Source organism: Xyrauchen texanus, chromosome 6, assembly GCF_025860055.1.
Source record: "Xyrauchen texanus isolate HMW12.3.18 chromosome 6, RBS_HiC_50CHRs, whole genome shotgun sequence".
Classification (NCBI taxonomy): Eukaryota; Metazoa; Chordata; class Actinopteri; order Cypriniformes; family Catostomidae; genus Xyrauchen; species Xyrauchen texanus.
The window spans coordinates 36084127-36156215 of NC_068281.1; the positions used below are offsets into that span (position 1 = coordinate 36084127).

General features: G+C 38.6%; 1 protein-coding gene across 3 annotated transcripts; it reads right to left on the reverse strand.

Annotated features, from left to right (window-relative positions):
- Nucleotides 1–14985: 14985 nt before the first annotated feature.
- Nucleotides 14986–49545, reverse strand: LOC127645172 (divergent protein kinase domain 2A-like). Of its 3 annotated transcripts, none has more exons than XM_052128687.1 (4): nt 49349–49545; nt 35289–36174; nt 24954–25257; nt 14986–17381 (listed from the first exon to the last, which is right to left on the reverse strand). In XM_052128687.1, the coding sequence occupies exons 2-4, from the start codon at nt 35940–35942 to the stop codon at nt 17041–17043; spliced, it is 1299 nt and encodes a 432-aa protein (XP_051984647.1). In that variant the 5' UTR covers nt 35943–36174; nt 49349–49545; the 3' UTR covers nt 14986–17040. The 3 variants fall into 3 exon arrangements, with proteins under 3 accessions (XP_051984647.1, XP_051984645.1, XP_051984648.1); XM_052128685.1 differs by having other exon boundaries at nt 49252–49545; XM_052128688.1 differs by lacking the exon at nt 35289–36174.
- Between the last annotated feature and the right edge of the window lie 22544 nt (nt 49546–72089).

A 72089-nucleotide genomic window follows, 5' to 3' on the forward strand; every position in this document is an offset into this window, starting at 1 on the left:
GCATCGCAATTTTGCGCTCTGTTCTCAGAAGTCCTTGGAAGGCGTGTATGCGCAAACCTAGTTGTCATGGCAACTGAATAAACAAATCCTCGCCTGGTCAATATTTACTCATCATCAGAATAAGGTAAATGACCTGGCTATTGTAATCTATTGTGCTGTAGGTGTTTTGGGTTTAGTTTTAAAACTGAATGATATCAACATTGAAACATTATTATATATTTTTTTATTAATTAGAAGATGAATTCCATGTAGGGATACATGCAGTAGTCCCAACAAGCATTTTCTTATTTTAAATGAAACTTTTTTTTTTTTAGTTGGTAGATCTTATTGAGTTGGTCATTTAAAAGTAGATCATCACACAAAAAAAGTGTGGGCACACCTGGTCTAGAGCTTCGGGCCAACTGGGAAAAGAGCAAGCTCCTCCCGGTTCAGAGCATCTCTTTTCTCGGTCTGGAGTTGGATCTCGATGACGGCACACCTCACAAAAGAGCATGCCCAGTCGGTGCTGACCTGTTTGAAGGCATTCAGATAGAAGACTGCGGTTCCAACTATTTCAGAGGCTCCTGGGGCATATGGCATCCTCGGCGGTGTCCACTCCGCTCGGGTTGATGTATATGAGCCCGTTGATGATACTCGAGTCCCTAGATGGGCATTGTGCCGTGGAACACATCACATGGCCATCACGCTGATCTGTTGCCACCTTTTCAGCCCTTGGAACGACCTCACATTTCTACAGGCAGGTGTTCCCCTAGTACAGGTCTCATGCAATGGGCACGCAGCCGCCAGCTCCTGGACGGGCTCACGGCTGCGTTGGCACATCAACTGCCTCCAGTTGTTGGCAATACAGCTCACCCTGCGGAGGTTCCGGCTGTTGATCCAGGGAGAGCACTTGCTGGTTCGAACAGACAACATAGCCTCGTAGCATATATTAACCTCCAAGGCAGTTTACACACCCCTCACATGTCACAACCTGCCCACTGTCTCCTCCTCTGGAGTCAGCAGCACCTCAAGTCGCTTCGAGCCACTCACATGACCTTGCACAAGACATGACCTCAACACCACAGCGGACGTGCTGTCACGGCAGGTCACCAGCAAGGGAGAGTGGAGACTCCACCCTCAATTGATCCAGCTGATCTGGAATCTATACAGACAGGCACAAGTAGACCTGTTCGCCTCCCCAGAATCATCCCACTGTCCGCTCTGGTATGGCTTAACCGAGGCATCCCTCTGTATAGATGCGCTGGCACACAGCTGGCCGCCTGGACTACATAGATATGCGGTTCCCCCATTGAGCCTGCTTGCACAGACCTTGTGCAAGGTCAGGGAGTATGGGGAGCAGGTCGTCCTAGTAGCACCCTTCTGGCCCACCCAGACTTGGTTCTAGGACCTCATGCTCCTCACATCCGGGTCAGCTGGCCATGTAAATCGCTTGAGCTTAGCACCTTTCACCTCCCTTGAGCTGAAGATGTACGTTGTTGATTCCCAGTAGCGTTCCTGGTTGACTTCCTCCTAGCCCTGTGGCAGGCGAGTTTGCAGAGAAACTCGCTGGTGGCTCAGTACTTGTGCTAACTAAGTCCCGTACTGGGACAGGTGCTCTGCATGTGCTGGTTCCCTGTAGGTAACCCCTTGCAACGTATTTTCTGCCTAAAAACATTTCCTTGATGGCAAACTGCATCTTCCTTGGGCAGAGGCCCCTCTGCCCCAGTCACCCAGTCAGGACCTACCATGGGACTTCTCCACATGACATAATTCCGACTAGACTTGTCAAGACCATGTGACTTATCTCCACTTAAATTACCCCCCACCCTCTCTCTAATCGGGGGGTGGTCTCCGCGGTGACCACCCCCCACCCCCCCGATGTAGACACTGGCGTCCCGGTCTGTTAGCAATTTCTCTCTTTTTCTGATGAGAAAAAGAAAAAAAAGAGAGAAGAGACGTGGCTACCCTGTCCCTATCCTTTGGGTAGTCGACTCGTCCCCAAAGGGCTGTTCGACACTCATACTAGCATCAGGGAAGGTTACGTGCCGGCCCGGTGCGCTGGCTATACGACACACAGTAGTCTGCCCGTTTTGCAGCGCCGATACAGGTTACACAGTTCAGCTAGTTGTGCCGTTTTTGTAGGGGACCACTAGTGTCACTACATCCACACAACGTCGAGTGAGTGACAGATAGGGAACGTCCTGGTTACTTCCGTAACCTCCGCTCCCTGATGGAGGGAACGAGATGCTGTGTCCCTCTTGCCACAACACTAAACTACCTGCTGAAATTGCCATGGACCTTATTCTCGGCTCCTCAGCACAAAACCTGAATGAGTGGTATGCACGCCCCCTCCTTTATACCCATATGTCCGGGGGAGTGGCAGGCAAACACCACTCGCCAATTCCCATTGGCCTTTTATAAAAAATCAGAGGTGTCTTGGGCTCCCAAGAGTGACCCCTAGTTTCACTACATCGACACATCATCTCAGTCCCTCCATCAGGGAACAGAGGTTACAGAATTAACCAGGAAGTTATACTCACTTGTGGCAAAACTCATCGCCACACAGTCTTAAAGGAATAGTTCACCCAAAAATTCTCTCATTATTTACTCACCCTCATACCATCCCAGATGTGGATGACTTTCTTCTGCAGAATAAAAAATGAAGATTTATAGAAGAATGCCTCAGCTCTGTTGGTACATATAATGCAAGTGAATGGTGATCAGACCTTTTGAAGCTCCAAAAATCACATAAAGGAAACATAAAAGTAATCCATAATACTACAGTGGTTAAATTCATATCTTCAGAATTGTGGGTTGGAAACAGAACAATATCTAAGTCCCATTTTAATCTAAATCTCCACTTTAACTTTCACTTTCAGATTTGAAAATTTAAGTGGACATTGAGTAAAAGAAGGGCTCAAATATTGATCTGTTTCTCACCCACAACTATAGTATCACATCTGAAGACATTGATTTAACCACTGATGTCTTATGGATTACTTTTATGTTTGTTTTATGGGATCTCTTCAACATTCACCTGCATTGTGAGGACCTGAAATATTTTTCTAACAATTTAAGTTTGTGTTCTGTTGAAGAAAGTCATACACATCTGGGATGGCATGAGCGTGAGTAAATGATAAGAGAATTAAAATGTTTGGGTAAAGCTGGAATTGGAAAAATTATTTAAACATAAAAGGTTACACACTTCAGCTTTAATCATGTTAACTGACAGCATCACAGTCTCTGCTAAAACACTGTGAATCACGCAGATGTTTAGAGTTGATATAGCTGCGCTTTGAAAGGTGATATTTTGCAAATCTAGAGCCCCGCCAAGGTCCTTTGGTGCGTTTTGTGGTGTTGAAATATTTCAGGAAAGATATGACATGTTTGGCGGCTTTTTCTAGCTGCTCGTCATCTCATGGGCCAGCAGAACAATGTTCGTGGTAACCCGTTTCATGGACCTGAAGAAACTGATCTAAAGCCGCTTTCAGCATTTGAAGACAACAGTGATGAGGTACCATTATGTGACACATCTTCATTCTACCCGTGACCAGCGATGTAGTTAAGTTTGTCACAATAGCCTACTTATTAGATTATACACAGTTTTAGTAATACCATATCATATTTTAGTAATTTAATTATTTGCACAGAATGTCATTAAATATATTTATACATTTGTGCATGTGATGTGTGTTTGGTTAGTTAAAAAAATTGTGTTCTTTCTTTTTGGTACTTCTGTAGTTAAACCTGTTCTGATAAACTACAGTTGATAGTTTTGCATTTTTAAGCGTTACGCTTTTAAATAAATACACTTGTTTATTTGTACAATTTATAGGTGCACTTGAAGGTGGGGTGCCCCATTTTGAAAATCTGCTTTTTGGATGTTGGTCAGGTTTTGTTCTATTTATGATTAAAAAAATATATAAAATTAAATTTTATATATATATATATATATATATATATATATATATATATATATATATATATATATATATATACACTCACCTAAAGGATTATTAGGAACACCTGTTCAATTTCTCATTAATGCAATTATCTAATCAACCAATCACATGGCAGTTGCTTCAATGCATTTAGGAGCGTGGTCCTGGTCAAGACAATCTCCTGAACTCCAAACTGAATGTCAGAATGGGAAAGAAAGGTGATTTAAGCAATTTTGAGCGTGGTATGGTTGTTGGTGCCAGACGGGCCGGTCTGAGTATTTCACAATCTGCTCAGTTACTGGGATTTTCACGCAAAACCATTTCTAGGGTTTACAAAGAATGGTGTGAAAAGGGAAAAACATCCAGTATGCAGAAGTCCTGTGGGCGAAAATGCCTTGTTGATGCTAGAGGTCAGAGGAGAATGGGCCGACTGATTCAAGCTGATAGAAGAGCAACTTTGCCTGAAACAACCACTAGTTACAACCGAGGTATGCAGCAAAGCATTTGTGAAGCCACAACACGCACAACCTTGAGGAGGATGGGCTACAACAGCAGAAGACCCCACCGGGTACCACTCATCTCCACTACAAATAGGAAAAAGAGGCTACAATTTGCAAGAGCTCACCAAAATTGGACAGTTGAAGACTGGAAAAATGTTGCCTGGTCTGATGAGTCTCGATTTCTGTTGAGACATTCAGATGGTAAAGTCAGAATTTGGCGTAAACAGAATGAGAACATGGATCCATCATGCCTTGTTACCACTGTGCAGGCTGGTGGTGGTGGTGTAATGGTGTGGGGGATGTTTTCTTGGCACACTTTAGGCCCCTTAGTGCCAATTGGGCATCATTTAAATGTCACGGCCTACCTGAGCATTGTTTCTGACCATGTCCATCCCTTTATGGCGACCATGTACCCATCCTCTTATGGCTACTTCCAGCAGGATAATGCACCATGTCACAAAGCTCGAATCATTTCAAATTGGTTTCTTGAACATGACAATGAGTTCACTGTACTAAAATGGCCCCCACAGTCACCAGATCTCAACCCAATAGAGCATCTTTGGGATGTGGTGGAACGGTAGCTTCGTGCCCTGGATGTGCATCCCACAAATCTCCATCAACTGCAAGATGCTATCCTATCAATATGGGCCAACATTTCTAAAGAATGCTTTCAGCACCTTGTTGAATCAATGCCACGTAGAATTAAGGCAGTTCTGAAGGCGAAAGGGGGTCAAACACAGTATTAGTATGGTGTTCCTAATAATCCTTTAGGTGAGTGTATATATATATGTGTACAGTTATTTTAGTCTGAATCATCCCCTTAACAGTTCTAAAAACTTTAATACTTTAAATATTATAATTGACTCTGCTCAAGCTCATGCTTGTATCATAGGCCTATTGTTTGGTAATTGGTTGGGCAAGTTTCTGATTGACAACACTTTTTGGCCATTTAGTAAACTAATATGTTGACAAACTCAATAAAAATGTATTCTTGTTGATATTATGCAAATTGGGAAATTATGCAAATTTATCTTTAAATGTATCATATGTATATGTAAAGACATGTTGATTCTCTGTGTTTTTGAACACTGAAATGCATTTTTGAATTTAAAATGTGTGAATAAGGAAAATGATTTGTCAAAATTGCAATTAAACTCACAATATCACAATATCTAGAAAACTAATCTTGTGTCCATATTGTACAGACTGCACAACTGCACATTACTACTGGTAGTTCACAATAGGTAGTGTTATGTGTGTATATGTGTATGGGGGCGGAGGGAGCCCTCTGGAAACCTCCGAGCCTAGGGGCCTATAGACGTTAATCTGGCTCTGTGTCTGAGGCTGAGTTTTGTAGGTCTGCAATTGTAAAACATGTCAAATCCAAAACCCAGTGACCTTTTTCTAATCATCCTCAGAAACTCACCCAAGGACTCGTATGTTGTCAACAGCATGTTGCTCTGAACTGTATTGGCACTAATCAGAGTGAAATGTTGATCAAAAGGTGAAGTGGAATCAACCCATTTTGTTGGCTTGGCACAGCACTGTCTGAATCACTGAATCACATGCTTTGCTCTATTGATCCACACTACAATGCTAAAGAGTTGCCGGTGTCTCACAACTTCCAACGCCTGAGTCAGCATGTCAGTGCATTTGATCTGTGGATGCTCCTCAGGTCTTTCACTCTCCACTCATTTAATAGAGCTGGAAAACCTGGTCTGTTCTCAAAGGTGGAAAATGGTGATTCAGCACCAAAAGTCTGGATGGATGTTTTCAAGCCCAAAGCTTTTTGTGAAGCTTTATTGCTAAAAAAAAATAAAATTAAAAAGTGAAAGATGAAGGGGAACACTGTGGAAGGGAAGCTGGATATTCATCATGCCCATCACAAAGTTAAATATTTCAGTGGTTCTGATCAGGACTAGATAATGGACCGGGACAGACTGCCAGGGGCTTTCAAAGTCTCAGCGTTGCTATTGGCTCAATAGAAATCTGAGCACCACTATAGATGTTGAACACCTGGGACCCTTGGTACAAGCTTAAAATGAGGGCCCCTCAGAGAGTACACAGCAATCTGAACCTTCCAACTTTACCAGTGACAAACTATCAGGGTAATTGGGCATTTTTCCTTTTAGGTAAGATAAAAATTGAGCTGTGGACACCCATATAGGAAACACTGACCAGAAGGTCAATATAGAGTATAACAAGATGCAGGACCCTCACATTATACTAAAGTGCTACAGTGCCCACTGACTTTTTCAGCTGTCTTGGTATTTTTAACATACATTTTTTCTATAGAGATTTCATAAAATCCTTCATAAAAGAGTTTTAAGCCATGAACCAAACCAACCAGCTCTGAGGAGAATCACAACATTACAAACTTTGATTTCAAGAATGTTTTTTTTTTTTTTTAAACATGCAAAAAAGAAAAGATAAATGTAAAAAACTGCGCACTTAAAGTCTTTCACAAGGGAACGCACTTCAATCCCACAATTCTCTGCAAATGAATTAATAATCAAATTAAAAACGGTGGAAACATCCAAAAATAATGATTTACATTTATGCATTTGGCAGACGCTTTTATACAAAGAGACATATCCAAAGAGATTTAAAGTTGTTGATTCAAGGTAAAGGAACAATATATTTTAGTTTATTGCAAAATATCAAGATATATACAGATGTATACATAGTTTAGTGAGACAAATTCGATTGCATCATTAGCAGTCATGAAAAGTGTCTTAAATCGCTTTAGGGCTCTTTTGGCATGCTCTGTTTTTCACGGTTCTCTGATTGGTGGATTTTTATGGATAGTATAGTTTTTCACCACACATTTCACCATTAAAATATTATAACTTTTTATGATGTTGAAATGTGGATATGTGGACTGGCCTCAACAGCAACATACCATTGATTAACAACCTCGGAGCTCACAGTGGGTCTGTCTTTTATGGTTTTTAATTTATCATTAAAGATAAATTCCCCTATGAAAAAAAAGTGAATGGGATTTTCACAGCCAAAACCAGACAGTTGTGCTCTTTGTCATAACAACAACCTGGGGCAGATCAGACGGCTTTTTGCACTTTTTTCAACAAGCATTTACTGTTCAAATCAAAATACTGTCTTTAATTTTTTTTTTTAAATAAGGCCATGTTATCACTGTAATGTTTGCAAAGTATTTTTGTTGGCCTTCACATATTTTCAAAGTCAGTTGTCCTAAGGCTGAGAGTTCAAACCTTGTTCTTAAAATAACTTTTGATTTTCTTTCTTTCTTTTTTTCTTCAAAATATAACAGCAAAACTATTAATTTTAATCTTTATACAATTCTAAATAATAATAAGAATAAAATAAATAAAAGGATATGTAAATATTATAGATCTCAAGCACACAAATCACTTTAAGTCTGAAATAGTTCTTCACGCAAAGAAATGCAGAGGACAATGTTCCACAAAGGAAAGCAGCATGTTTTTCAAAATAAAATAGAAGTTGGCGGTTAGGGATAAAAGCAATGAGAGAGAACTGAACAACACTGTGTCCTGCAGTGCTGTTTTATTTGTGCCAGTAATAGAGACGGATGGCAGAGGGGTCAGTGTGAAGCTTTACACACACACACACACAGAGAGAGAGAGAGAGAGATGTAATCATGAGGCCAACATAGCTCTAAAAGTCCCCTGGGGGGTATGGATTGTGCTCTCTCCCTTTTTTTTCTGCTCAGGTCAATAGTAATCACATCCTACGTGTGTTCTGTGGGACAGTCATGTGGGCACAGAGGGTAATGGGGGCACAGCTGTTCAGAAACCCTGGTGTGTTGGTTTTCCTAACACTCTCTGTTTCTCTAACCTCCGTGCATGTGGCCATCTCACTGAACCAGCCTGACAGACTCTGTGTGCATGTGTGGGTGCACGCTCTAGGTTGGCTGTGGATATAGAGCAGCTTATGGTGTTGTTTGTTCTGTCTGATCAGATGCTTGTCATTTGGGTCTTAATTACTAGATCTTGATTTTTATTCTGTTCCTAATCCCAGCAACTGACAAAAAAACAGCACAGTGAAACTGCACAAGTTTTTTTTTTTTGCATCTTTCCTGCTGTTTGCAGTGAAATATACTGTATATGTAACATCTGTGCTTACAGCTCAAATTTCATAAAACCACAAGCATGTGGCTGCTCGGTGCACATGCTGACATCTATGATGTGCTGTTTTTCTCTGCATAATCAGCAACAAAGTGGTCATGATCAGGCCCGGATTACCCAATGGGCATTATGGCCACGGGCCCAGGGGCCCATGCGCACTTGGGGCCCAAGCGAGGGGAAGATTTATTTATTTTTTGTAATTTTTTTTTTCATTTCCGAAAACGGAGCGTATATTTGCACTGTGCCGGCCCGGTGCCTGTCTTTTTTAGCAAAAAGACGCTCGACACAAAATAACTACTCTAGCGTAAGGCGTGAGGTGCATGATGGTAGCTTTTGACGCGTTTGGCCAGAGTTCGAATCCGCCTTTTGCCGAACTCGCTCTTCTCCCTTTTCCCAACACATGCAGGTACTTAGGCCCTACTGCTGGTGGTGACATACGCGTGCATTTGAGCAACACTGGCAACAAAACTAGCACTAGTGTAATTGCTAAATAAGTTAATTGCCATTATGCAACGTTTTAGAAAAGTATGAATTAGCAGAATATCCAGTGTTATGAAAACAGTAGGTCAACATAACTACAATGCATTCTTTAATTCCCTGTCTTATTCTGCCCTCTGGCATATCGAAATTAATACAAACCTTAACATAAAGAGACGGACAGTGTTATTAACAGACAGTAAAAATCATACTAATAATACTATGTAAAAAAATCTGATGAGCCCAGAATATAAACTCAACGTGTTTAATTACACGTTATAAGCATTGCCGAATGCACTCAAATGAGATCGACTCAGAAAAGACGTCAATAAATGCACGCGTCACCTGCTACATCCTCTTTGTTGCATGCGCAAATTATGATCACTAATACAAAATACAACATTTTATTCACAAAAAATGTCTCTATTTGTAGAAATTGCTGCACATTCGTTGAATTATGAATTTTGCACACATAAGTTTAAAGCAATTTGTTTGTGGATAGTAGGCACAGGCTATCCTAGAAGAACATATCTGCAACATTAATCAAGTTCACGGATAATTGTGCGTGTGTCTGATCTATTAAATTAGTATTATTAATCATTATGATACTAAAATCATTATAAAGTATGTATACTACAAAAAATCAGATGAGTCCAGAATATGAACGTAACGCGTTTAATTTCACGTTAAGTATTTTCCTCCCATATATAAAACATTATAAGAAAGCTAAATGTGGCTTTATGCATATTAGAATGTCCCCTTAATAAGGGAGAGGAGGAGAAAGAAAGACAGACAGACAGACAGACAGACAGACCCTGAGGAGAGGAGGAGAGGATGAGACAGACAGCCCCTGAAGAGAGGAGGAGAAAGACAGACAGACAGACAGACAGACCCTGAGGAGAGGAGGAGAGGATGAGACAGACAGCCCCTGAAGAGAGGAGGAGAAAGACAGACAGACAGACAGACAGACAGCCCCTGAGGAGAGGAGGAGAGGATGAGACAGACAGCCCCTGAGGAGAGGAGGAGAAAGACAGACCCTGAGACTGAGGAGATGAGGAGAAAGACAGACAGATAGACAGACAGCCCCTGAGGAGAGGAGGAGAGCATGAGACAGACAGACAGACCCTGAGGAGAGGAGGAGGTATTGTGTGTGTGTGTGTGTGTGTGTGTGTGTGAGTGTGTGTGTGTGTGTGTGTGTGTATGTGTGAGCGTGTATTTATCACTTTGTGGGGACCAAATGTCCCCATAAGGATAGTAAAACCCCAAATGTTTGACCTTGGGGGGACATTTTGTCGGTCCCCATGAGGAAAACAGCTTATAAATCATATTAAATTATGTTTTTTGAAAATGTAAAAATGCAGAAAGTTTTCTGTGAGGGTTAGGTTTAGGGGTAGGGTTAGGTTTAGGGGATAGAATATAAAGTTTGTACAGTATAAAAACCATTATGTCTATGGAAAGTCCCCATAAAACATGGAAACACAACATGTGTGTGTGTGTGTGTGTGTGTGTGTGTGTGTGTGTGTAGTAGAGAGAGTGTGTGAGAGAGAGAGAGAGAACAACTTACATGAAATATAGTATTATCAAAAAAAAAAAAAAAACAAGCTGCTTTATTTTACATTTGATTTACATTTACATTTAGGGCATTTGGCAGATGCTTTTATCCAAAGCTGACTTACATGTAGTACATTTGTCAATAGTTGGACAGGTCATACACCAGCAATTGTAATTTGTATTGTAAGCAACCAATATTATACCATAATACTTACAGCATCTTGTAATGTGTCTACTACCATTTCACTATCATTCAATCATCAAACAAAGTGCCATTAGAGGCCATGAATAATAAAGTGCTAAATACATAAGTGCAGAATTTCTTTAGTATAAAGAAGAGAGAGTATAAAGAAGAGTAAAAAAGTTGAGTTAAGATGACCTATACTGTTTGCATCCTTTTCATCACAGGAAGAGGAGAGGGGGAGAGAGACAAAGAGCGGCAGCCCCTGTAGAGCCGAGGAGTAGAGGACAGGAGAGGAAGAGAGAGACAGACAGGAAAGCTACATTAATGGGTGTGTGTACGTGTTTGTGTGTTAATTATGGAAGAATTTGATTCATATAACTGGATTGGTAAAGGTGAGGCACTATGTGCTTGCATATGCCAGCTAGTTGCTCGCTATAGGTGTTACCAGCAAATAGTATCCAAAAATTCAAAAGCTTGATTGTGTGGGTGGGGTGGGTGTCCCTACAAGACATTGTGCCCAGGGGCCTCTGAATTCTTAATCTGGGCCTGGTCATGATGTGCCAAAGTATCCCACTGAGACAGAGACTGAGTAAAGTTATTCACAGCTCAATCATGAATCACGAAGTTTACTTTTTGTACCTGACTAAACATGCAAAAAAATAAAACAGTTGATTTAACCCTGGTCCTCAGCTGGACAGTCCACTAACTGTGCGATGCACATGTCAAACATGTGTTCAAAATCCCAGTAAAACATGCGGAGACAACTATAAGAAAGCAATTTGTATATTGATTTCCCCATTGAGGGTAAACACTGATGAGGATTAGAACAAATCCCTAACCCCTAGGTATTAAAGGGCATCCACATGACTCATGTCGGGGTGTCAATGCACCGCTCTGCTTCAATCCACACATGAAAAGTGCAGAGGAGAGCTTGCTTTGATTTTAGTGCTAACATCACCCATGTAATGATTCATCATCTCAATTGTCTGTTAGTTTTGGTTACTGCTTCGAAAGGTCAGTGGCAATGTGGTCAATGTGAAAATTGTTTGAACTTTGAGTGCGGCGTTATAACTCTGGGAACGATGAAGGTGACGCTTCACTCCATAGAGTTGAATGTATTCGGCAACACGGACGTGCGTAAGCCCCTTTTGGCACATTGTGCATGTAATTTATCCAACATAGTTTGTGCTACAGATAAGTTGTAATTTGTGTGCAAAAGAGATGGAAAAAAGCAGCGTTCCATCCCATGCATTTAAGAGAACAAAATTGTCATTTCTGGGGAAATTGATGCAAAATAGCCTTGAAAATTGAGGTTGAAGCCACTGTGGCTCTTTTATTAAATGTAATGAATTATTGAAGTTAAGAGTTCACAGACAAAACACTCATACACATGTTTGCTAGCGGCAGATGCCATATGTCTGGGAGCAGAAGCGTGTCAGACATTTCTGGGAGGTAATAGCTAATAATTCTGATGAATGGCTTGGTGTCTATCATTACATTACATGCGTGGCTGCAATTTCGGGGTGAAATGTCCACTGAGGGGCACTAAAAGCAAGTTTAATGTTCTCCCAAAAAGAAGAGGTTTTTAAGATTAAAGCTGATGTATTTTTTTTTACACTAGCGCCACCAAACAGAATTGCAAAAGTAAACAATGCTTTCAAAATGGCTTTCTGTATGCATACCCCTTGTATGCAGTTGTTCAAACTGTCAGATAGCCCCACCCCAACACACACTGTTGAGTAACGTTGTTGGGGCGGGTTGCTCAAAACAAACTTTTTTAAAGTGTTTTAAATGTGCCACAGAGACATTCTTTACAGTTTTCAAGAAAATTAACCTCTGAATGGCTTACTTATCGTTGCTTCTGCTTCTAAGCTAGGATAGAGAAAGTAATTTAACACTAAAAAGTTACATACGTCAGCTTTAATACTCTGTGGAGTTTTAAATTAACAAAATCTACCTCGCTAACTTAAACCTTTGACCAAAACTTAACCAACAGTGTAATAAAAAGCAAATGAGAGATGATAGTGTTCACCTTAAAACCTGATCTTTTTTTTCTAGTTTTAAATTAACAAAACAGATGTCCAGACCCTAAAATCCGGCATCTAAACCAAAACGAGAATTTCATAAAAGCAATTGTGAGATGAAAAACACAATAGCTGAAGAATCCACATCAATTTCACTGCACTTCCATGAGGCATTGCTGGACTCATACCCCGTCTTTTCAAAGTCCTACACTTTATCATGTGTGCCACTACAACTTAGTCATACTTAAATAAGCTAATATTTAAGTCCTTTTTACTATAAATCTCCACTTTCAATTTCACTTGCACACTCTTTTGTTTTTTGGTGATTCATATTCTTTGGTCGGGGCTGGTCAACGGTAGAGATTTATAGTAAAAAAAGAAAAAGACTAAACATTGATCTGTTTCTCACTCACACTTATCATATCACTTCCGAAGACATGGATTAAAACACCGGAGTCATATGGATTACTTTTATGCTGCCTTTATGTGCTTTTTGGAGCTTCAAAGTTCAGGTCACCATTCACTTGTAATGTAAGGACCTACAGAGCTGATATATTCTTCTAAAAATCTTAATTTGTGTTCTGCAAAAGAAAGTCAAACACATCTGGGGTGAGTAAATGATGAGAGAATTTTTAGGAGAACTATCCCTTTAAGCACTGCAGTTTTAATATACTCACAATTGGCAATCACCTAGCATTCCTTAGCCCCTAATTTAACAAAAGACCTTTAAAATCCATATATTTTGTGTAGTTTTGGACAATTAGAGCATAATAACATGTTGCATATTACACAATTCAACTTTTTCTGTTCTCACTAAATTTGCTGCCTCAACAACTTGTACTTCTTCATTTACTGTCACATGGCACTGGCATGTCCTTGTCCTGCATAAAAGGCTGCGCTCAATCACTATCAAATATATTGTATATCCTTTCAGATATACAATGTGCTGTAGTCATACTGTGCAATGCCTCTGAGGCCATGGCCAATGTCTTAACTTGTTGGTCTTTACGCCATCAGGCAACTAAAAAAAGAACATCTGGGGACTCAATGCTCCACTGTGATGCCCACACTTGACTGACTGAAACTTTTACAGTCAGAACAGGGATGAAGTGTACAGAATTAAAGTTGACCTTTTCACGTACCTAAAAAACAGCAGAACACCTCATCTGTCTGGATTAGATGCAGACGGTAAAATGAGTCTCACTTTAAGAGTTGTGGTAAGATGTACAATACTGGAGTGCTGATGTACGTTTTCCACTTTCTGCAGTCCTTTAAAAGCCTGAAACTTTTTGCTTGTTTAGCCTTGGCTCGATTTAGTCTGCAGTATATGAAACTAATGAATAATATTAACAGTTTGGACTGTCTGGGATATTGGATGTCTTTTTTTACTCTGTTATTCCCCTTCACTAGATTTCGTGGAAGAGCAGTGCTGACTCTGTATTCTCTAATCCTCGCTGTGGGTTTTGCAACCAGGGGAAGAAATCTATATTTGGGTGCCATAGGTGAATGTGTTTAACTTTAGCCTAGAGACGCTCCATTCATCACCAGAACACTCTCAATGGAGAGCAAAACCTGAATCTAGCTCGAGGCCCTGAGATTAATGACTTTTGTGGTCAACCGAATGGCAAACACTTTATTTTTACGAGCAGGTAATGGCCAAGAAAAGTAGTGTTGTCACTGGCTTTATTTCTTGAACTAATTTTTAAAGGTAAATCTCACCCAAAAATGCCATATTCATTGCATTTTTTTTTTTAGAAAGTAAAAACACCTTTTAGATTCCCATGGAAGAAAGTCGTCCGGGTTTGTAACAACATTTCATTTTCATTTTTGGGAGAACTATTATTTAAGCAGCTTGCATTCTGTTGAAAATGGCTATCTATGGTACAATCAATGCTGCAAAACAAGTTGAAGAAAGCAATTGCAGTAGGGATCATGTTCTGTTCATCTAGCTGTCTTCTCACACTCTTCTGCTGCAGGATATGTGTTGGCTTCTTTCCAGCTGAAACCATATGGAGTTTCTCTCTCTCCCCCTCTCTCTCTCTCTCTCTCACACACACACACACACACACACACACCTTCGCAAATCCAAATGACTTTATACTTTTGTAAAATCTTTAAAATGAATTTGATATTGCTGATTCAATAATGCAAAGAAATGAGAACAGGTTAAGTATAGATATACTTTAATATACTTTTTTTTTTATTATCCAGTCGAAAATACAACTTTTGAATGAAAGGCACAGTAAGACCAGACTCTTCTGCAGACAAAAAAAGTACAGAAAGCAGACATTTCTTCCTTTCAGAAAATGCATAATAAACTCTTTTGACATAAATTCAGGATTTCAAACTTGCACTGAAGGTGGAATATAAGAATATTTTCAAACTAAATAAGAAATTTTATGTTGTGGATCAATTGTTGGGCAAAACAAGCAGACATTAAAATATATGCACAGCAACATATTTAAAAGTTACACCATTGTTAAGAGGGCAAATATAAAGATTATGGGTAAATATCATCTTTGTCAATGTAGTGCAACTTCTCTGTAAACTCGATGCATAATTACAGTGCAAGTGTAGGTGAGGGTATGTCATGGTAACCGGCGTATGAAGAGATTAAACTGCATTGGTCAAAAAGAGAAAAGTAAAAACAACAACAACATGTACACAAGTTATGAAAACATGAAATGTAAGAGCTTGATTGTGGTTTTCCATTGAAAATTTGGTAATGTTTACAATAAGGTTGCCTATATTAACATTAGCAAACAATTTTTACAGCATTTATTAAAGAAATATTCTGGGTTCAATGTTCAATAGAGAGCATTTGTGACATAATGTTGATTACCACAAAAAATACATTGGCTCGTCCATCCTTTTCTTACAATAATAATAATAATAAAAATAATAATAAAGCAAATATTGAGGTTACAGCAATGCATTTACAATGGAAATGAATGGGAGCAATTTTTGGAGGGTTTAAAATGGCAGAATTGTGAAGCTTATATTTTTATAAAAGTACTTCCATTTAAATCTTATGTTAAAACTTGTGGATTATTTAAGCTGTAAAGTTGCTTAAATCGACATTTTAGAGTTTACGGCATAAAGTCATGGCAAGAAAGTTGTAAAAACTGGATATAACTTTACAAAGATCAAGTTAATAAGCAATTGAATCACACTTAAATCATGTTTGCATGCATATTGTTTTGTCTTGTGACTATACTTTGAATATAACATTTATGAATTTGCCCCATTAACTTCTATTGCAATTGCATTACGAGTACTATTATTTTTTAAGTTGAAAAATGCTATCGATTAAGCTTAACTTGTATTCAACCAGTATTATTCCTTAAATTCTGTTTAATGTTAGTTCACAAAAACTACAATTAATAAATGCATTAAAAGTATTTATTGTTCGGTCATGTCCATTATTGCGTTAACTAATGTTAATACATACAACCCATTTGTAAAGTGCTACCGAATAATCATGGTCAAAGCATTGGAGAAGAACAAAATAATCCCACCATTGATGACAATCTTTGGTATTTTTTATTCTTGCATACTGAAGTGTTTAAAATACTTTTTATTCCTCTTATTATTATTTTTTACATTGTATTTTAAAATCACGTCATCCAACTAGCATTACTGACACTGATTTCCGATTTTCACAAAGCATCAAACTCTCACCAAGGAGGTTCATTGTAACAGGAGAGACTTGGTCATATTATGCCTCTTATCAGAGGGTAATTTGATCAAGCACAATTTCAAATTCAGTTAAGACTTGAAAAACATTCCTGCAGCAAAGGAACCAGGTGGCTAATAGAATATAGAGCTTAGAAACAAAACACAAATAGAAACCGAGCTTCCCTGTGTCCCTTCAGTAATAACCCTTACACACGGCGCTCTCAGAGAACACCATTTATAAATTAAACATAAACCGCATTAGAGGATCCAGCTCAGTACCTACAATGGCAGAGGCATTACTGAAACATAAGACATTACAATCAGCTCACATACATACACATTTACACACAACAGCGTGATCACAGCAGCTTCTCAGCCTCTAGTCTGCTGATTTTCACAAGACCCATTTATCCATGTTCATGTGCAAACTTCTTTTACCAAGCCAAAACTGGAGTGATTGACACCATAATTTGATAGAGGCTCCCTTAAAGGTGTATAATTGAGTTCCTGAATCTAGTAAACCAACTTTAAAGTACATCTGATGTTTGTTTTTAGGGGTAACTCTGCCCCCTGTTCTTAACACTACCTGTTTGTATTGCTCAGCTGTGCGATTTGTGTCAGGTACTCCCGCAGTTCTTTAGCTGCCTGGAAGCGACCGTAACGTTTCTGAGGCCTCGTGCACTCATCAAGGAGGGCAATGAGGTGCCCATCTTTTGCTATATCAAGCGGGGGGTCGTGGAGGAGACCACCAGTGGTGCCCCGCCAGGTGGCGAATCTGGAGAGCAGGTTCTGACAGATAGCATAGTAGTTGTGGTCGATGGTGACTCGCGAGCAGAGGATGTCCTTGGAGAAGGAGAGACAGGCTTCTTTGTCGCATTCCTCATAGCGGCTCTCGTACCAGACATCATAGTTCTCTGGTTTATCTGAGCAAATAGAAGATATTCAGTCAAAAAGTGCATAATTTTATTCCAAATTAACACTTAAGAATAGATTCAACATGAAACTGCAGAAGTACCCTATTTTACTTCCACAATGTGACAAATGAGCAAAACGCATATCCGGCATGCACAGCATAGCAGAATAGAAATTTGTAGTAAATAGGGTGCAACAGTGCACAGCCACTTTCTCTGCCATCTTTGTTCTGGAAGTATTGAACCAAACCAACCAACTCAGAGGTGAATTGCATCATTACAAACTTTGATTTGAAGTAAAAAAATAAGTATATGAAAATCAGACAAAAAGACAAGGGTATGAGACCGCTTCCTCAACGTCTTTGATAAGGTAATGAACTACAAATCACATGAAGCATTATGAATTAATTAATATAATTATTGCAAAACTACTTAAAATATAGTTTGAGAGTTTAGGGCGATCGACTCATTCGCAGTGTGTCATAGAAGAGGCCTGTTGCTGCATAGCTCTTTGGTGTGCTTTGTTTGGCATAATTCTCTGATCTGTTAGATCTAATTATCAGTGGATTTTTACCTTCAGTTTTGATTTCAGAAAAGCTGCATTACCTACAAAAGCAGACTAATAGTCTTAATAGGAACTTGGCTACTGGTTTTAACTAGGGCTGTCAATTTAACCCGTTAATTATGTGAAATTAATTATATTAAATGCGTAAAAAAAAAAAAAAACATTTTACACAATTATTCATGTCCCTGGACTGTGAAATGAATATTTCTACTATCTGAGCAATTCAAGCCTGATGTATCACCAGCTCAGCAGGGGGCAGGAAGCAAAACACCAGCTGCATAGGCAACATGCAGCTGTTCAGGGAACGAACCACACTCAGGCTTGCTTGTCAATCGCGATAACACAACAAGAGTATGTGTTTCTGTGTTTAAATAGCTAGATTGAGTGTAATTCCGAATGCAGTGATCTCAAGATGTTTTTTTCAAAAGACATTTAAGTAAGTTTCAAACTATGTTTTAGGTTGACACGGTGACCTAAAAACACAGTTAATGTCGCAACAGCCAAAGTGAGAAGCTCCAAATGCATCTGTCTGATGCATGAGTACATTGATGCTTCCTTAGGAGAGGCCTTATAAAACACGGTCTGACTGATGAATTAAATTGCAAAATAGATTGCTGTGGACTTTAGGCCAATGAGAGGCTTATAAGCCACTTTTTGTATTGTTTTAATGCTTTACTTGTCTGCCACAATACTGTAATGCAATTTAGGCCTCACAACCCATGTGATTTCAGTTGAAAAGGAAGGTTGTTTCAAAGGCAAAGCCAGTTATTAGATTCTGATGAAAGATTAAGACTTTTTCTTTGGAATCATTTTCACTGATGAATTGTGCACAATGACAGGAATGTGTATAAAGAAAGCAAATAGGGAAACGTTCATGTTGACTTTAAACATCGGTTCACCATCCTTTGCAAAAGCAATAATTGAAACTTCTTTCCCAGTTCTTTTCAGCGTTGTACAATGTTTCACTTTATTTCACAGCATGCCTAATTTCACGCAGCTGCCTTTTCTTTAGCATGGTCTTATTCTTCTTTCTTTTGTCTGTTTCTGTCTAGCATTTAACATAAAGAAGCACTTTATCATTACATAGTGCTTTATGTCTTGAACAGCATCCATCTGTAATTAAAATGAACATGATGTTCTGTAAAATAAAGACGAACTAGTAGAAGAGAAATAAGAAATTCTTCTGACAGCAGGTGCAGTTCTTCTCTGGCTACCCATTTTAATTCTGAACAAATCAATAACAGCGTGGAGTCCTTCCAGATATTTTGGTGGGTGGTAGGACATGCAAGAATAGACTGAGCTGTGACAACTATTCATCAGCAAAACTATATTGAGTCATAAAGCCCCTTAAAGAGTGGGAGATGTGGTGTCTTGGTCATTTGACACAGCTCAATATTGCGGCAATAACTAATTAGAGAAAATGAAGTCACCGTGCTGCCAATCACTCTCGAGGGAGCCAATTATGAGATCCTGGGGAGGCAAAGTGCCACAGCCAATCAGAGTGCATGTTTACCTCACTGCTTCTCTGGCTATACTGTAATATTGCTAAATATTTATTTTTTTTGCTATACATTTTTTTAATAAAAAGGTAGTTTGTCTGCTAACGCTTTGGTGCCAGATAGCACAGGACACCTTCAGAGCTCTTGTGGATTCCATGTGGATTCGACTTGTCAGAGCTGTTTTGGTGGCATTAGGGGGACCTACATGATATTAGGCAGGTGGTTTTAATGTTGTGGAGAAATGCCATCTGGTCTGATGAAACATTGAACTATTTGGCCATAATGACCATCGTTATGTTTGGAGGAAAAAGGGTGAGGCTTGCAAGCCGAAAGAACACCATCCCAACCGTGAAGCATGGGGGTGGCAGCATCATGTAGCATAGCTCCCCAATGCTTTGCTTCAGGAGGGACTGGTGCACTTTACAAAAGAGATGGCATCATGAGGAAGGAAAATTATGTGGATATATTGAAGCAACATCTCAAGACATCAACCAGGAAGTTAAAGTTCGGTCGCAAATGTGTCTTCCAAATGGACAATGACTTCAAGCATACCTTCAAAGTTGTGGCAAAATGGCTTAAGGGCAACAAAGTCAAGGAGTGGCCATCACAAAGTCCTGACCTCAATCCAATAGAAGATTTGTGGGCTGAACTAAGAAAGCATGTGCAAGCAAGGAGGCCTTTAAACCTGACTCAGTTACACCAGTTCTATCTGGAGGAATGGGCCAAAATTCCAGCAACTTATTGTGAGAAGCTTGTGGAAGGCTACTCAAAAGGTTTGACTCAAGTTAAACAATCTGAAGGCAATGCTGCCAAATACTAACAAAGTGTATGTAAACTTCTGACCCACTGGGAATGTGATGAAAGAAATAAAAGCTGAAATATATAATTCTCTCTACTAATATTCTGACATTTCACAATAAAAATAAAGTAGTGATCCTAACTTACCTAAGACAGGGAAAGTTTTCTGCGATTAAATGTCAGGAATTGTGAAAGACTGAGTTTAAATGTAATTCGCTGAGGTGTATGTAAACTTCTGTCTTCAACGGAGATCACACACACACACACACACACACACACACACACACACACACACACACACACACACATTTCCATGTTTTATGGGGCTTTCCATAGACATAATGGTTTTTATACTGTAAAAACGTTATATTCTATCCCCCAACCCCAACACTAACCCTACCGCTAACCCTCACAGAAGAATTTCTGTATTTTTACATTTTCAAAAAACATAAATTAGTATGATTTTCAAGACGTTTTCCTCATGGGGACCGACACATTGTCCCCACAATGTAGGGCTGCACGATTTGGACAAAAAGTCATATTGTGATTATTTTAAAAAATATTGCAATTTGAACTGCGGTTATGATGGTTATGTTTTCCACATGTTCAACTGACACATGTTATGTGCTTAGAAAAGTCTACTGGGGTTTTCACACTTGAACCCTCTTAAAAAGAACCAAACTGAGACCTTTTTTCAGTTCAACCACAAACAAATAAATATATAAACAGTGAAACAAAGTCTTCTTCATATCCAAATGTTACCATCCACCGTGTACCTGTTTTTGTCCATTTTGAGATAGGATCTCAGCCCACTAATCATCATCATTAGTTTTTGAAACACAGTCAACTTGAATATTAGGGATGCTCCAATCGGGATTTTAACATCCGATACCGATCTCCGATTTTCTTTTCATCTCATCTATCGATGCTGATCATTTAACTTTTATCAGCAGCTCTGTCAAAACTGGTTATATGTAATCTTTCTACTCAATTTCACTGTTAACTAAATTTCCCTGTTGGTAAAACCATTGTTGTTGCCTAGTTTATGCTATCAAAAATAATGTTAGTTGATTAAATAATTACAACATATCATTTTAAAATATAAATGTTACTCCATATTCTAGGGCTTCAAAACTAGTAGGCAAACTATTCTTTACTGTACATAAGATAAATCCTAAAGAATGAGGCTTAATGTCAAACCAAAGTTGAACTGATAACAACCCATTGGTGTAATTAAATTTAAAGTCAAATTTTGGATAGTTTGTCACCATTTAATTTAATTATTTTTATTCATTATTTTATTATATTCAATTTAGCAATGCATTACATTATAGTAACTAAATATTTGATATAGATTTATTATGTGTATGTTCCTTTTCATTTTGTTGGATGTTGGTAATATTAGTTCCGCTTTCACTTGTTTCTGTGGGGAGTGTAATAATCACGCTCTCTCGTGAGGTAAACAAATGACTGGAGGATGAGAAGTTTCTGGACTCTACAGGTGTTTCTGTTAATGCCGTTTGTTCAGCAATCATTTAATAAAGATGTTTGAATTATACCCCATCTTGTATTCTGCGTTATTATTATGATACCTGTGCCTTGCGGAGAATGAGATGCTGCTACCGCAGATAATAATAAAAAGCGCTTCACGCAGGATGCGCCAGTTTAGTGTAAATAAAGCGTTTAGCGCACGTAAGCAAACCGAACTCAGAGCACTTCTGTTACTGTAAGCATGAGAGGGAGTTGTGGAGCACAGAACCGCTCTGAAAACACTGTAACAATGCGCAAATTTAATATAGACTGAACAGAGCAGCGCAAATAAACTTTGAAGGGAGCAGACTATTTATTTATTTAATTCAATTTAATAATTAATTTAATTAATTAATTAAATAATCGCACAAGGTCATAGCGCGGTTTCTATTTTATTTCGATTAATTGTGCAGCCCTACCACAACGTCAAAAATTTCGTCGACATTTGGTCCCCTCAAAGGGATAAATACACACTCACACACACGCAAAAGGTTTAGGCACTTGTGAAAAATGTTGAATAGTGAGGATGTCTTCAAAACGAAATAATTTTCATCAATAGTTTTCATTAATCATTTAATGTCATACAAAGTAAACCAGTGAATATAAAGCTAAATGCCAAAATGCATAAATGAGAAGTCAATATTCGGTGTGACTACCTTTGACTTTAAAAAAGCACCAATTCTCCTAGGTACACCTGGACACAGTTTTTCTTGGTTGTTGGCAGATAGGATGTTCCAAGCTTCTTGGAGAATTCACCACAGTTCTTCTATCTCAATTGCTTCTGTGTCTTTATGTAATCTCAGACTGACACAATGTTCAGTGGGGGGCTTTGTGGGGGCCATAACATCTGTTGCAGGTCTCCCAGTTCTTCTATTTTACTCTTTTCTATTTGCAAAGTAATGTTTGGGTGTCTGACATGTATATGTCCTATTGACACACAAAAGCTGAATATATAAATAACCATATTAAGACAAACGCTTTGTGAAAAATCTTATGTGCCTAAGACTTTTGCACAGTACTGTGTATACACACACACACACACTCACTTTATTAAGTACACCTGTACATTTACTTATTCATGCAATTAACTTATCAGCCAAACGTGTGGCAGCAGTGTCATGTATAAAATCAGGCAGATATGGTCAGAAGCTTCAGTTAATGTTCACAAACAATCAGTGAAAAATCTCTCAGTGATTTTAGACAGTGGCATTATTTTTGGTGCCAGACGATGGTTTGAGTATTTCTGTAACTGATGATCTCCAGGGATTTTCGTGCGCCCCAATCTCTAGTGTATAGAGAATGGTTTTAAAAATAAGAAAACATCCAGTGAGCAGCAGCTCTGTGGACAAATACGCCTTGTTGATGAGAGAGGTCAACAGAGAATGGCCAGACTGGTTGAAGCTGACAGAAAGGCTACGATAACTCAGATAACCCCTCTGTACAATTGTGAGAAGAATAACATTTCCGAATACACAACATGTCGAACCTCGAGGCAGATGGGCTACAACAACAGAAGACCACATCGGATCTGAGGCTTTCCTGTTCTAAGCAGACATTAGTGGTACTTGGAGGGTCTTCTGCTGTTGTAACACATCCGCATCAATGTTCAGTGCGTTGTATGTTTAGAAATGTTTTATTTCTACATAGTTTTGTTGTAACGTGTGGTTATTTGGGTTACGGTCACCTTCCTGTCAGCTTGGACCAGTCTGGCCATTCTCCTCTGACCTCTGTCATTAACAAGCCATTTTCACCCACAAAACTGCTGCTCGCTGGACATTTTTTGTTTTTCGCACCATTCTCTTTACACTCTAGAGACTGTTTTGTGTAAAAATCCCAGGAGATTTCAGTTACAGAAATACTCAAACCAGCCCATCTGGAACAACAATAATTTATACATTACAATGCTGCCACATGATTGGCTGATTAGAGATTTGCTTGAATAAGTAGATGTACATGTGCACACACACACTCACACTTTGTTAAACTTTATGCAACTATAAATGTTTTTAGTAGTAGTAGTAATCAACATTGTTGTGACCTCACTTCATTTTCCATTTAACCCTCCTGTTGTGTTTGTGATTTGTGTGTAAAAAAAAAAAAAAAATGTAATCTTATCCTTACATTTGTTTAAAAAGCATTTGGATTCACCATCTAGAGATGAGAACTTCAGAAATGATTAAACAACATCTGTAAACTTTAATGAAGATGATCTCAGAATTAAGCAATTCAGTGTGTATATGTAAACAGCTGATAACCAACCATCCTGTGAATAGAAATCACTTTTAAAGAGCCATGAAGGGCAAGATCTATAAAAGGATCATGTTTAATTAGTGCATCGAGGAATTAAATGAAATAATAATAATAATTCAAAAGATAAAGAGTCTATCCACCCATTGCCTTCCAAAAAGCAACTTGCAACCATGATTCCCACGCAGGTCCGGTCAAGTGCTTTTACATCATAACTGCACATCAATTCAGAAGGCACAAAATCAAAAAGCTTTTGTTACCTAACCTTTCAGAAAGACCTATCCACAAACAAACACAAACACACAAGGTTGATTCAAATAAACACTAGCAGGGAGTAGCCAATAACAATTGTTATATAGCGCACATGCTCCTCCAAGTTCATCTGCCAGCCCAGTTTGGCCTCTCTGGATGGCAAATACTCAGGCATACACAGATGGTTCAGCACTGCACAGATCCATGCCAACTCACTGCCACCCAGAATCGAAAGTGCAGCTTTAGGCCACATTCATCTGTTGCAATGCAAATGCTATGAAAGCAATCCTTAAAAATGAGACAGGAATTTAAATCCCATGCATTATCAAATTAGGGGCTCTATAGAGTTGCAGGAGAGCTTTGGTGGCTGTCGGTGCTTTATTCAGGTGTAGTGTTACAAGAGCTTAAAAGTACCAGAATAGAAACTGCAAACAGACTTTAATTAGAAGTCTGGGACTGTGGGAGGCCCTTGCAGGTTTCTACCTGGACTGCAAGACTGTGATAATGCTGCCTGAAAGGTCTGAGAAACATTTATGTTGACGGGAAAGGCAACACATAGGAACTGAAAGGACAGAAAAACAGGACTAAAGATGTTCCAGCTCAACTGAAGAAAAACTGAAAGTGTATGGGGGGCACCTAACCTGGATTTATGTTTCCTGCACTATTAAGAGGCTGGAATTAAGTCATACTCACTCTGTTTTATCAATCTCTTGTCCGCCACAATGACGTTTTCCGCATCAACGACGATGACTTTGCCGTCACGGGGCCCGACGGCAAAGTTGTCAAAGCTGACGTCCAGGAGATAAAGGGCAAAGTCAAAATCATTGTTGGTCAGCTGCTCGGCGATGTCCATCAGCTGCTTGGCCAGATCCACTCTCTTCTCCCAGGGTGCATTGTAGAAGCTCCAGAGCTCCTCACCCACGTAATTCACTGCCACCATCCGGCCACAGGCCCCCAGGTATTTGGCAAACGGCCAGCCCTCATCAGAGGGGAAACTCTGCAGAGAGGAGAAACAAAAAGAAAGTGATGGTGAGAGAGAGGTTCCACATGCAAACAGATGATAATGATGGTTTTAATACCTCTTCCCCCCAAACTTGGGACAGAAGTTGCACACGACTCATGTAAGCCTAATATCGTAACATAACTGCACAATTGCTGGCATAGAGCAAATTAGTTCTAACAAACTTTTCTTAAGTGCTGTGGATATTCAATAGTCCCATTTCAAGTAGAGTCATTAAAAATGGATGAGTGACCATTAAACATTAATCCCAGGATTCAAATAATTTAAAGGACAAAACATTGCTTTCTGTAACCAGCAGGAGCCTTCCAACATCTTGCCTCTGTGGTCAGGACTGGAGAGACTGAATCATCCCATAAAGGGGACGCTTCCTGTTGACTGGAGAATGCGGTTTACAGAATATATGCGTTGTGATGGACCTTTGCCAAATATAACCTTTTATTGGCTCACACACGGTTAATCCTAAAATCTGATAACTGCATGAGGTATTTCAGGTATGTGTCCAAACGGTTACATTCATTCTGTCCTTGAGTCAAATGTTCAAACTCAAGTGAATGAAGTGGAGAGACAAACAAGGTCCATATCTTCCTCTTACCTTTGACCTTAACTTAATTATTGATAATGGTCTGAAATTTGTTAACACAAATTTGTTAAATTTGTGAGGCCTAATAAAACTAATAAGTAATACACTGCAATAATGAAATGATAGATGTTTTAGTGTTCCAGGATCAACCCTGACTCAAACCTATATACAAACCTATGATGACAATCTCAACTGCTCTTCAATACAACAGTGAATAGCTGGACATACCCTGTATATATCCATCTCCATCTAGCAATGGCAACAATAAAGCAAAAGAACCATTAAGCCCAAAGTATATTTCGATTTTAACGTGAACGCTCAGCACCTGCGTACAGTCAAAAGTGAGCCTGTCAACGTATACTCCATTTGACAGTGTGCACATACACAGGAGTTTGGTGCATGCATGCTACGACTGTTATAAGACAACAGACTATTTATCTTTAGAAGTTTAGACCCATAAAGATGTATTTATAGTCCTTCAGACTCAAGGTAAGTAATTGACCTCCTATGCACGTGCTCTTGATGTGCAAATCCAGTTGACATTTTTACGGTATTTAATGGCGTGTTCTTCGTTCGTGACAGCAATGGCTCAAATGTGAGAATTTCCACCTTGTGGAGCCATTAATTAGTGCAAATATTTCCAGGCGCATGCGCAGTCTGAGCATTCAAAGATGTGTGGTTAGGAAAATTGAGCTGCACATTGTTTAGTGCTCGCACACACTGCTGAAGACCGAATTTGTGTCACATGTCCTGAGCGTCCACGTCTGACAAAAGTAATGCACTGCAAATAGGTAAATATGTCCTTCAGGGACTCAAGTACTGACATTAATTGTGCATTTTCTTTTTTCCCTCCTTGAAAGTGTTTTAGGAAGCAGCTGATTATTCAAATCCAGATTTTTAAGCATACAAGTGATACAGTTCAGAGTGTCAGCTATTGTTATTTTTTTAACAACAGTTTTTTTACCATTTAGAAAACAATAATAGGTATTATTTGACTGTTTAAAACAAAGGCGGACAATTCTGCTATGCTGTGTCTTTGAGGTTTAAAAAAAAGAAAGAAAGAAAATGCTATAAATAGTCATTACCAATATCTGAAAAGGTTTTTAAATCACAATACACTTTTCAATGACTAATAATGTTCCTGAATTTTGAATTTAAGTTTTAGGATTACTAAATGTTTTAGTTTCAGGATTTAGATACTTTGAAATGTTAATTGATTAAGTTATATTCCAGGACTGACAGTTATACTTTCCGGCCGTTGACAACCAGTCAACTCAAAATACAGAACAGGATGACACTAGACTACCTTTGGGAACACATTGCCAACAAGGTTTTTTTCTCTGAGAGTGTCAAATGAATGTAAAAGGTCATATCCAGGTGAGTGTGAAGTTGAATTGTTCCATCTACTGGAGAGGAAAAAAAAAAAAAAAAAAAAAAAAAAAGTGTACTGTACTGCAGAAACTCAGTGGATGCTCCTACACTCTAATGAAGAACTTCAGTAAATAATAGATGTCTGGAAACTATATTTTCCACATTCCCCCCTTTCAGACTGAGTCCATGTAGGAAACTAGTAAAACACTGTTCTCTTTATCATTCAATATTAGGTTTAAAAAAGGAAGAAATATATATATATTTACAGTATTTTAAATTTCAAATGCATTTTTTAAAATGATTAGGCCGAAGTCAATTAATATTTATGCATTTGGCAGACGCTTTTATCCAAAGCGACTTACAGTGCAATTATTACAGGGACAATCCCCCCGGAACAACCTGGAGTTAAGTGCCTTGCTCAAGGGCACAATGGTGGTGGCCGTGGGGTTCGAACAAAGGACCTTCTGATTAACAGCCCTGTCCTTTAGCCACTACGCCACCACCACTCCATTATTATAAATGTGCAATGGTTGCATTGTTGGAGGCATGTCATTTTTAACCAATACAGTACAGCATATTCCAAGTGAAAAATCCAAAACAGATATGGCTCAGCCCCTAATTGAAATAAAGTCAATGCCCGCCCTAATTCAGAATGCTTAGAAAAGTCCACACCTTTCTTCAAAAAGCTGCTCATGCTCAAGCTCAAGATTTGAGGTATCATTCATGACCATATCAAAAACGGTGCAGGACGAGCTACGCTCAATTTAATAGCTAGGCTTAAGGATTTAAACAAACCAGCTCATAGTACATTAGTACCACCTCATATCAAGCACATTTACAGGCCACTCCATAAGATCACCTAGAAGACTTGCTAAGCTTGTTTTATCAGAGGAGCATGTACAGACGTCTCACAATGATGTTTTGGAAACCATTATAAAGTTGCATGCCACCTCACTTTTACTTAAATTAAATATCCTCTGCTAAGATTGCGCACTAATGTTATCAAATAGCACAATTACATTACAATGAGCTCTGCTCTGTTACACCCTGCTATCAAATTTCCACAGGGTTGCATTGTGAGCTTCATAATACATCAAATGCAACAAAAACACACAAGCAGCATTACCACATGTAAAGGAATACAACATTTCCATACTTTTCACTTGAATTGAAACCAGGCCTTGACATTGTAAACAGCTTGTAGAATTTCTGAGAAATAAAACAGCCCCCCACACCACAAACCTGTTGAGCTCCAATTGGATGTTTTACAGTGTCCAGAAACAACATGCTTTTTCTTTCCCCCACTCTCTTTTTCCAACTTGAGGTGCAGCTCTTAATATAATATGTATCATATGTGAAACAGGCATAAAACTTAAGACTTTTCTTACCCATAGAGCTGCAACATGTTCAAGGACTCAATAAGCTTACAATATACAAAACCTTCAAAATCATAGCAAACTATGAGACATTGCAGAGCAATGCTTTACAAAAGCGGTCAGAGATCCCAGATCCTCGATTCAGAAAAACATGTTATAGCATGCAAATCAACAGACACGAGTGTAAAGTCATTAAAGTAAACTAGCAACATATTGAAAAGCTGAAACTTCATCCTAGGCAAACCCAAATGATAGAGGTGACTGTTTAAGAGAAAGCAATGGTCACCACAATCCTCAGAGAGTGACAGCTACACGAGTGATAAAATAAGACTAGTTACATGAAAGACTGTTGTTGAATTGGTAAAGCGCTGAATTAGTCAAAAGCAATGTACAGAATGTGCAAAGAGAACCGCTGAGGGATGTAACTTATTTGTTTTTCCGACCCAGTGGAAATTCTAGCTTATGAACAATAGAAGAGCGTGTTTGTGTATGTCTGCACTCTACCTCTAAATAAACTCCAACAATGGCCAAATAGTTGCGTGACTCCTAGTGTCGGTGGATTGAAGGCAGGTGTAAGGTTGGTTTAAATACAAGCACTGTTAACATCATGTCATGACAGGTGCTGTTCATTTATATTCGAGAGACAACCTTAACCCCATTTTAACCTGCTGTTAGAGTGGTGGAAGCTCAAAGAGCTAGTAACCTAAAGGCTGGTTCAAACCTTGATGGGGATGATTCCAGACCTGGAGATATAAGTCCTAAAGTTTCTTTAAATAAGGCTGATTGATGACTAATAATAACTGCAACTTGCATTTGGGTGTCGAAGCTCGCAAGTCTACAGTCTCTGCATTTATAGTGCCTGTCAAACTGGTGCTGAAGTGTCAGGAGGGAATTTTATCAACTCTACACAGATGGCTATGCTCTAAGTGACAAACAGTCAAGAAAATATACAGCTATCCTATTTTTAAAATATGGGCATGTTATGTGGTTAATGCTGGTTTAAGGCCAGCCTGCAATGTTTCCCAATCCCATTCACCTTCTACTATATCTTCTTAATAATGGAGGTAAAACCCCAAACATAAAATAAGGTGGTAAGCCCCAACATTAAATTAAAATAAACTATAGTGGTCAAAGGGAAACCTGACCTTAATGTTTACACACAGTTTACACCGGAAGCAAGCGTTACATAAAAAATTGCACCCATTATAATCAATGATGCTGTCTACACTGGACGTGTCCATCGCATAGCGCCGACAGTGGCCACACAAGTCACTTTATTAACCCATCCATCTTAAATGATTTTACTTAACAAATGTCATGTGAAAATTTAGATTGCCATGAATTTAATTCATGTCTACAGTAACAAAGTTGCAATGGAAGTCAATGGAGCAAGGCATTGCACTATGTTAAACTACGCTGTTTTGAAAGTACAGCAAGAACACATTTAGTACATGTAAAACATTTTAAATGTACTTAAAACTAGTATAATAACAATCCCTTACTAACCTTGTGCGTGCATGCAAAGTTTTAACCAAGAAAAATCCACTCCGAGAAATTATGTCTGTAACGTGTAACCAAAACTTCATCCATCTAGAACAGAACTCCCACCATTCAAGGACTATTTAGATGACTTTACAGCTAAAATAAAATATTTTTATAATGAATAATAATATAAAATGCCAATTTCTGCTTACAAACCCCCCAGAACGCCTTGCCCCATAGACTTCCATTGTAAGTTCATTACTGTAGAAGTGATTTTTGCTTGTTTTTACAAACTGCGGGATGAGTCACAAAATAGTTTTCTGTGGTTATTGACAGCATGTTGCTTTAATGTAAAAGTGACAATTGTTGTAGGCTAAATGGTATGGTAGTGCACTGGCTCTTAACAAGGTGATGGGGCTCCTCAATCTTCCAAGGCAACTTGATAACCGAAAACCATTTAAAACAAGTTATTAAAATCAATTGGTTAAAATGATACAAAGAACTCAATATGACAATGTAAACTGATTTAATGTTTCTTACTCTGCAAAATGCACCGGTGACTGCTCATTTAGACGAACTTACTGGGAGGTAGAAGGCCTGTGAATATTGGGGACACTGGAGTTAGAAAGGAAGAGAATCATTGTAGTAGTGTACTAGTAAAAATCTGAATAATTTGATTATAGGAATCACTCTAAAAAACTTTTGTAAAGGTCTGTAGGAACCATATCAAGACAAATCTCTTCAATAGGAGGCGTGTTTACCAGTACTAAATAATAGCCATGTCCTTGATAACAACCTTGCTGTGCTCAGTCTTGTTTGTGAAAGCCCTACACACAAACAGCAGTTGACTCCTGTCAGTTCTGGGATCGTTTAGAAAGGTGCTCCGGGCATGGCAACCTCATAATAACCTCATTGTCAGGTGAAGAGAGAGGCGCACACAGCACACTGGGCTGTGTGCAAGATTAATGCCATGATGGACGTGACCCTCAGGGCTCTTCCTGTGCTATTCTCAGCTTCAGTGAGCAGATGGGCCATGTTCTCAATAGAGGAAGGAGACACAAGTAATGCAAACACAGCAGCAGCAGCACCCCCCCCCCCCCCACCCCCACCCAGAGGACACATTTTTCACAACAATCTGACAAAATACCAGGCTAAGGAGAACAAATTGTGCTTCTGACCTTTTGGGGAGAGGTATAAATAGCAATAAAAATGCCAGTGGACAAAGATAAATAAACAATAAAATTAGACGGTGCATCTAAATTCCAGTCACATCCTGGCAATTCATGTCATATTTTCTTTCCACAAAATTTGTATTTCTGTAACTGCTGATCTCCTGGGATTTTCACAAAACAAAACATCCAGCAAGCAGCTGTTCTTTGGGCAAAAAAGCTTGTTAATGACAGGGGTCAGAGGAGAACGGCCAGACTGGTTCAAGCTGACAGTAAGGTGACAGTAAGTTCTATGCAGAAAAGCATTCCTGAACGCTCAACATGCTGAACATTAGATGTGTGAATCTTCACAAGATTAAACAAACAGATCTGTAGTTTAGAAGAGTATCACATTTTTTCAGTTTTTTTCTTTAAAAAAAAAAATCTCTTGAAAACACAAGAAAAAAAGATTGGTTCTCTTTCAAAACACACTGAATAGGTTACTATTAAATATTTCAACTGATTTTATATATATATTTGATTCATGTGTTTGATATACCTTTTCTGCAAACTGTAGAGTATGTGCACTTGACTTTAGTGTACTGTATGTGCTAAACACAAATCTTTGTTTCTATAGCGGTCTCTGGCGTGTTACTGTGCTGCTGCATTTTAAACTGAACTCAGAATCGATTCAGAATTGTTTGAGAATGCATTGCGATTCTTCACTGAAAGATTTTCCCCCACCCCTATCAAACATTGAGGCAGATAGGCTACAGCAGCAGAAGACCCCTTCGAGTGCCAGAACATGTGAGCGGAGTGGAGATCATTTCACTTGAGCGGAGAGCACCTTTTTGAAGACTCCACTCCACTCCGCTCGCTCAACCCAGAACATGCTTTGTGATATGGTGGTTTGAGAATTTGCAAAATAAACAATTTGCTTGAGGATATGCAGTTCAAACATTGCATTTATGTATAAGGTTTGCAACTTAATTTAAACAAAGTAAAAATCAAAGCTAAGAAATCGAAAGTAGAGAGACTGTGAGAGTCAGCAAAGATTCTCTTTGGAATCAAAAATAGAACAATAGCGTGTTTGTGTATGTCTGCACACTACTCCTAAATAAACTCCAACAATGGCCAAATGGTTACGTGACTCACCGAGATAAAACATTTTCCCCATTCTAATGGTTGATGTGAACATTAACTGAAGTTCCTGACCCGTATCTGCATGATTTTATGCACTGTACTGCTGCCACACGATTGGCTGATTAGATAATCGCATGGATGATTGTTGGTGCCAGACAGGCTGGTTTGAGTATTTCTGTAACTGTTGATCTCCTGGGATTTTCACACACAACAGTCTCTAGAATTTACTCAGAATGCTGCCAAAACAAAAAACCATCCAGTGAACAGCAGTTCTGTGGACAGAAATGCCTTGTTGATGAGTGAGGTCAACAGAGAATGACCAGACTGACTAGAACTGACCGTCTATGGTAACTCAGATAACCGCTCTGTACAATTGTTGTGAGAAGAATATGGTCTCTGAATGTTATTCCGAGATGCAGGTTGTCGCTGTTTTGGCAACACGAGGGGGACCTACACAATATTAGGCAGGTGGTTTTAATGTTGTGGCTGATCGGTGTATATATAATCACTCCTTTAAAGTAAATAAAAGGTCATGTAGAACTGAAAACAATGTTAAGGCATAATATCTATATGTTCAATGACATAGATGTACTAACAGAGAAATATTTGACTGATTGCAAATGATAAGGAAGGTCTGGTAGACACGATTATCTAACAGCCGTTGTAAACCAGTACAAAATAAACAGCAAGGATTTATATACTAAAACACAATCACACAAATTTCAGATGTGTATGTTACTAAGCATTTCGTAATTGAATAAATGTCATCATAGAGCCTATATTTCACCCAGAGGGCACCGCAGTCCATGTGGGCAAAGGGGCAGTTGCTCGGGTGTGCTTGCTTGCCTGGAAACCAGTATATCCTACTACAGAGAAATTTCATTTTGGAGCGGGATATGATCTATAAAAAAAATGTACCAGTGAGCGTGATCGGTACTTGAGCGGAGCACAGGCACATGGAGCGGATTGAGCGGAGTGTCACACCCCTCCGCTCACATGCTCTGCCGGGTACCACTTCTATCAGCTAATATCAGGAAATATTAATAATATATGAGGCTACAGTGGTCACAGGCTCACCAAAACTGGACCGCAGAAGATTAGAAAAACATCATCTGGTCTGACAAATATATATATATATATATATATTAAAATAAATAAATTACATTAATTCCAAATAGATGCAGACATTGTTGAATCCTACATATTTTTTAAATGTCCTACCATATTGCAAATGATTGCAACATCTTTTGGCAAAATAGAAAATCAGGCTTTTCTTAGCCTCAGGAAGTGTGATGAATTATTTAAAGCATTCTGAGGGACATGCATCTGTTAGCTGTTAACGTCATATTTTTTAACAGGGGAAGGAACAGCAAGTACTTGTGAAAATCACAGGTAATCGCATCTATGGATTAGGCGCCAATTCATTAGCGGCACCCACTGCAAACTAATGACATTTGATTATGTTGACAGAGTTGCTGCAGAGGCAGGGCAAATGGGGGCTAAACTGTATGTGGCTAATCAAATTTACCAGCTCGTTCTCCAGAGAGTTCAGATTGCCTTTACCACAAGAATGCTTGAGGTGTGGCAGATGGAGTGAATGATGGGAGGTGAGAAGGGATATTGGCTGCTCACACAGAGATGTCCTTTGTTTGCTAAGCCCACTGAGTCAATTGCAAAAGGAATTGGAATAGATTGGTCTAAATAGCCAGGTCTAAAAATCGATGCCGGACAGAGAGGTGCAAAGAAGAGAGTTGACAAGGACCGTCACTGGTGTAAATGAAACCATACATATATATACATATGTATATATATATATATACACACATGCACGCGCACGCAGGCGCACACACACACACTGCAGTGCTGCTCTCACGCGTCATTTCAGTTTAATATGATTTCATTTTACGTTAAATGACATCAAACGACTATTCGACAATGAAAATTTTTCTAGTAATTTTTTTATTTTCGACGTTGTCGATAATGTCAACTAATCGTTTCAGCCCTAATGCAAATGATAATATGCTTTTAAACTCACCTGCTTTGGTTGCTTGAATTAATCCGGTTGTCTGTCTTTCAGTTGCTTTATTAAGTTTGATGCGTTTCCTCCTTTTGCCAGAAAATTGTGAAAGCAACGTTTACAAATAGGTTTTTGCTGATCTATGATGTTTCCCTTTTCATCAGCCTCAAATCCAAAGAATTTCCAAACCTGGCTTTTTCCACTTTTCTTTTCGACAAGATTCAGTTGAGACTCCGCAGCAGCTTTGCTTGTCGCCATCTTTTGCTTGTTGTGAGCGTTCAAAAGTTCCCGACTCTGCATGGGTACGATCCCATGCAGTAGACCCGATACTCGGTACTCCGGTACCTTCAGAAATTCTGGTATCGTAAACATTTTTTTGTTTCAGTACTGACTGGGTACTGGAGTACCGGTATTTTATAGATACACACATATACACTGTATAAAAAATAAATAAAAAGAACACACACATATTTAATCCTTTTTTACTCTAAATCTCCACTCCAACTTTCACTTTCAGATGTGAAAGTGAAACTAAACAGGCACCACATGCGACTTTCAGATGAAAAAGTGAAAGTGGAGATTTAAAAAAGGAATTCAATTTTGATCTGTTTCTCACCCACACCTATTATATCACTTGTAAAGATATGAATTTAACCACTGGAGTCTTATGGATTAATTTTTATGTTTCCTTTATGTGATTTTTGGAGCTAAAAAAGGTCTGATCACCATTCACTTGCATTGTATGGACCTACAGAGCGGAGGTATTCTTCTAAACATCTTTGTTTGTGTTCTGCTGAAGAAATAAAGTAATACACATCTGAGACTTGAAAAGATGACTTCACAAATAAGCATTTAATAAGACAAGTTTCTATTTGTTAATGTGTGAATACCTGCAGCACAAGAGGCTCGGGGTTAAAGGCCAAAGTCATTAGCAGCTGCATTCGCTCCGTGTCCTTCAGGTTCTTCAACAGGAAGCTTCCAGAGTCCTTGGTCTCAGCGTACCTCCTGACCAGTCGATCTAGAAGCCTCTGAGAAGGACAGTGCACCAGATCTGACCAGCCCTCCACCACCTCAGGAGTCAGAAGCCTCACGTCCCCATTAAGTCGGGCGAACTCGGTTTTGTAAATACCCTGAATAAGATCGCAGCGAGGTCTTCCAGTGGCTCTTTTGCATATTTTCTGATCAATCTCTGCCAGTTCCTGGTTAGAGCCCAAGCGTTTGAGCACTACCCTGCGGGTTCCTTCCCTGGGTTCTCCGTATTGAGCATAATAAACATTCTTTACATTGAAAAAGTCTAGGAAGCGCAAGCGACCCCACGTCTCAAAGGTCACCTGGCCGTTCATGAACTTGCGGCACCAGCTAGTACCGAAGCAGGCCGGACACTTGTTGAGGCTGATGAATCTGCGGTCTGTAAGCTCGTTCCTCTGGAAAGAGGCGAAAAGGTTGTGAGTGTTCATCAGCAGGATAACAAAAAGTGCTACGATGAAGAGGAACTTGCCGCATCGGTAAACGCGGCCAAATTTGAGCGACAGTATCCGCAGCATGCTGATTGGCAGCAGCCCGAGGAGGGTGGGTGTGGTGAATTTTCGTCAATGCGGCTGTTCCATCATTGATACGTGCATTATAGTCATCCACATCATATATCTTAGCTGGAGTGGTTCATGCTGGTGTTGCTTGTTAACCCCAACAGATTCAAGAGCCCCTCTCACCATGTTTTTTACAAGGGGTTTTGGATTCTACATTAAGTTCAGGCATTAAGATGCCACATCGGAAAGCCTGAAAAAGATAAATGAAATCTGGTTAATAAACCACCTGAGCATTGTGCATATTTTAAGAGATGCAGTATACAAGTGTTAATGATAACACTGTCAAAGCCGTTACTTCTTTCACATATTTAGACACTGTGATATTTTAGAGCTATCGGAATAAGGTGTGAAATAAAATGCACAATCAGCCTTCATGTTAGCATTTTCTTATGGCTTATATGTGCTAACAAAATAGTGAAAACCACATAATCTGCCTTTTGGGGAGGGTAACAGGAAGTGGGTGATGAAATGAGTGTCAACGTTCACTCTACCGTTTAATTTGTAACTTAAGAAAATTCAGAAGAAAAAACAATTACACAAGAGATATGTTGGTTTTAAATTGACAACATGTTAAATTAGTTAGCCCATTAGAATAGTTCAGTTCAGACAAATATTTACAATACATAAATAATAATTAGGGCTGTGATTAATGGTGTAAATAAAAAAATAAAAATAAATGAACACCATTAAAATCGCAATGCCCCCAGACCGTAATATGGAAGATTCCTGAGAAATGCAAGCTTGTAGTACCACCTGTTTACTCCAGAGGGCAGTAAGTGAAACTTCAGCTGTGTGGCAATGTGCAGTTTATACAGTGAAAAAAAACACCCTTGAGCAGACACACAAAACACACATGCGTTATGTTCTTGCGTTCAAAACACTTGATGGAGCGCAAATCCGAACTAAGGGATCTCAAGATGTGTTTAAAGATGGAGTATTAAACTATATTGAACTTGACACAGTGACCTAAACATTTTATGTTTATGATGCAACGCACCCGAGACGCTACACAAGCACGTCTGACGCAGGTGTACACTGACTGGGTCCTTAAACAAGCCCTCATAATAAATCTCCAACTGATTGACAAATTCACTTGTGTAATGGATTTCTGTGAACTGTATGACAATGATTGACTTATGATCAATAATATGGTAGTAAACAATACACTGTATTCTAAAGATTAACTCTTCTGCTACAGGAATGTAAAGCATTTTAATTATCAGAATATTTTTTTATTTAATTTGTATATATATATATATATATATATATATATATATATATATATATATATATAATATCATCTTTAAATATTTAAAGATAACTATGTATCATTATTTCATCATTATATATTGAATTATATTTATATGAGGGGTTTTCTCAGCAAATATTTGTATATGCGATTAATTAATCGGAACACCATGTAATTAATTAGATAAAAAATGTTAATCGATTGACAGCCCTAATAATAATATAGTTATTAGAGGGTGCTCATCCTGCAGTCTGTGTGGGTCCTAATGACCCAGTAAAGTGACAGGGACACAATACTGTAAAAAAGCACAGTCTTTCGGATGAAAGGTTAAACTAAGGTCCTGACTCTCTGTGGTCATTAAAAATCCCAGTTCACTTCTCGTAAAGAGTAGGGGTATAACACGCTGTCCTGGCCAATTTCCCCCATTGGCCCTTATCTATCATTGCCTCCAAAAAATCTCCATCCCTGAATTGGTTACATCACTCTACTCTCTTCTCCGCCAATAGCTAGTGTGTGGTGGGCGTTCTGGCACACTATGGCTGCCGTGGCATCATCCAGGTTGATGCTGCACACTGGTGGTGGTTGAGGAGATTCCCCTATACCAGTGTTTCCCGAACTTTTTTCTGCCACGGCACACTTTTTACAACTAAAATAAATTTGACGGCACACCACTATATCACAGAGGCTAACCATCATCAATATTTTTCCTTTTCAAGAACTTGTCCATGTTTTCTGTGTTATCTTAGTAGCGTGTTTACTTGTAGTGTTTCAAATTCGGCTATGCAAAAAACAAGTCACATACAGTGCTTGCGTTAGACTTTCTCATCATCCGTCATTTTGACGGACAGGATCGTAAAAATTCCATCATAATCTCTTATTACCCATCATTTTAATTTTCATATTTTAATGATAATAAGACATTTAATAGCTTTTATTTTCAAATTTAATCATGAATTTACAGGACGAGCATATATCAGATTTTGCATGTATTTATTTATGAAGAGAACAGATGAATAGAGACAGGAAGCAGATGAATGTTTTTTCCCTGCAGTGACAGCGGAGGCCACTAAAACACGACATATGAAAACGCAATATTACAAAAAACAAAACACGTAAAAAATGAACAGAACTCAATTGTCAACTCAAACCTTCCTCCTGGTCCACATCGACTTAAACTCGCCTGTGTGTAATCAAACGCATCAAGGGAGACTGATGCTGAGGCAATTGTCATTTGATTTTGTGTCTTTGCCTCGGACAGACGACTTCTCGTGGCAGTTTTAATTTGGTTCTGGAGGTTGAACCCAGCGTCAAGCGCTTCATCGCCATCCACATGACAAGAGTTGCAGAAAGCCTCACAGAGGGCCGATTTTACGAGCTTGCCATGTAAAAAAGGGAGAGGTGTGCACAATAAACATTGAAAACATGTATTTGGAAGAGAGAAAAAAGCTTGCAGTTGTTTTGATATCAGAAAGTAATAAAAGGACTCGTTTATGTTTAGGTCGAAGCATTTTCTTTGTGAATTTAAATTAGTTCAATAACTGGGGGTCTCTGATATTCATAAACGATAAGGTAATATTTAATTAAAAGAAATTATGAGACATTCAATGTCTCTTCACAAATTTGGTCAGTTTTTAAATATTTCTTGATGCTTAGTACTCTCAAAGACATGAGTCATATGAAAGACCCATAACTTGTATAAATATCACTCACATTTGCACATTAATCATTGCTCTTCAAAATCATAAAAGTGAACATTTATGGTTTCAAAACGGCTAATTTCTCTGAAAGGTGAGGATTTGGATCCCTGAAATGATTATTATTATTTTGTTTATGCATTTATTTATTTTGTGGAATCTGATAATTTTCCACGGCACACCTGACAATCTTTCAAGGCACACTTGTGTGCCGGGTCACCGTTGTTGGGAAACACTATTCAGTGCTATGTAAAGCTCTTTGAGTGCCTAGAAAAGCACTATATAAAATGTAAGGTGGTGCTAGAAAGTCATTTGATATCAAGCAAAGACTGTTGCTCTATTAAAATGCTCTTTCCAGAAGAATGTGGACAAAGTCTTCAATAAAAATGTAAAGGGATGGTTTTGGAGCACCTGCACTAAACTCATAAAAGACACTGTGCAAGCCAATAAAATTACAGATTAGTTATAGGGCAGTGTTTTTTATCACTCAACCTCTTTATTTATGCCTTAAAGTTATTAAGATAATTGAATGCATAAAAGGAGCCAGCACATCAGTCTTGTGTGATCCTTTAAAATATTTTTAATTCCAAAAATTGACAAGTTAAATTCTGAGGATTCCTTGGATATTTTCAACTAGACTTTTGAAAAGACTAGACAAGTTTCTAATTTTTTTGTCCTAACTGCAGAAACTAAGAATTGCAACTCTAGGAACTAATAGATTTTAATGAATAAGAATCATAAATCATATTCAATTCTGATTTTGCATGAATTCATGTAAAATGTGTAACTTTCACATCTATGACAAAAAGCCACCCCATGTACCCAAAATTACCCTACTCAAAGGAATAGTTTGGGTTCAATGCAAGTTAAGCTCAATCGACAGCAGTTGTGGCAAAGTTGATTTTCTTTTAAAAATAGCTAAAATTGAGGTTGCTGTTGATTGAGCATAATTTGTATTGAACCCCAAACATGCCTATAAATACTTAAACAATGTGAGCTAAATGGAATATTAAAGGAAAAGTAGTCAATGTACTGTTGGGAAGAGTGAATTTGCAGATGATTAGGGCATGATCGGACTAGTCAAACGAGACATGATCAAGTCAAGATTGTTTCAAACAAGGCTCCAGCAGGCATACTATTGAATCAAGTATTTGACTAAATGTGGGAGGGTAGAGTTACCTTTCATGGTAAACACTGGAAGCAAAACCTCCAATAACAAGTAGGTCAAACTCTCAGTAAACAAGGTCTTTTATGACACTTTTCTACTGCACGTTACGGTTCGACTCGCTTTAGTTTTCTGCTTTTCCAATGCTACCTCAACGTGGGTGGGATTATAGGCTGATCGTCATAGTTGCGCTGTCTCTACTGTCGTGACATCATCTTAAACGCGACACAAAACAAACAATAACAAGACCACTAGCTGTTAGCTATTAGCTCATTGTGCTGCATAAAGCAGTTGTTGCATGGTGATTTTACACAATTGTAACAGTTAAATTGGCCTGGTTGTTTTAGAAGCAAGCTTTCCAGTAGCTGGTCAACTAAAAGTGAAGCTTTCAAGCGGAGTATAGAGTTAATGTAACAAAACGTATCATCCTCCATCGTGGACTCCAGGGCACTCTCCCTCCTATTGCTCGCTGGTCTAGATAGCATCCATTTGGTAAAACCACTTCCACATTTCCTTGATGGTTCTGTAGTCACTTTTATGTTTTTTAGTTTTTTTTTTACTTTTCCCTACACTGTTGTTAAGTCCGGTGGTAGTGGTGTGCGGACAACAGCTGAGACACTTCCTGAAATACTTTTTCATTCATCGCTAACGAGAGGAACGTCTGCACCTCGTTTATTGACCATGGCATGGTTTTGAGCACAGACATTTCTGTTTACAATTCGAAAGGCACGTGAACAACTGATATTGCTATCGCTGTAGCTAACTTTAAAACTGCAGGTTGATGTCCCGTGTCGCAAATCCAGTGACGCTGGTAGTGACTATTTTCGCTGACCAATCAGTGATCTGCAGGGTTTTCACATCACATTTACTAATGGCTTGCAAGGTGGTACTAAAAAAAGTACCAGGTACCATCCACAGTGGAAAACCCCCCAAAAGTGAGCAGAGTCGAGTTGTACCGTGCAGTGGAAAAGTCCCAATAGATGCATGTTTAAAAGTGTTAAACTCTGTTTTGCACAGTTTAGGCCTAAGTATAGTTTTTCCACATGCCAGTATTTCATACGCACATTTCGTTATAAGAGTGAACTTGTTCTAGTGATCGAATGACAAAGATTTTATGCAACTAATCTGGTAAAGTTAAGCAAATCCAGTGATCAGTTGTACTTTAAAAGCTCTCATTGTGGCAACTCTGTATTTTCTAAACAATTGTTTCCAAGCTGACTGGTGCACCCCCCCAACTCCACAAAAGTTGCCAAGAAGCCTCAATCATATTGAAACTGGTGATTTTAATCCAGATCTTGCCATTTTTGTAATCAATATGCAGGATTTAAAAAGATAGAGAACAGACTATGGTTTGTTCGGGAGTATCTGAGGCCAACACTGTTGTACAGATAGTAATCGATTACATCATCAAACATGCCACCGCCACCATGATGAGGGGAAACACTGGTAAACAAAGCATTGGATTAAATTTTACAAAGGTGTTAAGTAAACACAAATATGAAGCTAAACTTAAGAGGTGGATTGTAAGAAAAGAACTTGTAAGAAAAAAAAAACTTGGTCACTGATCTCAAAATAATGGTAAAATGGAGTGGTGGTGGCGTAGTGGGCTAAAGCACATAACTGTTAATCAGAAGGTCACTGGTTCGATCCCCACGGCTACTACCATTGTGTCCTTGAGCAAGGCACTTAACTCCAGGTTGCTCCGGGGGCATTGTCCCTGTAATACGTGCACTGTAAGTCGCTTTGGATAAAAGCGTCTGCCAAATGCATAAAGGTAAAATATTTCTTTGAAATATCACTTATCTGTATCTCAGGTTCAACGCTAGCTGTAGTATTCCCCTCCATTGTAAATGTGCGGTAAATTGTTTTATTATAGATTAATTCTGTTGTAAGCTTTCTTAGCTGCGTTTAAAAACATCTGAGAAATAAAAACAGTAAAACAGGATTCTTGTGTAATTATTGCTTTTATATGTATTGTCATGTTTTGCATTCAAAGCATATCCTTTATAAATCAAAAGGGTCCCTTTATTCATAACCTCATATCTCTATTCTGAGATATCAAGTGTTTACTCCGGACTTTAGTGACAAGACCCAGACAAGTTTTGTATTACCTTGAATGTACCATTGTCTCCTTAAATAATGCAATAATTGAAACGTATTATTCAACAAATAACAGCCTACACACAAGATATGAAAACAACCTTACATGCTGATGCTAACAGTCAGAAGTCCCGACTGCTATATGTAAACAAAGTTCAGAATGCTAATGTTGTAAGTTCCAAGATTTAATATGTTGTCATTCAGCTTTTATACAAGTGTACAAAAAGAGATAAATATATTTCACTAAAAGAGACAAGGTGGCAACAGAAGAACACTTACAAATTGGAGAAACAGCCAGGTAAACATTAGCAATAGACTGGCCATCAGTCTGTATTAGTCCACTTATGTAACAACTGGAAAATATCCTTAATATTCCTATATTTACTTTAAAAATGTGATCGGAACACACTCTGCTAAAATTTCAAGAGCAAGACTAGAGATCTATATATTTGAATATGTTAACACAACTATGTAAATTAACAGCACAAAACAAATGTTCAATAAGACTGCAACATTCCTGTTTATTTTTTTTCATTTGGATCTTTGAGGGCCATGCGACTAATTCTGTATTAAATCGGGTTCTTGGTTCTCAACCCTTTCTTGTTCAGAACCGGTTCCATTCTCTCTTTTTTCTACCCTTTTCTCCCCAATTTGGAATGCCAAATTCCCAATGCACTCTAAATCCTTGTGGTGGCATAGTGACTCGCCTCAATCCAGGTGGCAGAAGACAAATCTCAATTGCCTACGCAGAGAGAAAATCAATCCGTGCATTTTATCACATGGCTTGTTGAGTGCGTTACTCCGGAGACATGATGCATGTGGAGGCCCACGCTATTCTATGTGGCATCCACACACAACTCACCACGCACCCCACCGAGAGAGAGAACCAATTTATAGTGACCACGAGGAGGTTAACCCAACATGACTCTACCCACCCTAACAACCGGCCAACTGGTTCCTTAGGAAGCCTCACTGAAGTCACTCAGCACGCCCGTGGAATCGAACTTGCGACTCCAGTTGTGGTAGTCCGCATCTTTACTTGCTGAGCTACCCAGACCCCCGAACTGGTTCCATTCTTTAAAAAAAAAAATACCGTAATCGTATGATCTTCGTGACTTTTGGTTCTGTTAATGGTTCTCCAGGGTGCAATTTTCTGCCAATGCAACGAATGGTTTCTGCTGCTAAACAGCAGGTAGCTCCGCATCAAACCGGGCCCAGCTCTCAGCCCCAGTGTCGAGCACCTCGCAGGCGGCATACGCCCCCCCATCTCCAGGACCCTTTCCAGGACCAGGAAAGCTCCGAAGCGCTCCTGAGATGGGCGACCCAGGCAGTCAGACATTCACTCCGGAGGTGGTACCAAGACCACTCCGTCCCCCGGTGGAGGGCTGGGAGGAGAAGCATTGTTTCATTTGCTGCACCACCTTCGGGCTGCGTCTCCCACATTCTCAATAAAGAGCGATTTCCTCACACCCTGGGTCATCCTGCCGGTGTGTGCCATTCTCATGGCACCCCGGCCCCAAAACTCTACAGTCCCGGCTCCCCGGACGCAGCCCTCTCACTTTCGGACCCGCGACTGCTCAGCCCCGGCAGGCCTGCGCTGACGAGTTCCGAAGACGCCTCTCTAGGACCTGTTCATCAGTCTCTAACCTGCCCCCTGCCGGGTGCGTGGAGCAAGGTAAGTGCTTTGAGTCTTTCCTCAGCACCCAAGCCTCGGGACGTTCTTCTGCCTCCCGTCGCGCTATTACCTTACTTACGTTTTTAGATAGGACCCCTTGTGTCACTTCATTCAACACAACGTCGAGTGAGTGACAGAAGGGGACCGTCATGGTTACTGTTGTAATCTCCGTTCCCCGAGGGAAGGAACGAGACGTTGTGTAACTCCTGCCACAGCACTAGATCTACCACTGTAAACGGCCGTACTTTATTTTCGGCTCCTCAGTCCAAAATCCTGACTGGTACTTGCTGCCCCGCTTCCTTTTATACCCGTATGTCCAGGGCGAGGCATGCAATTTCTGTCTGCCACTTGACATTGGCCTTTTCTCAGGTTCAGAAGTACGTTTGGCATCTCAGGAAGACCCCTTGTGTCACTTCATTCGACACAACGTCTTGTTCCTTCCCTTGGGGAACGGAGGTTACAACAGTAACCATGACGATAATCATATACTGATGTGCAAGTTATGAATGTCCAACTCGAAATTAAACAAGAACTGTTGAAATTCCACTAGCCTAAAATACAACATTAGGCTAAAAAACAGTCTAACCTGTCTCTGGAACTGTTCATGTTTATTTCATGATGACTTGCATCTCTATTCAATACAACAGTGCAGTTACTGACTGGTTTTTCATTTGACAATGTATAATTAACAATACACACAGTTTTATTGTAATAAGTGGAATTTTATGGCATCAAATTTCATGTATTTCATGTATTCATAAATGTATTTCTGATTTGTTATATCTGCTCTGTACAAATCTGAAATGATCTCATTAGTGGGTAACAAACAGCAGAGGGTATAAATACAATAAGAATAGCATTTCTCATTTCCAAATCATTCTTTTAAAAAAAGTACTAAAAGAATTACTGGAATCTTTAAGAAACCGAAATCATTAAGAGGAATCATAATCATAAAATTCTTTATGATTCCCAACCCTGCCTCTCCTTCAGCCCTTTACAAGAACGGGAGAGGGTCCAATAAAAACCCTCACCTCATCACTGTGCACAAGGAAGGAGAGAGCTCGCTCAGGTAACTCAACAGCCCTCTCGCTGAATGTATTTACCACACGCAAATACAAAGCACTCAATGCTCACAACTTTTAAGATGTGCTATAAGACGTGTGTGTAACGTGCTATGAGAGTAGAGTGCAAAACTTCCACTGAAGGGATAAGGCACATCATTTAGGGGTAAACAGACTTAAGCAATCAATATCCAGTTTCTATAGTGCAAAACTTCCACTGAAGGGATAAGGCACATCACTTCGGGGTAAACAGACTTAAGCAATCAATATCCAGTTTCTATAGTGCAAAACTTCTAACTGTACCCTGAATGAATTAAAACAATGATGTCAAATTTGAAGAAATTGTTAATATAAAAAAAGGAAATAACAGTATACACAGTAGTCCAGCAACCATGGATGGCATGTCCACGTTTGCCATCACATTTTCTCAAAAAATATTTAATCAAACCAAGTGCACATACAGTGCATAGTGAAGAAGACATTTACTCATTGCACACGTGAAACACATTTACTTTCAAGTTGCACTCGGCGCTCATGCGGATTCAGCGTGAGCAGCAATCTCCTTACAGTTTAAACGGCCTGGATCGCCTGCTTGATTGTCAAGGAGTGACCTTCCGGATTTGTATATCTGAGTAACTTTTTACCCTGATCCTGAAGTTTTTGATTCTGGCTGATTTAACACACGCTTCAGAGGAAGATTTTAGAAAAAAAGAGGTTTGTGTATTACATCTATTTAAACAAGATATCTGCATATTTGCAGACAGTATTAGAAGTTTTATTGATATTTGCCTTTTATCATTAGAAAAGTTACAGGGAACTGTTGAAGAGAGACTGTTAGAATACTAATGCATAGGAAGATTTATTAACATTCCACAGGACACTGGATCTGCTGAAGTTTTGTGATGTTTGTTTATTACATCTGTTTAAATGAGATATGAGCATATTTGCAGATGCTATATTTGATATTAGTTTTATTGATATTTGCCTTTTTTTCCTCATTAGACAAGACAGTTAAAGTTACAGGGAACTGTTGAGAGAGAGGGATAATGAAACAGACGAAAACTTTAACATTATGAGCTCAAGCGCCTCTGTCGCAGCTCTGATGCGGATCATTTAAATGAGACTGAGTTGCACACCGGTCTATAATTATAGTAACACAATGGCACGTTACAAAACAAACTGTGACTGGTCGTTTACATGTCTCAGTCGCATCACATGCAAGCAGGCGATTCTCAGCGGCATCAAGAAAGAAATTGCCTGATGTCGATAATTAAAGAAAAATAAAAAATCCTAAAATCGGCCGATTTATCAGCCTTGCCGATATATTAGTCAAACACTAGTGATTAAATCGCTTACAAGCCTTTTTGGTGTAAAGTTTTATCCAATTTTACAACTTTGTTGCCATGACGACGTAACACTATAAACCCTGAAATATCAGTAAATAACAATTTAAACAACTTTACAGCTCATATAATACCAGAGTTTTAACATACAAATTTATGTAAGTGCTTTTATAAAATGATAAGCTTCATTGCTGCATTTAAATCCTCCAAAAATTGGCCTCGTTCATTTCCACTATAAGTGCCTCAATGTGACCTTAATTTTTGCTTTTATTTTTTTATCAAAAGGATGACTCGAAAATAATTTTCGTGGTAATCCAACAAATGTATTTAATTGAGCTTAACTTTGAATTAGAATTATTGTATTGAATTGAATTGTATTGTATTGAATTGAATTGTATTGAATTAGGAATACTATATTAAAGAAGCAAAACAAAGGGTAGATTTGAAGGCATGAGGAGGTCTTGATAAATAAGCAATTCCAGAAATGAAAACCAGTGTCATGTCTCTGTTCTTAATAAAATACTTCATGTGTGGTGGGCCATCCATTGTGTTGCGTTCTGGTTAAAGTTACACTGCTCTGTGGTTTTGAAATATAAAAGGCACAGTTGCCACAGGTATTGATTGCTGAAGTCAATAATGTTTGATCACACAAGAATTTGGCCGAGCCATTACACTGCAAGCAAAACAGTCACCAACCCAACCAGAAAAAAAGCTGTACATTATCTATGCTGTGCATGTATGAAGCCAAGCAGAACAGGAACTAACCACATGTGTGATGGGGGATTTCAGCTCGCACTTACACTTATGATTGATGTCTGTACCATGTGAAGGCAAGTGTGTGACCTACATGAGCTACACGCAATACCACTCAAGATCTATAATATGCCCTGTAAACCCTAATGTTGTAATTACTGGAAAAATCAAGTTGTCTTAATTAAACATTTTGTGAAATGGCAAGCTTTGGGTTCATAACTCGAATATCTATGTGTGAACTTAATTATCTTCAAAATCTATAGACTTTAAAAAATCTTTAAATATTGAGTATAGAATTGAGGCTCAGTGGAATACCTATGATACCTAGCGCTTGCTTGACTTAATTAATTATGTTAATTGTGTTTCCTTGGTCATTGAGAACTTAAGGTGGCATTTGAATGGTTGTTATTACCAACTCATAAAGGTTTGAGCACTTTTGTAGTATTACCCATGTAGTTTTGTTGCAAATAGTTGTTAGGCATGATGACACAATTGTCACCTTTGGTCAAGTTAACATGTTAACATCTCAGTTCTACTTGTGCAACTGAAGTACAGTATGCATTTCAGTGGGGAATTAAGTTTATTTAATTACTGACATACAATTGGTTATAATCTTTGAGTGGTGTTATTTTTATAATCTAAATTTGAGTCCATTAAATTTAGATTATTAAGTAGAAACTGCAATATTAAAACTATCTGATTAAATCTACTTGCATCCAGTTACCTCAACTTCAGGGTTTCCACTCTTTTCGAGGCACATTTTTCCAGGAAATTTTATGTGCCACATGGCTGTAATATTTAAACACAAACACACGAGAGATCATTAAAATTGTGGTTATTAGAGTTATTCTTCCAAAATTGTGTATTCAACAGTTTAATTAAATTTAAGTTTTTTATTTTAGCTTTTATTTTGGCGTTTCTGTGTGTTTTTGATGGTAGTTTCGCACCTCCGGATTAAACAGAAATTAATTTTAAAAAATTGAGAAACAAAATGTATCTATGCCAAGGTTTTAAGGCCACATCATCAGCATGCAACCACCTCAGATGAAAATGAATTCTAAAATAAATAAATAACCATAATCTGCAGTTTGACCGTGGTGGACCGTGGTTTACAACTTAAATGGTTGTTGTTAACACTAAAGCAGTGTTGGAACTAAATAATTTTGCACTATATCAATACTTGTACAGGTTACAAAAACCTGTAAGCGTCCCAATCAAACAGTTTTATTATACTAAAATATTTTCAAAGACAAATATTTATTTTACAGGACATTTAGACATGTTTCTCATTTTCCATGACTGGAAAACTACATTGGAAAATTCCACGTTTTCCAGGACAGAACGGGTATAAGTCAATTGGGTAAAGTCGACTTATTAGGGTTTTCAGTGTGCAAAATCAGCACTCTAAATAACCAGAAACAGTTTGTTGGTGTGAATAAATAGGATGTAGCCAAAAAACTCGACCCATGTGTCGTCCACTTACGAAGGGTTTTAGTCTGTTTGGTAATATACGTAAAGAAAGTCACTCCACATGTGATACGCTTCGACCGCAAACAGCTCAAAGCAACTCAAAGTTTGCAAATAACTTCACAGCAGCAAGAAAAACCTGTCAACTATACATATATTATCAGCTGAATGACGTCTCAACTATGACCGTTGCAGTCAACTCGCCACGTCAATCAGGTACTCGCGCTTTGATCCACTGGATCATCACACAGTGAATCCAGCGCCGCGTCACGCGCGGACAACATTGTGTCCTACCGCAGGCGAACGAGAAGAGGAACAAGACTCTCTCACTTAAAGCTGGTGAGCAATGCCGTCAGGAAGTTTGTTTGCACAGTCGGGACACATAACAAACTTCAGAGTATGTGCTGCAGGTTAAAATACCATATCACGAAACCAGTTAAAGGAAATGTTGTTCTCATCATCCTCAGCTGATAAACGAGGAAATGTTGATATCATCCTCAGATGATAAACGAAGCCATTAATACTTGTCTTTGTCTACATAAACGAACTATATTAACAAAATATTGTTGGGCTGTTCATGCTCAACTAGAAACGTTTCTTGGTTCATATACGATTTACTGCACAGCAATCAACTCGAGAGGCTTTCGCCTTTTTATGGAGAAGTTGTGCCATTTCTAACTGTTAAAAAAAACAAAAACAAACAAAAAAAAAACAAACACACGATTTCAGGAAATTGTAATGTGCAAATTCCACAGCCTACCGAATAGTAAGCAGATAAGTGAAAACTCCGGATTTATTCCAGGCGCGTGAAGAAGGGAACAATCGTTATCTATTTATGAACTGCTGTCTCTCATTACCAGTCTTGTACATCGATGCATTCCAACGTTGTCCATATGTTGCGTGCACATTGCTTCTTTTTCTTTATTCCTTTAAAATTCGACCGGGTTGCCGAAACATCAGCCCTGCTTGCATCTCGAGACAAGTTCAGCCAGCGCGCATTGGAGCAGCTGCACAAAAGGTCCGACTTCTCGGGTCGGGTTTCGCATTTACGACCCTTCTGGTCAGTTTACGTTACTGGGTGATATTCGAAACAAGACACAGCTAGTGTTTTAACTCCTCCCCCAATCTCTAGAGCGCTCCTCTCTCTCCTCAGACAAGGAGTGAGTGCTCTAAAACCTGAGGTGTATCCAACAGGACCCTGTATTCTTATAAGAAAAAAACATTTAATTGAGGGGATTTGCCAGTCTATAATGAGAGCAAATTCATTCAAATTTGGAGTCTCTCCATTTAGTTGATTGACGATGTTAGACGTAATAACATTCAGGAACAGGAACACAGATCATGCAGTTACACACGTACACTTGAAATAGCAATTGCTGAGTGTAAAGCAAGGAAAATCCATTTCTGTCTGTGACTATCACTCTTGCCCACGCAGTTATTTTGAGTCAATGTGAGAAAATAGGCATAGGACACGTCACTTTATTAACATCACGTTATTTATGCCACATTAATCATCATTGTATTTTGTCAGTCACATTATAAACCACATTTTACTATTGCATTCATGATTCATATCATTTTTAAATAGAGTCTGCGCCAAATAGAGCGTTGTCAAATTTGACTCCATGCAATCTCACATGAAATTGACCAGAATCTTAAACATAAATTAAAGTGTAATGTGGTTAAGAAATGTTTTTTTTAGAACAAGCAATATTAAGTGTTTGAGACTAATGAAAAGTGAGATAATCTACAAACAAACCAACGAATAATTCGTCACAAAATAAAGCGCTGAGGCAGATTTCAGTGCTCTGGGGACCTCTAGTGGCGTAAAGTTTATTTGAAGATTTTATTTTAATTACAGATTTTCTCAGTCGCTTTGGTACATTTCCTCGAATCATCCTTAGCATTTCCAAACCAGTATGTCCATGTTGTCAATATAACAGTGTACTCCGTCAGTTTTTCCTGATGTAAATTATGGCTACGGTTTTGATGACAATGATTGAAAATGCACAAGGCGGCACTTTTTCTGTATGGCATATATCAGTTACAACAGTACAATGTTACACATTACTCTATGTGGGATATTGATTGCAATGGATTTGGATTCATATTTACGCTTTTACTGTTGGTCTGTCAATGTGATACAGAAAAGAATAAGACGACTATTTTACAACACAAAGGGGAAACAAATACAAAATTAGAAAGGTAAACACAGAACACCCCTTAGGCAGGGCTATACATGCAGCTCTGTATGGGAAATCCCTGTGCAGTCTTTCTTCACCTCCTGATGTCCCGGCCTGTCGGGTCACAGATTATCATCCACATAACAACAGATATTTTCCCTCGCAATGCAGCACAGCAAGACTATTTTGAAATATCTTATCCAGCGTCTGCTGTGATGTCCTAACATGCTGCATCCATGGCAGCCAGCAGGGTCATCCAAGTATGTGACTGGTGGTTTTACCCCCCTTCCACCATGCATCCTTACTCCTCTTCTTCTTCCCGGCTGTTGACCCTGTTCATTTCCTTGTTGTTCTTCCATTGTCAGAAATTATAACACTGTGTTGTGCTCTGTCTATATATGCTTGCCAATTGAAGATTCATGAGATGCACCTCTGAGCTATTTTAGAGGACTGGTTGACCATTTGTTGATCTAACGCTTCACACATTCATTAGTGAAAGTCAAGATTCACATGAGAGCAACTCCTCAAATCAGGACACATTTACAAAAAAAAAGTAAAATAGAAATGTATAGAAAATAGGCTTTACAGATTATGACAACTGGTTCAACCATTTAGCATTTAATGACTTATACAATGAACTAATGCCTAGATGTTTTGGGGGGTAAAACTATTCAACAGAGAACCAGAATAATACATGACATAAGCAATTGATAATGTAGGAAACAGCAGACAATTGTACATAATAAAGCATTGGCAATTTTTCAAAAGAATGAGAAATTGCTTTTATGATTTGCACAATGATGATGAAGTAGCTTTCAGAATTTCAATTGTGATCTGAGAAATGTACCAATGCAACTGAGATAAACTGTAGTTGGCCCTACTATGTATTTTTTGGACACTTAAGACACGCTTAAAATGTATGAATATCATTGCATAGATAAATATCAAATATCAGATTCAAATATCAATTGTCATCTGCAAAGATATTAGCTTTTCTCAGAACTATCGTCACTTTTAATCCCGTTTGCAATTACTTTTTAAAGGAATGTTCCAAGGAAAATAATTTCGGCCCTGGTTTATTAGAAAGAAAGAAAGAAAGAAAGAAAGAAAGAAAGAAAGAAAGAAAGAAAGAAAAGAAAAGAAGAGGAAACATCACGGTTACTGTAAGACACTTACAGTTGAAGTGAATGGCAGCTACAAGATGTAAACATTAGGCCTAAATGGTACCATTAAAAAATAAATAAAAAAATCTTGGTTGTGATAAATTTAGTGTGATAAAATCACTTGCCGAAATTACATGGTTTACTGAGGTTAAGTTGTCATCAAAACAACTTTTGTTGGTTAAAAGAGTCATCTCACTCACCCTCATGCCAATCTGCTCTGTAGGTCCATACATTGAAAATGAATGGTGACCAAAAATTTGAAGCTAAAAAAACAAACAAACAAACAAACATAAAAGCAGCTAAAAAGTAATCCATACTACTATAGTGGTTTAATCCATGCCTTCAGAATATGATTAGTGTGGGTGAGAAACAAATCAATATTTAAGTCCTTTTTTAACTGTTAATCTCCACTTTCACTTTCACATTGTTCTTTAGTTTTTAATGGAGCCGTATTGATACTTTTATGCTGCCTTTATGTGCTTTTGGACCTTCAAAGTTTAGGCCACCGTTCACTTGCATTGTATGGACCAAGAGAGCTGAAATATTCTTCAAAAAATCTTTGTTTCTGTTCAGCAGAAGAAAGAAAGTCAAACACGTCTGCATGGCATCAAAAATTTGGGGTAAAATATCCCTTTAAGTGTACTGCACACATACGTTTTGGATGCCACAAATCCTGTCTGCTGAGCAGACACATACTGTACAGAATCACATTAACAATGAAAATGTTCCACTAATGTCTTTCAACCAGAAAGTATCTAAATACTTTTAGTCTAAATTATGAACAATATATCTGTTGTTGTATATGTTAAAAAAAAACAAAATGTGTTTCTTTGAACTGCTTTGCTTGAAAAGCGCTTGTGCTACCATTCTTAAAATAAATGCCACATGGTTTGATATTTTGTTATCAATTAAATTACATTTGTACATTCATTCAGTGTGGTTTAAGTGCCTAAATACTTTTGACCCACTGTAAATACCCATCATATATTATAGAGAGTTGATTTGTTTTAAGATGTCTATTTGACAAAAAGACAAATAGGAACAACTCAACAGATTAATTTAGTTTGACTTATATATAGATAGATAGACAGACAGACAGACAAAGTAGATAGCAGTGGTGGGCGGTGCATTTAAAGTTTAGGCCTTCAGTGTGATTCATGCCATTAAGAAAACACAGTTTCACAATGAATAAGACACCCTATGCCTTTGAGCATCATACATTATGTCGCAGCTTACTAATAATACCAACTGACATTTTAAAAACACATCCACGCATGGAAGCCAGAACTTGAAACAACACTTAATGCTTGAATACATAACATTGATTATGTACTATAATACCTGGAAAAATCTATCTAATAATATTTAAATGATTAAATTGTTGCTTGCAATAAATTTCGTTTCGTCAGCGTACACGGTTATGCAGTGTTCCATTCAAGTTGGATGTGGGATATTCCTACTTGATATCTCTGACCTTAAATTTATTCCATTCCCTGATATTGACGTTTAAGGAAACAAAACTGCAGTGCTCCCGTTAGCTTACCAGTAGGCGGTGGGCCGAGTCCGTCTATCTTGTTTAGTTTTTGATTTGATAGTTACCCAGCAGCTGTCTGGCTCATTTTTTTTTATTTGTCTGTATGAATAATTCACAAAAAGATTACCGATTGTTTCCAACGCCAATTGTTGCACATTAAAGTATAAAAATAGACTTAATTTCGCTAGCTGATCACAAACGTTGGCCGGAGTGAGATCCAATCAACGCTTGTGTTGTTACCTTGTTGAATTGATTTGGCCAATCACGTTATTCGTTGAACCGGCGCGCGTGACTCAGCGTCAGTCTGAAGCCAAATGAGTGTACAACCCAACCTGGAGAGACCGGTGTGTCTCGGCAAGACAACATCAAGGTAAGATTTGTTTTACAATGATTATACACCCCTATATCTTAATGCTTTTCATATAAGTTGTATTTAAGACTGCAAGCTATACTTCGTCAGTGAATATATGCGTTGTCGTTGATGAGAACAGTAGCCACGAAAGAATGTTGGTAGTGGAGCAGTAAAGCTAGGTCTAACGGTATGTTGCTTAGGCTAATCCAAATCATTCGGTACATACACAATGAACTAAGCAAAGAGTATTCAAATACGGGATAATTACGGGTAAATATTTAAACGGGAAGACAGTAGGAAATAATTTGACAGGTATGTCCAGGTTGGATTGGTTTATAGCAAGCTACCTAGGCTACAAGTAAGCTAGACTAATTATCAGCTAAAAAGAGTGCAAAGCAAAACAAAGATACAACTTTATAGTGGTAGTCATGGAGTTATATAAGCCATTTATGGTTGATTGTCACAGTTTATACAATGAGGCAGTGGTTCAGCTACATCTGTCAGTGGTTGGGCTTCACCTACATAACAGAACAGGTATAAGATGGAATATGGTGGAAAAATATTTTATTTAAAGATGGCTGTTTTTGAGCTATTTAACAAAATTATTTGTGGTCAGAATTGCAGTAGTCTTGTCAAGCTCGTTTAAGATGGTTAGCATCTTAATACAAATGTCAAGATGAAAAATGTGATTTAAAATTATCTAGTAATGTGTGCTTTCTGTGTTTATTTATCTGAATATAATTCAGTTGTTTATCTAACACACAGACACGGACAGGACAACATCATATATTTCCACACCCAAATGACTACAGAGGTGATCGTTGACAATCATCACATCAACAGCACCATGAATGGAGCAGGTCAAGATCACGGAGTTGCTTAGTATCCACATCACAGATGACCCATCTTGATCTATCGACACCACCAACAGAACCTGGCCAAGAAAGTCCAAAAACCTCTGCACTTCCTCCCACAGTTGAGGAAGGCTCATCTCCCACAAATCCATCCTCTTAACTTTCTATAGGGGAATCATAGAGAGCATCTTCCTTCCACCCCCACCCTCCAATAACCTAAGGGCAGCTGATTGACTCTTGCACAAATACACTGGTAGTTTACACTATGATGCTGCTACATTGGTTTATTTTTTTATTTTTAAATTTGCTATGAACATTTGACCCCACTTACACACATATTGCACTGCCTTTTGCTACTTGTCATGTCATCCACTTGCACTGAAATACTATATTAATTAGGGATGAGTCACGATTTTCGAATATTCGATTAGTTGATTTTATTATAGAATATTGAATAGGATGTGTGGGATGATTGTCTTTAAAAAATCCCCATGTTTTAGTTGTGGTTATAAGTTGCAATCCTAAATTCACATAATATTTTTATATTTTATAAATATATTCTTAATATTTGTTGTTTTTGTTTCTATGTTTGAGCTTACATATCTCAATATTAATAACAGTCTGGTTAATTTTGAGTCTTGAAATGTAAACCCTCAAGGGTTGGCTTTCTAAATATATGTTGGTTATGTGTATATTCAGAATGACTTCTGAGCAGCAACCTTTTTATTTTGTCATGAATGCATCACTTGCCAAAATTGGGGCTGACTAGTAAGGGGTTAAACGTATATGAATGAAACGTTTTATATAAAGATTATACATCTGATACAAACCTTCACTGTTGGTAGCTGCATTTTCTATCTTCTTACGTGCTCTTCTTATGTGTTCTTTGTTGGTGAAGAGCATGTAGCATTCTCTGTGAAATCCAACATTAACCGGCACATCTTGGACGTCTTCGGAATTTAAGTTAAATGCCAATACGGCTTTTTCAGCTACTGTACTCTCTGTGGTTTGCAGGTTCACCCATAAATTTGTACATTGAACAATCTTTGCCCAACTTGTCTGGGAAAGGGGGTTACAGGGCTTTTTACATTTGAGGCTAAATGGATAAAACGCCTCATTTTTACCTCAGTATTACTGAACTACAGAACTAAATTTACATTTTTAATGATTTACAGCAAAATTGTAATTTCAAGAACGCAGCTTCCTGGTCATCTGTGTTCATTATTTACATTGGTTGTCAAGGAAACGGGAGGTTTTCTAACGTTATGATTAGTACTCCTGCTTATTTGCCGGTTTAAAAAAGTAAGAGTTTGTAAGGACATTTTGCGTCAAATGTGCAAACAACAAAGTTGGAAACAATGTCTGTAGTACTTATACGATTTTATTACATGACCTCAGCAAAAAAAGACTTACACAGCTGTGAGGTAAGTATTAAATTCATAATTTCGAGGTCCGGCCCACCGCCTACAGGGGTTGACTCTCATTAGAGATGTCTCCTAGCAACCCAACTGATAAACAATGCTGCAACGCTAACATTTGTGCTTCCTACGATTTTATCAAAAGAGATTATAATGTTTTATACTTCAGTTTCTGCAGATGCTTGTTAGACGAGCTTTAATATCATATAATGTAGAAACAAACTCATTTATCGATACTACTTAATAAAGTGAATGTTTATCACTTACTTTGTAAATCTCCCTGAGTGTCGACATGTTTGTGTGACATCATGCACCTGCATCTCGGCTAAATCGGAGTATGGATAAACTTTTGTTTTTGTTTTTTTGTTTGTAGATTAATTAAGAGTGAAAAGCGATTAAAAATACATGGTGATTGAGAATGAAAGGATAAAAAATATGTATTTATTTGGCATGTTAGGGCAGCAAAGAAGGCTTTGCAGGTCCTGAGAATTCTCCACTAGGTAATTCCTCATTTTAATATTCCTAATATTTTTTTTAATTAGATGCTCTCCATAATACAACATATAAGATGATGTGTTTTTTGCATATTTTTTCTTTAAATTTGTGATTTTAAATTTGAGTACAGTATATAAAGTCAGTCAATGGAAGATGCTGCCCCTGTATATTATAATGTAAAATCTGTTACCAAATTGTTACCATTAAAAACTTTTGATAACAAAATAAAATGGAAACATCTCTGAGCACCATGCACACTGCAGAGAGGCCATTTGGTGAATCTCTGTGGTAGTGACCCAATCAGAGTCATTAGCCTGATGTTCCAGATGAGCAGACACAAGAATGATAAGAATATCATCCCATTACTGAGTACATTAAGAGAGGCAGAAGAGGGAGCAGATCCACACTGTCTGCAGTCAAATTTCATTCACCGCCAGCATGCAGAGATTATTAGTAGGCAGATGGGACAAACCACACATATGAAGTAATAAGCAGACATGCACAGAGCTCCAAATCTGTTAAGTAGCTGCTCTTATATTTATTCACCCTGGGCTATTATATCTAACAGGACATTTGCCTTTTGGATTATTATTTCTTTGCAGATCCAAAGCCAATTGGCAAACAGCCATGTATGACTGAACCAAAACCATATTAATATTAAAAGTACATTAGACAATGCTTTTTAAAATATGTAGTTTTATCCTAAAATATGGATTTGACAGTACAACATGACTTACATTAGATAACATAGTTGCATGCTTCATTTTATGTCTTCAATTCTCCTTATATTCATTTAAAAAGGGTTTTGTGTAGAAAAATAGTATTGTGGTTGCTTGATCCTAGTTCAGGGCATATGGACGCTTTCCCTGTGTGTCCTTGTGTAAACTCCCAAATAAAAAGCAATGGGAGTTTACACAAGTTACTAAACCAGAGGCGGCGGCAGCCGATTTTGCCGGGGCTTCAAGCCCCGAATGTTTTGAGTGTAGCCCCGAATGAATTTTGAAAAGTTGACTGACAAATATGAAACTGGACAATAGCCTATGTAAACCCCCAAAATCACAAGTTGCCTTATTTCATTGTGCTTTGGCTTTGCACATACTGCATACAGCCTGTAAAAATAGACATAGGCATAATCTAGCCTATAGGATAAGTTTCTTTGCTGTCGGTAGCCTATGGGCGACTCCGTTTCTTCCTCTCTGTTGAATATGCAGCAGGTAGGGGAGGAGCTGACATCAACTTACGTTACTTTGTGGCGAGTTAACAGCAGTTAGCAGGAAAGACAGCAAAAATGAAGCAAATGAGGCTTCTAAAATTTCCGAAAGAACTCAGTGGGTAAGAATTCACATTTGTTTTTGTCCCTAAAGTCTAAAGATCATCATCTGGCTTCATCTGGCTAAACCTTCAAGACCACCAGTTCTGACCGATAGTTTCTAGCTTCGTGGTTAACGCGTTTGCCTTTCATACTGGAGACCGTGGTTCGAGTCCCCTCTGGAGCATAATTTTCTTGTTTATCAGGTGTTGTTTTCTCTAAGGATAACCAATAAGCATTAGCATAAAATGTATGTGTGACTTGTTTTGTGATATTACTTTGTAGTAAATATACACTTTGAGGGTAGCAAAGATGTGCCAGAATCAGCCATGGAAACTGGTAACAATTAATCAGTCACTTTACTTTAGAGAAAGTTAAAAGTGAAACATTGTTTATCCCAATGATCCTAATGAAAGGATTTTGACAGATGAACATTGAGAATTATATACAGTTCGATGCCATGGTGTGTCAATGAACTTAGACTAAAGTCATTCATGTATTTTCTTTAACTTAGGATCTTATACATCATTTTGACTGTCAAAAAATATAAATTATTTATATAAAAAAATTTTTTTACTTCACTTTACTCACTATAATATAACTCTTTTGTGATGACTTTATGGTAATGTACGTGACAATTCAAGAATCATGATAGATCTAAGGGCAATCCCACTGATCTGCTCTTCCCAATACATTTTCTTCAATGGTATTGGTCTACAATTTGACATATGTAGCACTTGATGAATTAGTTGTTTGAAGCTGATTTGCAATAAGTTATGTGCTGTATCTGTTCTTTTGCATCACAGATGATTCAGGGAGGAGAGAGGATGTTGAGGATAGTACTAGAGTGGAAGATTTAGGAACTGTAGAAACAGGCCCAGCCAGAGCAAAACTCAAAGAATACCCTCTCACCAGCTTTGGACTACAGAGAAGTGGTTGCTAGTGTGAAAATAAAATGGTCTGGGCTAAACCCCGGATGTCCTTCAATGCTGGAAACGCCTCTGTACTAAACTACTGCAAAGTACCCTTTTCTGCTTTCTCACTCTAGTGTCAATGTAATGTAATCAAGTGCACGTACAGTGTGCACTAGATGGCGCTACATTGCCAAAATTGGGCCGTGGTGACTGTTGATGGCATCAGCTTGCATGTTTCTCTATCAAGAGTCTTGTTCATCACAGAATTAAATTCTATAAATTATAATTTCTTTCAATGATATGTCCTAGAGCCAACTTTGATGGACATAAAATCCATTTAGTTTGTGAGAACATGTACTGAGGTACAAGTTACATGTTAAGCTCAGTTGACAACACTTGTTGATTCCCACAAAAATCAATTTTGTGTCATCCCTCCTTTGCTTTACAAAAAATGACATTCGAGGTTACAGTGAGGCACTTACAATGGAAGTGAATGGGAGCCAATTTTTGAAGGGTTTAAGGACAGAAATGTGAAGATTATAATTTCACAAAAGCAGTTAACATTAATTATTCTGTTATTACCGTGGGATGAAAGGTGGTAACGATTCTAGGGGCCAAAAGGTCCAGGTGGCCCCACAACAACGGTGTTAGACATAATTTAGCTCAGGTGTAAGCGCCCTTACCGCTTTTCTCTCCCGGACGGGCGCTTGACTACGCCCCCGCTGCCACACCGTGTTTCGTTAAAGCCTATTTATTTTTGTTAGAGTAAAGTTAATTTGTTTCAATGTACCGGTAGGCACCTGCGGCTTATAGACAGGTGCGGCTTATTTATGTTCAAAATAATATTTTATTTAAAAATCAGTGGGTGCGGCTTATATTCAGGTGCGCTCAATAGTCCGGAAATTACGGTAATAATACAAAGTCTTGTCTTTGTCCAATGAACTAAGTAAGTAAATGGAAAAAAGTTAAAGTACAGATAGTTAAGATGAGGCCTCAAGATTGGAGATCAGATGCGATCTCGAGAGCTGAGACATCAGTCTGACAATCAAAAATGGGTTAAGGCCTTTATATTGAGGTGTGAAAGCTGCGGCTAAGTGGAGGTTGCAGCATATATCTTGGTCAAGTTCACAAAGTTCATGATCTTAATTTAAATGCGAGCACGGATGTCTAAGAGACATCCTGTATTCACAGATCTGCATCTGTAAACTGATTAAAACATAACAACTATAAATTAAGCTCTCTCTGCATCCAGCTTTTAACCCTCATCAGGTTAAAAGCACAACAAGCTCATATATTAAAAGTAAAATGAATATTCTTGGTCTCATGCAATGTTCCAGTTTCTCATGTGAACATTTGATCACACAAGGCACAAACCATTTACAAAGGCGGAGAGTGAATGCATGAGTTGAATACATAAATGTGGATACATGAATATGCTTGTATAATATCAATAAGCAAGAGTAAGCAACAGTATAAAAAATATATAGGAAGAACTCTAGCCACTTGCTTCAGGTGAACTATTCCCTTAGTTTTCATGACAGTTTCTAGACTTCCTTTTGCTCAAAAATAGACCCAAGCGCTTGACTCAGTTCACTGCCCTACTGCTTTTGAAAGTGACAAACTCTCCCTACTTGAGTGCTCATCATAGGAGGATACTTTAACACCTCCCACGTGAGTTAATTAAACCCAGTGGTCTTGCCACTATTGCGTTGCATTCTTTCCTCTTGGAATACTAGAGAGGCACACGGATACACAGAGGTCACGGCAATAAGCGAAAAGCAATTCTTACTTGGCAGAGATCTGTTAAGTGCATGTAGTTCCCTGCAGCCACTCAGAGTTCAATGACCTTCTGCTTGGAGGAGTATATTAAAGAGACTGCTGGCACCTCACCTACCACAACACACAGCACTCTGAAAGCATATCTTATTTAGATTTTCTCTTACCTGCCGAATATTTCAGGCAAATGCTTGATGTCACCCAAAATAGGCTGTATTACAATGAACATTTCAAGAATAGACAAACCAGACAAAAAAAAGAGTACATTTGCTATTTATTGAGAAGTATTTAATCTCAGGCTAGTTGATGGAAAGGGCTGACCACATAAAACTGAAGTTCAGACCCTGACAAGAAATAAACAACAAAAAAAGCATGCTATCATCCTTCTACATAGAATGGTTGAAATTCTCCACAGAGAATTGCTGAACATATATTTCTGCAGTAGCTCTGTAAATATGTCTGTATCATAAACAACACATCCATATTAAAACATCTCTCAGGAAATTATTGTCATTTTAATTTGTTTTTGTTTTCATATGCCATCTCACTGGGGCTGTTTTTATGTGATAATATGTTTTGTTGTGATCATATCTGTGATATTTCATTTGTATTATGTCTTCATTGGAATTTTGCTTTGTGTCCAAGTTAAGGTCATTTTGAATATGTGGCGACTGATGCAGTCTGCCATGCAAAATATTCACCCAGCTCATGTACATGGTGTTTTCCTGCACTTGGCATCATTCAAAATCAACAGTTTTCAGTTTCATATGCTTTTGTAGATGGCATCTGAATTCACAGTCAGACATGATTATTTTAATCAATGAGTGAAAGTGTCAAATATCAGGATGTTTAATGATATTAAGTGAGTAGTATTCAGCTGGTCATGTGACTCTAAAATGGCAGCCACCATGAGGGGGCTCTCTCCACGTAGACAGCTTTTATAAGGTTACTGATATGTCTAGAGTCGTCATCTCATGTGAGTGCTCATGATTTTATACATATGTTTCAAAATTACAGTTAATGTCTTTAGGAGTAAAACTTTTTTAACCTTAAATACTCCACCAAGCACATTAACACTATTTTGGTATATTATGTTTTTTTGTTGTTGTTTATGTTTTTTATGTGTGTAATTGCTACGCAGTTATTGTCACCAAACTAAATTGCAATTGACATCCTGGTTACTTCCGTAACTTCTGTTCCCTGATGGAGGGAACGAGACGTTGTGTCGATGAAGTGACATTAGGGGTCACTCTTGGGAGTTCGAGACACCTTCTGATTGTTGAAATCTGCTAATTTAGGTTTTGTGCTGAGGAGCTGAGAGAGAGAAGGTCACAGCCATTTTAGCGGGTAGTCCAGCATTGTGGCAGGAGAGACACAATGTCTTGTTCCCTCTCTCAAGGAACGGAGGTTACAGAAGTAAACAGGATGTTCCCTATCTGTTACTCACTCGACGTTGTGTCGATGAAGTGACACTAGGGGTCCCCTACAAAAACGGCACAACTAGCTTCACTGTGTTTTACGTGAAATGGAGGTGCAAGACGGGCAGATCACTGTGTGCCTCATAGCCAGCGCACCAGACACTTAGCCTCCCCCGATGCTGTTATAAGCATCGCACAGCCCTTCGGGGACAAGTCGACTGCCCAAAGAAAGAATGGGGCAGGCTAGCCCAGTCTTGCCTTTTCCGTCTTTTTTTGTTTTTCTCCCAGAAAAGAGTGAACATTTTTCACTCCCAAGGGGGAGACACCGCGGAGACCACACCCCACCCAGATTTTGAGTGGAAATACGTTACATGGTCTTGCCGATTCTTTTTCATGAGAAGTGAGTCATGTGAAGTCCCATGGTAGTTCCTACCAAACGGGGGAGGAGTTTAAAAACAAAATGGTGACTGGAGTGGCTTGTCCAGTGGCACCGTAGGCTGTGGCTGCCATGGACGATGTAAACCTACAAGTGCTAGATAGGAGATTTGGGCATCCAAGCCAGGTTACGGAGCTCTGCGTTCATAGGTGCCCTGCGAACGCATTATCCACTGGGGGCATTGCTGAGTATCCCTTTGCTGCCAAACCATTGAGGGTAGTGAGGACGGGGGAGCCGAAAGATCGGGGCCGGGCAGTAAATGGTGTCTTCCACGATCTTGTCAGCTCCTCGTGCACTTCCGTGATGAAAGGAACTGGGGCGGGGCGTGGCTGTGAGTGGCGTCGCGGGCCCCTGAACCAATTATTGAGCAGCGATGGGGAGGCCATCTGAGGCTTTCGTGTCTGAGTGGACGAGCCCACTCTCCAATGCTGCACTCGAGGGATCATCGCCTTCGCGGGCCCGGGACAAGAGATGAGCGGCGCACTCATCCAGAATCCTGATTGGGGCAAACGAGCGTGCTGGGGAATGGGAGGTCTGTGGGGATTTACCCGGCAGACATAGTGCCATTGAGGTCCTCAATCGCCCCAGTGCTAGCCGTGCTGGCCTCAAACCCGTAGGTGTAAGGACCGATGTGGGGAGCAGCTGGGGTGGCTTGCTTTCTTATGAAGGCAAGCCGAGACCGCCATGGTCATTTTCTCGCAATGAGAACATGACTTATCAATGAATTATGTCTCTGTGTGGGCAGCGCCCAGGCACGAAAGACAACGATCGTGGCCGTCAGAAGGCGAGAGATAACGAGTGCAACCAGGAATAACACACAGACGGAAATGCTGCTCTTTTAGAATATACTCTTTTAGGAATTATACTCTTTTAGTTTGTTTGCCGAAGCGCCCAGGGGCAGTGCAGAGGGGGGAGAAGTTGCTGTAATATGGCGTCAGATTCCAGCAGAGGTGAATGTAAGCCATGGGAATTCAGCTCCCTAATTTCTCAATGAAATAGCGACCGCTCAGCTCCGAAAAGAAAATCTGAATGAGCGGTTTGCATGCCAGCTCATTTATACCCTTATGTGCGGGGGAGTGGCATGCAAATACCACTCGCCAATTCCAATTGGCCTTTTATCAAAGATGAGGTGTCTCGGGTTCCCAAGAGTGACCCCTAGTGTCACTTCATCGACACAACGTCAAGTTAGTGACAGATAGGGAACTGATGTTATGTAAATGCCATTACTAGCTTACGTTACAATATAATTCACAATTAATAAATCAGATACAGTAGTAGAAATAAAATACTTCTACTTACATGTATACTTATAAAAAGTAAATATAGCCTACTGTCAGCACTGTTTTACAGAAATAACATGGCACATGAAAGCAGAGATTTTCATTTAGCTCATTCCACATCCAATGTTTATACATTACAGCTCACAAAGAAGATAAGAGTTTTGGAAAGCAACCCCATTCCCAAGGGTTGAGCACTGTTGACAGCTTAATGGCGCATCATTTAAATAAGTGCATAAAATGTGCTGTAGTTGCTTTGTTGCCTGTAAATTGAGTCTATTATCAAGAGATTTCAATTATAGCTAAGTGCCCCTATCCTCCAAATGAGCCAAGTTCAAAACTCTTTCACAGTGTTCTGTCTTGTTCTGCATTCATTGCCATTATGTATCCCAGAACAGGCTTCAGTTGCACTCAATATACTCTCTCCTTTTTTGCTCTTATCATAAGCTTTTGTTAGGTCAGTATGACTATTTTATTTATGTGTTGCATTTAATGATATACAAATTGAGTCAGAAATGGAGTCTCCAACAAATGTTTGTTTCTTTTTTGTTTTAATTGCATATTTTATAGTATATGTCACACAAAATTTAAAAGGCACTAAAATATATTTATGCACATTCGAGTTATCTGAGCTAGCACCTAATAAAAATGTATTGAGGGCTGCATTGCTATGAGGCAGAACAGAATGTGTTGAAAGGCAATGCTGGGATAAAGAGCAATCATACAACATATAGGTCTGACTCTCTGGGCTCCTAATAGCAGGATGCAAAATGCAGAAACAGCAAACACTGAACCTGACAGAACAGTTTATATAAACACCTCCACTGCATGTGAGTTAAAAGACTCACATCCAGATAGACAAGCAAGTACTGTATCAACTCCAACCAACTCAACACTGATCAAGGAGCAGGAAATGGCAATGGTGATGGATAGTGTTGCTCTTCTAGTGTTGCCAGTAACAAATAACATTAACACCCAGAAGAAGGAGCTGAAGACCCTGGAGAAATGCCAGCAGCTGAAGGAGGAGTGAGAAGAATGTAGCAAGTTGGAGCAAGTCAAGGTATTTGTGCTGCTGACTCTTAGGACTGTGGCATCCCAGCTGGAGATCGGCTCAGTAAGATTGTGGGAAAAACAACTACGATTTAACTGCAGAAGAGCAAAATCTCAGTCACAAATAGAACATTGCATGAGATCTTCAAGCCCCTGGCTAATAATATAAAACTGAGAGAACAAGACCACGAAGACACAGTGATTTTGTCACATTTATTAAGGCAAAAGCAACCATTAGACTGCTGAAATGAAATCTTTGAATGCAGTATATTCATTAAGATGCATAAGATGAGGTTACAGTCTGTAACACCACAGTACATCATGCTCACCTCCTGCTGCTTTTTAAGTTCAATTTGACAAGTGAAATTTCAATTAAAAACAGAATTTTATTTTTATTATTCAAAAAGCGATTGTTGCATGTTCATGACAAATTTACCACCAAAATGCTAAACAGAGACAGTAAATGCAGAGGTGGGAGCAAGTCACACATGTTCAAGTCACAAGCAAATCTCAAGTTTTAACCATCAAGTCTCGATTCAAGTCTCAAATGCAATGCAGACAAATCAAGCAAGTCAAGTCGAGTCCTGATAATTTTCAAATCAAGTCGAGTCAAGCCACAGTACTAAAATAAATAGAGGTTCATTTTTTAAATATTTTTCTTTGCTCTGAAAAGATTAACTTATTTACATAACATTTTTTATATGAATTGTACATCAGTAATGTGTTATATTATGTGTGTATATATATATATATATATATATATATATATATATATATATATATATATATATATATATATATATATACACACACTCACCTAAAGGATTATTAGGAACACCATACTAATACTGTGTTTGACCCCTTTCGCCTTCAGAACTGACTTAATTCTACGTGGCATTGATTCAACAAGGTGCTGAAAGCATTCTTTAGAAATGTTGGCCCATATTGATAGGATAGCATCTTGCAGTTGATGGAGATTTGTGGGATGCACATCCAGGGCACAAAGCTCCCGTTCCACCACATCCCAAAGATGCTCTATTGGGTCGAGATCTGGTGACTGTGGGGGCCATTTTAGTACAGTGAACTCATTGTCATGTTCAAGAAACCAATTTGAAATGATTCGAGCTTTGTGACATGGTGCATTATCCTGCTGGAAGTAGCCATCAGAGGATGGGTACATGGTGGCCATAAAGGGATGGACATGGTCAGAAACAATGCTCAGGTAGGCCGTGGCATTTAAACGATGCCCATTTGGCACTAAGGGGCCTAAAGTGTGCCAAGAAAACATCCCCCACACCATTACACCACCACCACGAGCCTGCACAGTGGTAACAAGGCATGATGGATCCATGTTCTCGTTCTGTTTATGCCAAATTCTGACTCTACCATCGAGACTCATCAGACCAGGCAACATTTTTCCAGTTTTCATCTGTCCAATTTTGGTGAGCTCTTGCAAATTGTAGCCTCTTTTTCCTATTTGTAGTGGAGATGAGTGGTACCCGGTGGGGTCTTCTGCTGTTGTAGCCCATCCTCCTCAAGGTTGTGCGTGTTGTGGCTTCACAAATGCTTTGCTGCATACCTCGGTTGTAACGAGTGGTTATTTCAGGCAAAGTTGCTCTTCTATCAGCTTGAATCAGTCGGCCCATTCTCCTCTGACCTCTAGCATCAACAAGGTATTTTCGCCCACAGGACTGCCGCATACTGGATGTTTTCCCTTTTCACACCATTCTTTGTAAACCCTAGAAATGGTTGTGCGTGAAAATCCCAGTAACTGAGCAGATTGTGAAATACTCAGACCGGCCCGTCTGGCACCAACAACCATGCCACGCTAAAAATTGCTTAAATCACCTTTCTTTCCCATTCTGACATTCAGTTTGGAGTTCAGGAGATTGTCTTGACCAGGACCACACCCCTAAATGTATTGAAGCAACTGCCATGTGATTGGTTGATTAGATAATTGCATTAATGAGAAATTGAACAGGTGTTCCTAATAATCCTTTAGGTGAGTGTATTCAAGTCAAGTCATTTTCTTTATTTAGTCAAGCAAGTCACAAGTCCTTAAATTTGCGACTCGAGTCAGACTCAGGTCAAGTCATCTAACTCGAGTCCCCCACCTCTGAGTAGATGAGATTAGTCACTAGTATATGAAAGGGTGAAATTGTAATGATGAATATGATGGCTACAGAAATGTTAGTCCTGCCTTGCAGTTAAAAGAACCAATCATCTTTTTGATAGAGACATCGGCAGTCAGTTTACTCAAAAAATGTGCATGTGCATTAGAACAGACAGAAAAGAAGCATTTATATTCATGATTTGAGTTAAGAAGCACAATTTATGACAATATTGTAATATTTTATTGCACAGTTGAGATATACTAATTTATTTCAAACTTGAGATTTCGGTCTTTCGACATTAAAGTAGAAAGGAGTTATAACCTAATTGTATCCTGCTTGTATCCAGTAGAGAAACAAAAAGCTTCCCGAAAGTGTTACAAACATGGATGCCTAGTGACCTGACCTTCCTTAAGGGTTTTTGGGCTTTGCATTGCTGTTGTTAAGGTGTTCTGAGCGGTTGTTAACATTGCTATGCGGTTGGGTGGTTGTTGCTAGGTGGATACTTAGTGGCTGAAGTCAAATGAGCCCACTCCCATGTCTCTATAATGTTGCAGTCCCGAGATATGGCTTGAGTCCATTTGTCAATGTAAGTCTATGGGATTTATTTGTCCGATTTAATGCTCCGATACACTCACAGTGAAGTTATTCTTTGTTCTTTGCTCCGAGCCAGAAAACAAACAAGGATACAAAAAAAATACAAACTACGAATATGTACCTTTAGACTCTGGCCACACCGCTGGGGGAGGCGTTTAGAGGAGCATTTAAATATGAGATGCGTGCTACCCTGTCAGTAGTCTACATGCAAAGCATTAACCAATGTGACATTAAAATGTATTGTCATTGACTACATGCCTTATTCGATAAATGTAATACCCATGAGATCAGCAAACAAGCTATTTTAACCACTCAATGATTTCAAGTAATGTATATGCAGTAGATAATGTGTAATTTGTCATGTTTATATTCTGCATTCTTGGTGCGAATGCTAATACTATCACACTAAATACAATATGATTATAATGTGATAAAATGATGACTTTGGTGAAAAAAAAAATCCATCTCAACTGAGAGAAGAAATTAAATGGAAAAAGATGTTGGTGTCAAAGAACAGTAGGTGGACCAGTGGTAGTAATGAAGTGTTTAAAAGCCAGTACAAACGTTTTATGAAATTTTGAGCTGACAAGCCATTTTGAATGACTGCAACAAACTCTAAACACCTCTTTTTTTTTAAGAGAGATTTTGATGTGCTCAGAAATGATGTCACACCAGTGGCGAATTCTCAGGGCCACCAAAGCCTTCTCTGCTGGCCTAACATGCCAAATAAATACATCTTTTTTATCCTTTCATTCTCAATCACCTTTTTGCCTATGTATTTTTAATCGCTTTCGACTCTTAATTAATCTGCAAACAAATAGAGAAAAATTAAATGTTTATCCAGTCAGAATTTATTCCTTGATGCTTAAAAGCGAAATGTGACAACTGTTTCACAAATCAGACCTTCAGAATTTAGCAGAATCCCTCAACAGTGCAAATGAATGAGCAACTAAAGTCAGATTGTTAGATTCATCAGCCAATCAGATTGATTTAATTGTTCTTGGTGGGTGTGATCTTTAGGATATGTCCCGGTCGAGGCCTTCTAGCTGGCCTTGAGTGACACAATCACGCTTTAAGTGATGTATGTTCTTCAAGAGCGAAAAGCGTAAGATCATGCTGTCTGACAACGAGTCGGCTGTCATCAATGCTGGTATCGCCATTGAGAAAGAAATCCTTATGGATTTACAAACACAAGATGTTCTTCATGTCCGTGTGTTTGCTTAATTTATTAAACAGTAAAGAAGGACTGATTTTCACTTCAAGTAAATTGGTAAGTGCTTTTTGCATTGTTATAGCAACATCAGGATTTTTCTAAGTGTAAATTAGGCTGCTGGAGCATTCAGTGTCGGATCAAGTTTTGAAAAGTGGTGCTGCGTTTCATTCAATTCGGAAGTGGTTCACCAGATCAAAAATGTCTTGATCGCTTAGAAAAGTATTAGCATTCCTTTTCTTAACAAGCCCCATACAATATCATCAAGGCCGTTTCTCACCATTTTGCTGCCCAAGGTGAGATCGTTGTTGTCACCCAGGAAGGGATTCTTGCCAGCTGGCACCATGACCTAATAATTGGTGCCCTCCTCTAGTGGTGTGACCTCTTCTTTGTTGGAGGGCAGCTTCCTCATTGGTGTCACCCCAGCTGGTAGGGCAGGTGACCGCCTAGTTCGCTTATGCCAAAAAATGGCCCTGAGTATCATACATCATGTTACACAAAAGCACCACTAATTAAATTCTTATTTCTAACAAATTCTGTCAGAAACATTCTTATGGTATTTAAGTTCTTCAATAGCTTCCATATTTCTTACATAACTGATGTAATTTCAGGTAGCATCCACATTCTATCACCAGAAATTCACACAGAAAATTATAGCCATTTAGTGTAAATATTTTCAAAAAGCTGACAACAACATAATGATGTAAAGCTGCATTATGAATGGTCGATACAATTATACAACCTCGAATCCTTAAATAAAGCACATTGACTCAGCTCAGCGGATAGCGCGGTCAGCTATAAAACCTTATAATAAATGCATGAAAAAACAGAAAGCCCTGGATTTAATTGTGATGCTTTTCTGCTGAGCACAAAGCAAAAGAGCATGAACACATCAATCCTTGTTCTAATTCAGTCAATAAAAGTGATTCCTCTGCCCTAGCGCACCTCCTTTAGATTTCCTGCCGTCAGCTCAGCCCCGGTTCAGTGTGCTTTATTAATATAATTTAATAAACATCAGTAGGGAGCAATATCAAAAGAGGCCCTTATTAAGGTTCCTTCATTTCCATAATCAAAGAAAAGTGTATCTTTATGAACCAACAAAGACTGGTAAATTGAATGTAGATGAGTAAATATTCCCACACTCTGTTATGAGTTTTCAAGGGATGAAGAGACCCGCGTTTCAGGGTGAAAATTGTCCCATGTCTAACATTTGGCTATTAAAAATGCAAACAGTTGAGAAAACAACATATACACAAAGATAGTGTTTCACTAGACACATTATTTATACTAAAACTCTATTTTTTTATTTTCTCATTTACATTTTCAATTTGCAGGGAAATAAGATGCTTATTTAGTTTGTACACATTTTAGTGTGAATTTTAATTATTGTCTCTCAATAATTTACCACAAACTTTAATATTTTTCTACATTAACTCAAGACAGCAGCCACTGCACAAAAAAAGAAGCAAACCTTTAAAAACAATTCAGTAATGAAAACTAAATGAATGAATAATGGCTGGCAGCACGTCAACCTCAAACCACTACCCCTCATATAAAACCACACTGTTTTTATTCATTACACAGCATTAGGAGTTGTGCTGACCCACAATCTAATAAGTGCACTTTGTGTAAATGAGCATACACAACACAATATCCATTAATGTTTTTCCTACTCTTTTACAGAGATGGAATAAATAAAAGAAGAAAACATGGTTCATTAGTTCTTAACAGGGAAAACCATGTCAAGATGGTCTGCTTGCAAAGTGAAGCTGCTAAAGGAGGTTTACAGGTGCATTAAGGTGCCTTCTGTGATTCCAGTAAAGTATCCAGGAGCATCAACCATAAATCATCACTGCACTCAATACTGTGCGTAATGTCCATAATGGAGCATCTGGATAAACAACAGTGGGCTGAGAAGAGCCTGGGGGTTGCTGGCATCTAGGACTAGGACTGGCTCTTGTTTGCCGGTGACTGTATATCGACCGGATTTGCCATTCCCCTGATATTATTCAAATTTTAGGGTAGTTTTGCGTAGCCAGAGCATAAAGTCTGGTCCTCGTTGACCTTATTCTGGTCAAGAACTGCCCACACGAAGAGACCATCTGAACAACACACAGTATGTAAAGCGACCAGCCACAGTTTAGTTTTTATGTGTCATTTAGGGTCAGGGTTATCTGAAATGACAGCAGTAAATGCAAAATGCTGTGCAGAAAACTGGACACAATGGGATGCAACAGTAACTTTTAATGTTTTGTTGTTGTTGTTGTTGTTGTTGTTTGTTTGTTTGTTTTGAAATTACATTACTTTAAAGGTGCACTCAGAAACTTTTTGCTTGTGTCATCTTGGACTAACGGTGAAACCTAGTGGTGTGGAAGAAGCATCATTCAAAATCAATAGTTTTCAGTGATGCCATTGTAGAATTTCTCTATTCATAGTCAGTGTGATTAAATTATTCCAAGAGTGAATGTGTCCAACAACATGACAGTTACAGAGATTACATGAGTACTATTCAGCTAGTCATGTGATTCTAAAATGGCAGCCCCCATTAGGGTGCCCCTGCCCCATGTAGAATAAAACAACTTTATTAAGATAACTGGTATGACTGGAGTCTTCATCTTATGTAAGTGCTCAAGATTTTATATATATGTTTCAAAATTACAATTTATTTCTTTAGAAGTAAAACATATTTAATGGGGAAAAATGACTGAGTGCACCTTTAAGAAACGTTCATGTTATGTTCTACAACATCAATAACATATAGTCATACCTCAAGCAAGAATTTGAAACAATTTTGTGCTTTTAAATGGTAAATTCAACTTGCTAACAAGTTGCTACGTAAGGATTACAACTACCACAAGGATGCACTGTAGGTCTACAGGTTTGACGAATTGGAAAACCCGATGCTCTTTCTTCATGGTTTAAGTGCTACAAACTGAACAGTTCTGTAAGCATCAGACGGTTAGCGAACAGACAATGGACAGTCTGTGGGCATGCTGGCTAAGGCTGAGGCTAAAGCACTTACTGGACAAACAAAGTCAATCAGAGATTTATTCATTTCTGATGCGATGGGGTCTTCAGAGAAAATAAGCAAATATTGAAAGAAGGCACATTCTGTAGATCCATTTGCTTTTGGTGCGTGAAATGTTTCATGATTTAAATCCTACCCTTGAAAAAAGTAGTGTAATACTTGTGATGTGACGAACAGTAAAAATGTAAATTTTTAAGTCAATTCTGCTCGTGTCCGACATGGGTGTGATCTGTTCTGTCATAGATTCTGTCACAGATCAAAATTATCTGCTGGAATAATGAATACAATATTTTTTAATGGATGAAAAAGGGAAGAAAATGTGTAGCTGAAAAGCTCAGAGAAAGGGTGGGTTGCACCAATTAGGATTCATACGTTTAGATGAAATCAAGTTTTATCTAATAATTCTGTTGCAACAAACTTTAAAATTGTTTAAAAGTTATCAGGGTTACATTTAAACCACTGTTGTGATCCTG

What these genes read in the sequence shown, in the direction of transcription:
- LOC127645172 (XM_052128687.1), bottom strand. Translation starts at nt 35,942, where the DNA reads ATGCTGCGGATACTGTCGCTCAAATTTGGCCGCGTTTACCGATGCGGC. An exon ending in CCGAGCCTCTTGTGCTGCAG is followed by an intron (nt 25,258 to 35,288) that starts GTATTCACACAT and finishes TCCTCTCTGCAG; the next exon opens with AGTTTCCCCTCTGATGAGGG. An exon ending in CAAGAGATTGATAAAACAGA is followed by an intron (nt 17,382 to 24,953) that starts GTGAGTATGACT and finishes CTATTTGCTCAG; the next exon opens with ATAAACCAGAGAACTATGAT.